This window comes from Doryrhamphus excisus, chromosome 5, assembly GCF_030265055.1.
Source record: "Doryrhamphus excisus isolate RoL2022-K1 chromosome 5, RoL_Dexc_1.0, whole genome shotgun sequence".
Lineage (NCBI taxonomy): Eukaryota > Metazoa > Chordata > Actinopteri > Syngnathiformes > Syngnathidae > Doryrhamphus > Doryrhamphus excisus.
The window spans coordinates 25927722-25999810 of record NC_080470.1 but is presented as its reverse complement, the minus strand read 5'-3'; the positions used below and the strand labels follow the sequence as shown (position 1 = coordinate 25999810).

Here is a 72089-nt window from a genome sequence, read left to right as displayed (position 1 = left end):
TCATGTCATGTGTGTATTTGCCTTTAAACGTGAGTAAATTAGCTCAAATGCTAACATGCTAACAATCATTATGCTAGCACCTAGCAAGAGAGCCTCAAGTTTAGAAAGTGCCAAGGTTGTCCTATAACCTCCCTACATCATGCCATGTGTGTATTTGCCTTTAGACATGAGTAAATTAGCTTAAATGCTAACGTGCTAACGGCTACCATGCTAGCACCTAGCAAGAGGGCCTCAAGTTTAGAAAGTGCCAAGGTTGTCCTGTAACATCCCTACACCATGCCATGTGTGTATTTGCCTGTAGACATGAGTAAATTAGCCTAAATGCTAACATGCTAACGGCTACCATGCTAGCACCTAGCAAGAGGGCCTCAAGTTTAGAAACTGCCAAGGTTGTCCTATAACCTCCCCACATCATGCCATGTTTGTATTTGCCTTTAAACGTGAGCAAATTAGCTTAAATGCTAACATGCTAACAGTCATTATGCTAGCACCTAGCAAGAGAGCCTCAAGGTCAGAAAGTGCCAAGGATGTCCTATAACGTCCCCGCATCATGCATGTGTGTATTTGCCTTTAAACATGAGCAAAGTAGCTTAAATGCTAACATGCTAACAGTCATCATGCTAGCACCTAGCAAGAGAGCCTCAAGTTTAGAAAGTGCCAAGGTTGTCCTATAACCTCCCTACATCATGCCATGTGTGTATTTGCCTTTAGACATGAGTAAATTAGCTTAAATGCTAACATGCTAACGGCTACCATGCTAGCACCTAGCAAGAGGGTTTCAAGTTTACAAAGTGCCAAGGTTGTCCTTCAACCTCCCAATATCATGCTATGTGTGTATTTGCCTTTAAACGTGAGTAAATTAGCTTAAATGCTAACATGCTATCAATCATTATGCTAGCACCTAGCAAGAGAGCCTCACGTTTAGAAAGTGCCCAAGGTTGTCCTATAACCTCCCTACATCATGCCATATGTGTAGTTGCCTGAAGACATGAGTAAATTAGCTTAAATGATAACATGCTAACGGCTACCATGCTAGCACCTAGCAAGAGAGCATCAAGTTGAGAAAGTGCCAAGGTTGTCCTATAACCTCCCTACATCATGCCATGTGTGTATTTGCCTTTAGACATGAGTAAATTAGCTTAGATGCTAACACGCTAACAGTCATTATGCTAGCACCTAGCAAGAGAGCCTCAAGTTTAGAAAGTGCCAAGGATGTCCTATAACGTCCCGGCATCATGCATGTGTGTATTTGCCTTTAAACATGAGCAAATTAGCTTAAATGCTAACATGCTAACAGTCATCATGCTAGCACCTAGCAAGAGAGTCCTAAGTTTAGAAAGTGCCAAGGGTGTCCTATAACCTCCCTACATCATGCCATGTGTGTATTTGCCTTTAGACATGAGTAAATTAGCTTAAATGCTAACATGCTAACGGCTAACATGCTAGCACCTAGCAAGAGAGCCTCAAGTTTAGAAACTGCCAAGGTTGTCCTATGACCTCCCTGCATCATGCCATGTGTGTATTTGCCTTTAGACATGAGTAAATTAGCTTCAATGCTAACATGCTAACATGCTAGCAATTAGCATTTAGCCACAGAGAGAGTTCAGAAGTTTATCTAAAAAATGAGCCATCAATCACGTTTCTACGTGGCCGTATGGCTGAGCTACAAGGCTGTGAAAAGTCTGTAAATTTTCGTTTCTTTCACTGGCATGAGCTGTTCTAAAAATAGAACTGGGGTGTCCCTAATATAGTGGCCGATTTTTTTTTCTATCGCGAATACCGTCGCCATGGTTACACGAAACGTTCCAAAAAATAAATACCGCTGTAGTCCCGAGCGTCACGATTCCGGCGGTGTACCATGTGTGGGGGGTCCTTCATGTGGTTTCGGCCGCATTACGCGCGCAAAAAGTGGAAGATTAAGATATAAGAATAAAAACTAGAAAATTCCCGCGGAAATTTTGATGGACTGGCCACCTGCGCTGTGAACCTCGGGCCCGGTGGGCCAACGGCTACCGCGGTAGCACCTAGCAAGAAAGCCTCAAGTACGGAAAAGTTTGATGCAGTCCCATAGTGTACCCACATCATGCCAAGTGTGTATTTGCCTTTAAACTTGAGTAAATTAGCTAAAATGCTAAAATGCTAACATGATAACAGATACCGTGCTAACACGTAGCAAAACAGCCTCAGGTCCTGAAAAGTTTGGGGCAGTCCTACAGTGTCCCCACATCATGCCATGTGTGTATTTTCCTTTAGACATGAGTAAATTAGGTAAAATGCTAACATGCTAACAGTCATCTTGCTAGCACCTAGCAAGAGGGCCTCAAGTTTAGAAAGTGCCAAGGTTGTCCTATAACCTCCCGACATCATGCCATGTGTGTATTTGCCTTTAGACATGAGTAAATTAGCTTAAATGCTAACATGCTAACGGCTACCATGCTAACACCTAGCAAGAGAGCCTCAAGTTTAGAAAGTGCCAAGGTTGTCCTATAACCTCCCTACATCATGCCATGTGTGTATTTGCCTTTAAATGTGAGTAAATTACCTTAAATGCTAACATGCTAACAGTCATTATGCTAGCACCTAGCAAGAGAGCCTCAAGTTTAGAAAGTGCCAAGGATGTCCTATAACGTCCCCGCATCATGCATGTGTGTATTTGCCTTGAAACTTGAGCAAAGTAGCTTAAATGCTAACATGCTAACAGTCATCATGCTAGCACCTAGCAAGAGAGGCTCAAGTTTAGAAAGTGCCAAGGTTGTCCTATAACCTCCCTACATCATGCCATGTGTGAATTTGCCTGTGGACATAAGTATATTAACTTTAATGCTAACATGCTAACGGCTACCATGCTAGCAACTAGCAAGAGGCCCTCAAGTTTAGAAAGTGCCAAGGTTGTCCTATAAACTCCCTACATCATGCCATGTGTGTATTTGCCTTTAGACATGAGTAAATTAGCTTAAATGCTAACATGCTAACGGCTAACATGCTAGCACCTAGCAAGACAGCCTCAAGTTTAGAAACTGCCAAGGATGTCCTATAATGTCCCTGCATCATGCATGTGTGTATTTGCCTTTAAACATTAGCAAATTAGCTTAAATGCTAACATGCAAACAGCCATCATGCTAGCACCTAGCAAGAGAGTCCCAAGTTTAGAAAGTGCCAAGGTTGTCCTATGACCTCCCTACATCATGCCATGTGTGTATTTGCCTTTAGACATGAGCAAATTAGCTTAAATGCTAACATGCTAACGGCTAACATGCTACCACATAGCAAGACAGCCTCAAGTTTAGAAACTGCAAAGGATGTCCAATAACGTCCCTGCATCATGCATGTGTGTATTTGCCTTTAAACATGAGCAAATTAGCTTAAATGCTAACATGCTAACAGTCATCATGCTAGCACCTAACAAGAGAGTCCCAACTTTAGAAAGTGCCAAGGTTGTCCTATAACCTCCCTACATCATGCCATCTGTGTATTTGCCTTTAGAAATGAGCAAATTAGCTTAAATGCTAACATGCTAACGGCTAACATGCTAGCACCTAGCAAGACAGCCTCAAGTTTAGAAACTGCCAAGGTTGTCCTATAACGTCCCTGCATCATGCATGTGTGTATTTGCCTTTAAATATAAGCAAATTAGCTTAAATGCTAACATGCTAACAGTCATCATGCTAGCACCTAGCAAGAGAGTCCCAAGTTTAGAAAGTGCCAAGGTTGTCCTATAACCTCCCTACATCATGCCATGTGTGTATTTGCCTTTGAATGTGAGTAAATTAGCTTAAATGTTAACATGCTAACAGTCGTCATGCTAGCACCTAGCAAGAGAGCCTCAAGTTTAGAAAGTGCCAAGGTTGTCCTATAACCTCCCTACATCATGCCATGTGTGTATTTGCCTTTAGACAAGAGTCAATTAGCTTAAATGCTAACATGCTAACGGCTAACATGCTAACACCTAGCAAGACAGCCTCAAGTTTAGAAACTGCCAAAGGATGTCCTATAACGTCCCTGCATCATGCACGTGTGTATTTGCCTTTAAACATAAGCAAATTAGCTTAAATGCTAACATGCTAACAGTTATCATGCTAGCACCTAGCAATAGAGTCCCAAGTTTAGAAAGTGCCAAGGTTGTCCTATAACCTCCCTACATCATGCCATGTGTGTATTTGCCTTTAAATGTGAGTAAATTAGCTTAAATGTTAACATGCTAACAGTCGTCATGCTAGCACCTAGCAAGAGAGCCTCAAGTTTAGAAAGTGCCAAGGTTGTCCTATAACCTCCCTACATCATGCCATGTGTGTATTTGCCTTTAAACGTTAGTAAATTGGCTTAAATGCTAACATGCTAACGGCTAACATGCTAGCACCTAGCAAGACAGCTTCAAGTTTAGAAACTACCAAGGTTGTCCTATAACCTCCCCACATCATGTCATGTGTGTATTTGCCTTTAAACGTGAGTAAATTAGCTTAAACGCTAACATGCTAACAATCATTATGCTAGCACCTAGCAAGAGAGCCTCAAGTTTAGAAAGTGCCAAGGTTGTCCTATAACCTCCCTACACCATGCCATATGTGTATTTGCCTTTAGACATGAGTAAATTAGCTTAAATGCTAACATGCTAACGGCTACCATGCTAGCACCTAGCAAGAGAGCCTCAAGTTTAGAAACTGCTAAGGTTGTCCTATAACCTCCCTACATCATGCCATGTGTGCAATTGCCTTTAAACGTGAGAAAATTAGCTTAAATGCTAACATGCTAACGGGTCCATGCTAGCACCTAGCAAGAGAGCCTCAAGTTTAGAAACTGCCAAGGTTGTCCTAGAACCTCCCTGCATCATGCCATGGGTGTATTTGCCTTTAAACATGAGTAAATTAGCTTAAATGCTAACATGCTAACATGCTAACAATTAGCATTTAGCCAAAGAGAGAGTTCAGAAGTTTATCTAAAAAATGAGCCATCAACCACGTTTCTACGTGGCCGTATGGCTGAGCTACAAGGCTGTGAAATGTCTGTAAATTCTCGTTTTCTCTGGAATGCGGCTGTTCTAAAAATAGAATTCTGTACCTAATCTACTGGCCCATTTTTGAACGTTTCGGTTAATAGCGTCGCCATGGTTACACAAAACGTTCCAAAAAATAAATACCGCTGTAGTCCCGAGCGTCACGATTCCGACGGTGTAACATGTGTGGGGGTCCTTCTTGCGGTTTTGGCCGCATTACGCGCGCAAAAAAGGGAAGATTAAGATATAATAATAACTAGAAAATTCCCGCGGAAATTTTGATGGACTGGCCACCTGTGCTGTGAACCTCGGGCCCGGTGCGCCAACGGCTACCGCGGTAGCACCTAGCAAGAAAGCCTCAAGTACGGAAAAGGTTGATGCAGTCCCATAGTGTCCCCACATCATGCCAAGTGTGTATTTGCCTTTAAACGTGAGTAAATTAGCTTAAATGCTAACATGCTCACAATCATTATGCTAGCACCTAGCAAGACAGCCTCAAGTTTAGAAAGTGCCAAGGTTGTCCTATAACCTCCCTACATCATGCCATGTGTGTATTTGCCTTTAGACATGATTACATTAGCTTAAATGCTAACATGCTAACGGCTACCATGCTAGCACCTAGCAAGAGAGCATCAAGTTGAGAAAGTGCCAAGGTTGTCCTACAACCTCCCCACATCATGTCATCTGTGTATTTGCCTTTAAACATGAGTAAATTAGCTTAAATGCTAACATGCTAACAATCATTATGCTAGCACCTAGCAAGAGAGCCTCAAGTTTAGAAAGTGCCAAGGTTGTCCTATAACCTCCCTACACCATGCCATATGTGTATTTGCCTGAAGACATGAGTAAATTAGCTTCAATGCTAACATGCTAACGGCTACCATGCTAGCACCTAGCAAGAGAGCATCAAGTTGAGAAAGTGCCAAGGTTGTCCTAGAACCTCCCTACATCATGCCATGTGTGTATTTGCCTTTAGACATGAGTAAATTAGCTTAAATGCTAACATGCTAACGGCTAACATGCTAACACCTAGCAAGAGAGCCTCAAGTTTAGAAAGTGCCAAGGTTGTCCTATAACCTCCCTACATCATGCCATGTGTGTATTTGCCTTTAGACATGAGTAAATTAGCTTAAATGCTAACATGCTAACAATCATTATGCTAGCACCTAGCAAGAGAGCCTCAAGTTTAGAAAGTGCCAAGGTTGTCCCATAACCTCCCTACATCATGCCATGTGTGTATTTGCCTTTAAATATGAGTAAATTAGCTTAAATATTAACATGCTAACAGTCGTCATGCTAGCACCTAGCAAGAGAGCCTCAAGTTTAAAAAGTGCCAAGGTTGTCCTATAACCTCCCTACACCATGCCATATGTGTATTTGCCTGAAGACATGAGTAAATTAGCTTAAATGCTAACATGCTAACGGCTACCATGCTAGCACCTAGCAAGAGAGCATCAAATTGAGAAAGTGCCAAGGTTGTCCTATAACCTCCCCACATCATGTCATGTGTGTATTTGCCTTTAAACGTGAGTAAATTAGCTTAAATGCTAACATGCTAACAACCATTAAGCTAGCACCTAGCAAGAGAGCCTCAAGTCTAGAAAGTGCCAAGGTTGTCCTATAACCTCCCTACACCATGCCATATGTGTATTTGCCTGAAGACATGAGTAAATTAGCTTAAATGCTAACATGCTAACGGCTACCATGCTAGCACCTAGCAAGATAGCATCAAGATGAGAAAGTGCCAAGGTTGTCCTATAACCTCCCCACATCATGTCATGTTTGTATTTGCCTTTAAACGTGAGTAAATTAGCTTAAATGTTAACATGCTAACAATCATTATGCTAGCACCTAGCAAGAGAGCCTCAAGTTTAGAAAGTGCCAAGGTTGTCCTATAACCTCCCTACACCATGCCATATGTGTATTTGCCTGAAGACATGAGTAAATTAGCTTAAATGCTAACATGCTAACGGCTACCATGCTAGCACCTACCAAGAGAGCATCAAGTTGAGAAAGTGCCAAGGTTGTCCTATAACCTCCCTACATCATGCCATGTGTGTATTTGCCTTTAGACATGAGTAAATTAGCTTAAATGCTAACATGCTAACGGCTACCATGCTAGCACCTAGCAAGAGAGCCTCAAGTTTAGAAAGTGCCAAGGTTGTCCTATAACCTCCCTACATCATGCCATGTGTGTATTTGCCTTTAGACATAAGTAAATTAGCTTAAATGCTAACATGCTAACGGCTAACATGCTAGCACCTAGCAAGACAGCCTCAAGTTTAGAAACTGCCAAGGATGTCCTATGACGTCCCTGCATCATGCATGTGTGTATTTGCCTTTAAACATGAGCAAATTAGCTTAAATGCTAACATGCTAACAGTCATCATGCTAGCACCTAGCAAGAGAGTCCCAAGTTTAGAAAGTGCCAAGGTTTCCTATAACCTCCCTACATCATGTCATGTGTGCATTTGCCTGTAGACATGAGTAAATTAGCTTAAATGCTAACATGCTAACGGCTACCATGCTAGCACCTAGCAAGAGGGCCTTAAGTTTAGAAACTGCCAAGGTTGTCCTATAACCTCCCCACATCATGCCATGTGTGTATTTGCCTTTAAATGTGAGTAAATTAGCTTATATGCTAACACGCTAACAGTCATTATGCTAGCACCTAGCAAGAGAGCCTCAAGTTTAGAAAGTGCCAAGGATGTCCTATAACGTCCCTGCATCATGCATGTGTGTATTTGCCTTTAAACATGAGCAAATTAGCTTAAATGCTAACATGCTAACAGTCATCATGCTAGCACCTAGCAAGAGACCCTCAAGTTTAGAAAGTGCCAAGGTTGTCCTATAACCTCCCTACATCATGTCATGTGTGTATTTGCATTTAGACATGAGTAAATTAGCTTAAATGCTAACACGCTTACGGCTAACATGCTAGCACCTAGCAAGAGAGTTTCAAGTTTACAAAGTGCCAAGGTTGTCCTTCAACCTCCCTATATCATGCCATGTGTGTATTTGCCTTTAAACGTGAGTAAATTAGCTTAAATGCTAACATGCTAACAGTTATCATGCTAGCACCTAGCAAGAGACCCTCAAGTTTAGAAAGTGCCAAGGTTGTCCTATAACCTCCCTACATCATGCCATGTGTGTATTTGCCTTTAGACGTGAGTAAATTAGCTTAAATGCTAACATGCTAACGGCTAACATGCTAGCACCTAGCAAGACAGCCTCAAGTTTAGAAACTACCAAGGTTGTCCTATAACCTCCCCACATCATGTCATGTGTATATTTGCCTTTAAACGTGAGTAAATTAGCTTAAATGCTAACATGCTAACAATCATTATGCTAGCACCTAGCAAGACAGCCTCAAGTTTAGAAAGTGCCAAGGTTGTCCTATAACCTCCCTACATCATGCCATGTGTGTATTTGCCTTTAAACGTGAGTAAATTAGCTTAAATGCTAACATGCTAACAGTTATCATGCTAGCACCTAGCAAGAGAGCCTCAAGTTTAGAAAGTGCCAAGGTTGTCCTATAACCTCCCTACATCATGCCATGTGTGTATTTGCCTTTAGACATGAGTAAATTAGCTTAAATGCTAACATGCTAACGGCTAACATGCTAGCACCTAGCAAGAGAGCCTCAAGTTTAGAAACTGCCAAGGTTGTCCTATGACCTCCCTGCATCATGCCATGTGTGTATTTGCCTTTAGACATGAGTAAATTAGCTTCAATGCTAACATGCTAACATGCTAGCAATTAGCATTTAGCCACAGAGAGAGTTCAGAAGTTTATCTAAAAAATGAGCCATCAATCACGTTTCTACGTGGCCGTATGGCTGAGCTACAAGGCTGTGAAAAGTCTGTAAATTTTCGTTTCTTTCACTGGCATGAGCTGTTCTAAAAATAGAACTGGGGTGTCCCTAATATAGTGGCCGATTTTTTTTTCTATCGCGAATACCGTCGCCATGGTTACACGAAACGTTCCAAAAAATAAATACCGCTGTAGTCCCGAGCGTCACGATTCCGGCGGTGTACCATGTGTGGGGGGTCCTTCATGTGGTTTCGGCCGCATTACGCGCGCAAAAAGTGGAAGATTAAGATATAAGAATAAAAACTAGAAAATTCCCGCGGAAATTTTGATGGACTGGCCACCTGCGCTGTGAACCTCGGGCCCGGTGGGCCAACGGCTACCGCGGTAGCACCTAGCAAGAAAGCCTCAAGTACGGAAAAGTTTGATGCAGTCCCATAGTGTACCCACATCATGCCAAGTGTGTATTTGCCTTTAAACTTGAGTAAATTAGCTAAAATGCTAAAATGCTAACATGATAACAGATACCGTGCTAACACGTAGCAAAACAGCCTCAGGTCCTGAAAAGTTTGGGGCAGTCCTACAGTGTCCCCACATCATGCCATGTGTGTATTTTCCTTTAGACATGAGTAAATTAGGTAAAATGCTAACATGCTAACAGTCATCTTGCTAGCACCTAGCAAGAGGGCCTCAAGTTTAGAAAGTGCCAAGGTTGTCCTATAACCTCCCGACATCATGCCATGTGTGTATTTGCCTTTAGACATGAGTAAATTAGCTTAAATGCTAACATGCTAACGGCTACCATGCTAACACCTAGCAAGAGAGCCTCAAGTTTAGAAAGTGCCAAGGTTGTCCTATAACCTCCCTACATCATGCCATGTGTGTATTTGCCTTTAAATGTGAGTAAATTACCTTAAATGCTAACATGCTAACAGTCATTATGCTAGCACCTAGCAAGAGAGCCTCAAGTTTAGAAAGTGCCAAGGATGTCCTATAACGTCCCCGCATCATGCATGTGTGTATTTGCCTTGAAACTTGAGCAAAGTAGCTTAAATGCTAACATGCTAACAGTCATCATGCTAGCACCTAGCAAGAGAGGCTCAAGTTTAGAAAGTGCCAAGGTTGTCCTATAACCTCCCTACATCATGCCATGTGTGAATTTGCCTGTGGACATAAGTATATTAACTTTAATGCTAACATGCTAACGGCTACCATGCTAGCAACTAGCAAGAGGCCCTCAAGTTTAGAAAGTGCCAAGGTTGTCCTATAAACTCCCTACATCATGCCATGTGTGTATTTGCCTTTAGACATGAGTAAATTAGCTTAAATGCTAACATGCTAACGGCTAACATGCTAGCACCTAGCAAGACAGCCTCAAGTTTAGAAACTGCCAAGGATGTCCTATAATGTCCCTGCATCATGCATGTGTGTATTTGCCTTTAAACATTAGCAAATTAGCTTAAATGCTAACATGCAAACAATCATTATGCTAGCACCTATTAAAAGAGCCTCAAGTTTAGAAAGTGCCAAGGTTGTCCTATAACCTCCCTACATCATGCCATGTGTGTATTTGCCTTTAAACATGAGTAAATTAGCTTAAATGCTAACATGCTAACAGTTATCATGCTAGCACCTAGCAAGAGAGCCTCAAGTTTAGAAAGTGCCAAGGTTGTCCTATAACCTCCCTACATCATGCCATTTGTGGATTTGCCTTTAGACATGAGTAAATTAGCTTAATTGCTAACATGCTAGCACCTAGCAAGACAGCCTTAAGTTTAGAAACTGCCAAGGATGTCCTATGACGTCCCTGCATCATGCATGTGTGTATTTGCCTTTAAATGTGAATAAATTAGCTTAAATGCTAACATGCTAACAATCATTATGCTAGCACCTAGCAAGAGGGCCTCAAGTTTAGAAAGTGCCAAGGTTGTCCTATAACCTCCCTACATCATGCCATGTGTGTATTTGCCTTTAGACATGAGTAAATTAGCTTAAATGCTAACGTGCTAACGGCTACCATGCTAGCACCTAGCAAGAGGGCCTCAAGTTTAGAAAGTGCCAAGGTTGTCCTATAACCTCCCTACATCATGTCATGTGTGCATTTGCCTGTAGACATGAGTAAAGTAGCTTAAATGCTAACATGCTAACGGCTACCATGCTAGCACCTAGCAAGAGGGCCTTAAGTTTAGAAACTGCCAAGGTTGTCCTATAACCTCTCCACATCATGCCATGTGTGTATTTGCCTTTAAACGTGAGTAAATTAGCTTATATGCTAACGCGCTAACAGTCATTATGCTAGCACCTAGCAAGAGAGCCTCAAGTTTAGAAAGTGCCAAGGATGTCCTATAACGTCCCTGCATCATGCATGTGTGTATTTGCCTTTAAACATGAGCAAATTAGCTTAAATGCTAACATGCTAACAGTCATCATGCTAGCACCTAGCAAGAGAGTCCCAAGTTTAGAAAGTGCCAAGGGTGTCCTATAACCTCCCTACATCATGCCATGTGTGTATTTGCCTTTAGACATGAGTAAATTAGCTTAAATGCTAACATGCTAACGGCTAACATGCTATCACCTAGCAAGAGAGTTTCAAGTTTACAAAGTGCCAAGGTTGTCCTATAACCTCCCTATATCATGCCATGTGTGTATTTGCCTTTAGACGTGAGTAAATTAGCTTAAATGCTAACATGCTAACGGCTAACATGCTAGCACCTAGCAAGACAGCCTTAAGTTTAGAAACTACCAAGGTTGTCCTATAACCTCCCCACATCATGCCATGTGTGTATTTGCCTTTAAACATGAGTAAATTAGCTTATATGCTAACACGCTAACAGTCATTATGCTAGCACCTAGCAAGAGAGCCTCAAGTTTAGAAAGTGCCAAGGATGTCCTATAACGTCCCTGCATCATGCATGTGTGTATTTGCCTTTAAACGTGAGTAAATTAGCTTAAATGCTAACATGCTAACAATCATTATGCTAGCACCTATTAAGAGAGCCTCAAGTTTAGAAAGTGCCATGGTTGTCCTATAACCTCCCTACATCATGCCATGTGTGTATTTGCCTTTAAACATGAGTAAATTAGCTTAAATGCTAACATGCTGACAGTTTTCATGCTAGCACCTAGCAAGAGAGCCTCAAGTTTAGAAAGTGCCAAGGTTGTCCTATAACCTCCCTACATCATGCCATTTGTGGATTTGCCTTTAGACATGAGTAAATTAGCTTAATTGCTAACATGCTAGCACCTAGCAAGACAGCCTTAAGTTTAGAAACTGCCAAGGATGTCCTATGACGTCCCTGCATCATGCATGTGTGTATTTGCCTTTAAATGTGAATAAATTAGCTTAAATGCTAACATGCTAACAATCATTATGCTAGCACCTAGCAAGAGAGCCTCAAGTTTAGAAAGTGCCAAGGTTGTCCTATAACCTCCCTACATCATGCCATGTGTGTATTTGCCTTTAGACATGAGTAAATTAGCTTAAATGCTAACGTGCTAACGGCTACCATGCTAGCACCTAGCAAGAGAGCCTCAAGTTTAGAAAGTGCCAAGGTTGTCCTATAACCTCCCTACATCATGCCATGTGTGTATTTGCCTTTAGACATGAGTAAATTAGCTTAAATGCTAACGTGCTAACGGCTACCATGCTAGCACCTAGCAAGAGGGCCTCAAGTTTAGAAAGTGCCAAGGTTGTCCTATAACCTCCCTACATCATGTCATGTGTGCATTTGCCTGTAGACATGAGTAAAGTAGCTTAAATGCTAACATGCTAACGGCTACCATGCTAGCACCTAGCAAGAGGGCCTTAAGTTTAGAAACTGCCAAGGTTGTCCTATAACCTCCCCACATCATGCCATGTGTGTATTTGCCTTTAAACGTGAGTAAATTAGCTTATATGCTAACACGCTAACAGTCATTATGCTAGCACCTAGCAAGAGAGCCTCAAGTTTAGAAAGTGCCAAGGATGTCCTATAACGTCCCTGCATCATGCATGTGTGTATTTGCCTTTAAACATGAGCAAATTAGCTTAAATGCTAACATGCTAACAGTCATCATGCTAGCACCTAGCAAGAGAGTCCCAAGTTTAGAGAGTGCCAAGGGTGTCCTATAACCTCCCTACATCATGCCATGTGTGTATTTGCCTTTAGACATGAGTAAATTAGCTTAAATGCTAACATGCTAACGGCTAACATGCTATCACCTAGCAAGAGAGTTTCAAGTTTACAAAGTGCCAAGGTTGTCCTTCAACCTCCCTATATCATGCCATGTGTGTATATGCCTTTAAACGTGAGTAAATTAGCTTAAATGCTAACATGCTAACAGTTATCATGCTAGCACCTAGCAAGAGACCCTCAAGTTTAGAAAGTGCCAAGGTTGTCCTATAACCTCCCTACATCATGCCATGTGTGTATTTGCCTTTAGACATGAGTAAATTAGCTTAAATGCTAACATGCTAACGGCTAACATGCTAGCACCTAGCAAGACAGCCTCAAGTTTAGAAACTGCCAAGGATGTCCTATAACGTCCCTGCATCATGCATATGTGTATTTGCCTTTAAACATGAGCAAATTAGCTTAAATGCTAACATGCTAACAGTCATCATGCTAGCACCTAGCAAGAGAGTCCCAAGTTTAGAAAGTGCCAAGGTTGTCCTATAACATCCCTACATCATGCCATGTGTGTATTTGCCTTTAGACATGAGTAAATTAGCTTAAATGCTAACATGCTAACGGCTAACATGCTAGCACCTAGCAAGACAGCCTCAAGTTTAGAAACTACCAAGGTTGTCCTATAACCTCCCCACATCATGTCATGTGTATATTTGCCTTTAAACGTGAGTAAATTAGCTTAAATGCTAACATGCTAACAATCATTATGCTAGCACCTAGCAAGACAGCCTCAAGTTTAGAAAGTGCCAAGGTTGTCCTATAACCTCCCTACACCATGCCATATGTGTATTTGCCTGAAGACATGAGTAAATTAGCTTAAATGCTAACATGCTAACGGCTACCATGTTAGCACCTAGCAAGAGGGTTTCAAGTTTAGAAAGTGCCAAGGTTGTCCTATAACCTCCCTATATCATGCCATGTGTGTATTTGCCTTTAAACGTGAGTAAATTAGCTTAAAGGCTAACATGCTAACAGTTATCATGCTAGCACCTAGCAAGAGAGCCTCAAGTTTAGAAAGTGCCAAGGTTGTCCTATAACCTCCCTACATCATGCCATGTGTGTATTTGCCTTTAGACATGAGTAAATTAGCTTAAATGCTAACATGCTAACGGCTAACATGCTAGCACCTAGCAAGAGAGCCTCAAGTTTAGAAACTGCCAAGGTTGTCCTATGACCTCCCTACATCATGCCATGTGTGTATTTGCCTTTAGGCATGAGTAAATTAACTTAAATGCTAACATGCTAACATGCTAGCAATTAGCATTTAGCCACAGAGAGAGTTCAGACGTTTATCTCAAAAATGAGCCATCAATCACGTTTCTACGTGGCCGTATGGCTGAGCTAAGAGGCTGTGAAAAGTCTGTAAATTCTCGTTTTCTATGTGCTGTTCTAAAAATAGAACAGCGATTCCCTAATCAAGTGGCCCATTTTTTAACGTTTTCGTTAATAGCGTCGCCATGGTTACACAAAACTTTCCAAAAATTAAATACCGCTGTAGTCCCGAGCGCCACATTTCCGGCGGTGTAACATGTGTGGGGGTCCTTCTTGCGGTTTTGGCCGCATTACGCGCGCAAAAAGTGGAAGATTAAGATATACGGAATAATAACTAAACAGCAATAACAATATGGGCTGGCTCAGTAGCCAGCCCATAGACTGCTACTGCAAGTAGCAGTCTATGGGCTGGCTACTGGGCCAGTCCATAACTAGAAAATTCCCGCGGAAATTTTGATGGACTGGCCACCTGTGCTGTGAACCTCTGGCCCGGTGCGCCAACGGCTACCGCGGTAGCACCTAGCAAGAAAGCCTCAAGTACGGAAAAGGTTGATGCAGTCCCATAGTGTCCCCACATCATGCCAAGTGTGTATTTGCCTTTAAACGTGAGTAAATTAGCTTAAATGCTAACATGCTCACAATCATTATGCTAGCACCTAGCAAGACAGCCTCAAGTTTAGAAAGTACCAAGGTTGTCCTATAACCTCCCTACACCATGCCATATGTGTATTTGCCTGAAGACATGAGTAAATTAGCTTAAATGCTAACATGCTAACGGCTAACATTTTAGCACCTAGCAAGAGAGCATCAAGTTGAGAAAGTGCCAAGGTTGTCCTATAACCTCCCTACATCATGCCATGTGTGTATTTGCCTTTAGACATGAGTAAATTAGCTTAAATGCTAACACGCTAACGGCTACCATGTTAGCACCTAGCAAGAGGGTTTCAAATTTAGAAAGTGCCAAGGTTGTCCTATAACCTCCCTACATCATGCCATGTGTGTATTTGCCTTTAAACGTGAGTAAATTAGCTTAAATGCTAACATGCTAAAAGTTATCATGCTAGCACCTAGCAAGAGACCCTCAAGTTTAGAAAGTGCCAAGGTTGTCCTATAACCTCCCTACATCATGCCATGTGTGTATTTGCCTTTAGACATGAGTAAATTAGCTTAAATGCTAACATGCTAACGGCTAACATACTAGCACCTAGCAAGACAGCCTCAAGTTTAGAAACTGCCAAGGATGTCCTATAACGTCCCTGCATCATGCATGTGTTAATTTGCCTTTAAACATGAGCAAATTAGCTTAAATGCTAACATGCTAACAGTCATCATGCTAGCACCTAGCAAGAGAGTCCCAAGTTTAGAAAGTGCCAAGGTTGTCCTATAACCTCCCTACATCATGCCATGTGTGTATTTGCCTTTAGACATGAGTAAATTAGGTTAAATGCTAACATGCTAACGGCTAATATGCTAGCACCTAGCAAGAGGGTTTCAAGTTTAGAAAGTGTCAAGGTTGTCCTATAACCTCCCTATATCTTGCCATGTGTGTATTTACCTTTAAACGTGAGTAAATTAGCTTAGATGCTAACATGCTAACAATCATTATGCTAGCACCTAGCAAGAGAGCCTCAAGTTTAGAAAGTGCCAAGGTTGTCCTATAACCTCCCTACACCATGCCATATGTGTTTTTGCCTGAAGATATAAGTAAATTAGCTAAAATGCTAACATGCTAACGGCTACCATGCTAGCACCTAGCAAGACAGCATCAAGTTGAGAAAGTGCCAAGGTTGTCCTATAACCTCCCTACATCATGCCATGTGTGTATTTGCCTTTAGACATGAGTAAATTAGCTTAATTGCTAACATGCTAGCACCTAGCAAGACAGCCTTAAGTTTAGAAACTGCCAAGGATGTCCTATGACGTCCCTGCATCATGCATGTGTGTATTTGCCTTTAAACGTGAATAAATTAGCTTAAATGCTAACATGCTAACAATCATTATGCTAGCACCTAGCAAGAGAGCCTCAAGTTTAGAAAGTGCCAAGGTTGTCCTATAACCTCCCTACATCATGCCATGTGTGTATATGCCTTTAAACGTGAGTAAATTAGCTTAAATGCTAACATGCTAACAGTTATCATGCTAGCACCTAGCAAGAGGGCCTCAAGTTTAGAAAGTGCCAAGGTTGTCCTATAACCTCCCTACATCATGCCATGTGTGTATTTGCCTTTAGACATGAGTAAATTAGCTTAAATGCTAACATGCTAACGGCTAACATGCTAGCACCTAGCAAGACAGCCTCAAGTTTAGAAACTGCCAAGGATGTCCTATAATGTCCCTGCATCATGCATATGTGTATTTGCCTTTAAACATGAGCAAATTAGCTTAAATGCTAACATGCTAACAGTCATCATGCTAGCACCTAGCAAGAGAGTCCCAAGTTTAGAAAGTGCCAAGGTTGTCCTATAACCTCCCTACATCATGCCATGTGTGTATTTGCCTTTAGACATGAGTAAATTAGCTTAAATGCTAACATGCTAACGGCTAACATGCTAGCACCTAGCAAGACAGCCTCAAGTTTAGAAACTACCAAGGTTGTACTATAACCTCCCCACATCATGTCATGTGTATATTTACCTTTAAACGTGAGTAAATTAGCTTAAATGCTAACATGCTAACAATCATTATGCTAGCACCTAGCAAGACAGCCTCAAGTTTAGAAAGTGCCAAGGTTGTCCTATAACCTCCCTACACCATGCCATATGTGTATTTGCCTGAAGACATGAGTAAATTAGCTTAAATGCTAACATGCTAACGGCTACCATGTTAGCACCTAGCAAGAGGGTTTCAAGTTTAGAAAGTGCCAAGGTTGTCCTATAACCTCCCTATATCATGCCATGTGTGTATTTGCCTTTAAACGTGAGTAAATTAGCTTAAAGGCTAACATGCTAACAGTTATCATGCTAGCACCTAGCAAGAGAGCCTCAAGTTTAGAAAGTGCCAAGGTTGTCCTATAACCTCCCTACATCATGCCATGTGTGTATTTGCCTTTAGACATGAGTAAATTAGCTTAAATGCTAACATGCTAACGGCTAACATGCTAGCACCTAGCAAGAGAGCCTCAAGTTTAGAAACTGCCAAGGTTGTCCTATGACCTCCCTACATCATGCCATGTGTGTATTTGCCTTTAGACATGAGTAAATTAGCTTAAATGCTAACATGCTAACATGCTAGCAATTAGCATTTAGCCACAGAGAGAGTTCAGACGTTTATCTCAAAAATGAGCCATCAATCACGTTTCTACGTGGCCGTATGGCTGAGCTAAAAGGCTGTGAAAAGTGTGTAAATTCTCGTTTTCTATGTGCTGTTCTAAAAATAGAACAGCGATTCCCTAATCAAGTGGCCCATTTTTTAACGTTTTCGTTTATAGCGTCGCCATGGTTACACAAAACTTTCCAAAAATTAAATACCGCTGTAGTCCCGAGCGCCACGTTTCCGGCGGTGTAACATGTGTGGGGGTCCTTCTTGCGGTTTTGGCCGCATTACGCGCGCAAAAAGTGGAAGATTAAGATATACGGAATAATAACTAAACAGCAATAACAATATGGGCTGGCTCAGTAGCCAGCCCATAGACTGCTACTGCAAGTAGCAGTCTATGGGCTGGCTACTGAGCCAGTCCATAACTAGAAAATTCCCGCGGAAATTTTGATGGACTGGCCACCTGTGCTGTGAACCTCGGGCCCGGTGTGCCAACGGCTACCGCGGTAGCACCTAGCAAGAAAGCCTCAAGTGCGGAAAAGGTTGATGCAGTCCCATAGTGTCCCCACATCATGCCAAGTGTGTATTTGCCTTTAAACTTGAGTAAATTAGCTAAAATGCTAACATGCTAACGGCTACCGTGCTAACACATAGCAAAACAGCCTCAGGTCCTGAAAAGTTTGGGGCAGTCCTACAGTGTCCCCACATCATGCCATGTGTGTATTTTCCTGTAGACATGAGTAAATTAGCTAAAATGCTAACATGCTAACAGTCATCATGCTAGCACCTAGCAAGAGGGCCTCAAGTTTAGAAAGTACCAAGGTTGTCCTATAACCTCCCCACATCATGACATGTGCTTAGTAGCCTTTAGGCATGAGCAAAGTAGCTTAAATGCTAACATGCTAACGGCTAACATGCTAGCAACTAGCAAGAGGGCCTCAAGTTTAGAAAGTGCCAAGGTTGTCCTATAACCTCCCTACATCATGCCATGTGTGAATTTGCCTGTAGACATAAGTAAATTGGCTTAAATGCTAACATGCTAACGGCTACCATGCTAGCACCTAGCAAGACAGCCTCAAGTTTAGAGACTGCCAAGGATGTCCTATAACGTCCCTGCATCATATATGTGTGTATTTGCCTTTAAACATTAGCAAATTAGCTTAAATGCTAACATGCTAACAGCCATCATGCTAGCACCTAGCAAGAGAGTCCCAAGTTTAGAAAGTGCCAAGGTTGTCCTATAACCTCCCTTTATCATGCCATGTGTGTATTTGCCTTCAATGTGAGTAAATTAGCTTCAATGCTAACATGCTAACGGCTACCATGCTAGCACCTAGCAAGAGGGTTTCAAGTTTAGAAAGTTCCAAGGTTGTCCTATAACCTCCCTATATCATGCATGTGTGTATTTGCCTTTAAACGTGAGTAAATTAGCTTAAATGCTAACATGCTAACAGTTATCATGCTAGCACCTAGCAAGAGAGCCTCAAGTTTAGAAAGTGCCAAGGTCGTCCTATAACCTCCCTATATCATGCCATGTGTGTATTTGCCTTTAAACGTGAGTAAATTAGCTTAAATGCTAACATGCTAACGGCTACCATGCTAGCACCTAGCAAGAGGGCCTGAAGTTTAGAAACTGCCAAGGTTGTCCTATAACCTCCCCACATCATGCCATGTATGTATTTGCCTTTTAACGTGAGTAAATTAGCTTATATGCTAACACGCTAACAGTCATTATGCTAGCACCTAGCAAGAGAGCCTCAAGTTTAGAAAGTGCCAAGGATGTCCTATAACGTCCCTGCATCATGCATGTGTGTATTTGCCTTTAAACATGAGCAAATTAGCTTAAATGCTAACATGCTAACAGTCATCATGCTAGCACCTAGCAAGAGACCCTCAAGTTTAGAAAGTGCCAAGGTTGTCCTATAACCTCCCTACATCATGTCATGTGTGTATTTGCCTTTAGACATGAGTAAATTAGCTTAAATGCTAACATGCTAACGGCTAACATGCTAGCACCTAGCAAGAGAGTTTCAAGTTTACAAAGTGCCAAGGTTGTCCTTCAACCTCCCTATATCATGCCATGTGTGTATTTGCCTTTAAACTTGGGTAAATTAGCTTAAATGCTAACATGCTAACAGTTATCATGCTAGCACCTAGCAAGAGAGTACCAAGTTTAGAAAGTGCCAAGGTTGTCCTATAACATCCCTACATCATGCCATGTGTGTATTTGCCTTTAGACATGAGTAAATTACCTTAAATGCTAACATGCTAACGGCTAACATGCTAGCACCTAGCAAGACAGCCTTAAGTTTAGAAACTACCAAGGTTGTCCTATAACCTCCCTATATCATGCCATGTGTGTATTTGCCTTTAAACGTGAGCAAATTACCTTAAATGCTAACATGCGAACGGCTAACATGCTAGCACCTAGCAAGAGAACCTCAACTTTAGAAAGTGCCAAGGTTGTCCTGTAACATCCCTACACCATGCCATGTGTGTATTTTCCTTTAGATATGAGTAAATTAGCTAAAATGCTAACATGCTAACAGTCATCATGCTAGCACCTAGCAAGAGGGCCTCAAGTTTAGAAAGTACCAAGGTTGTCCTATAACCTCCCCACATCATGACATGTGCTTAGTAGCCTTTAATCATGAGTAAATTAGCTTAAATGCTAACATGCTAACAGTTATCATGCTAGCACCTAGCAAGAGAACCTCAACTTTAGAAAGTGCCAAGGTTGTCCTGTAACATCCCTACACCATGCCATGTGTGTATTTGCCTGTATACATGAGTAAATTAGCTTAAATGCTAACATGCTAACGGCTACCATGCTAGCACCTAGCAAGAGGGTTTCAAGTTTACAAAGTGCCAAGGTTGTCCTATAACCTCCCTATATCATGCCATGTGTGTATTTGCCTTTAGACATGAGTAAATTAGCTTAAATGCTAACGTGCTAACGGCTACCATGCTAGCACCTAGCAAGAGGGCCTCAAGTTTAGAAAGTGCCAAGGTTGTCCTATAACCTACCTACATCATGCCATGTGTGTATTTGCCTTTAGACATGAGTAAATTAGCTTAAATGTTAACATGCTAACGGCTACCACGCTAGCACCTAGCAAGAGAGCATCAAGTTGAGAAAGTGCCAAGGTTGTCCTATAGCCTCCCTACATCATGCCATGTGTGTATTTGCCTTTAGACATGAGTAAATTAGCTTAAATGCTAACATGCTAACGGCTACCATGCTAGCACCTAGCAAGAGGGTTTCAAGTTTACAAAGTGCCAAGGTTGTCCTATAACCTCCCTATATCATGCCATGTGTGTATTTGCCTTTAAACGTGAGTAAATTAGCTTAGATGCTAACATGCTAACAGTTATCATGCTAGCACCTAGCAAGAGAGCCTCAAGTTTAGAAAGCGCCAAGGTTGTCCTATAACCTCCCTACACCATGCCATGTGTGTATTTGTCTGAAGAAATGAGTAAATTAGCTTAAATGCTAACATGCTAACGGCTAACATGCTATCACCTAGCAAGAGAGTTTCAAGTTTACAAAGTGCCAAGGTTGTCCTTCAACCTCCCTATATCATGCCATGTGTGTATTTGCCTTTAGACATGAGTAAATTAGCTTAAATGCTAACATGCTAACGGCTAACATGCTAGCACCTAGCAAGAGAGTTTCAAGTTTACAAAGTGCCAAGGTTGTCCTTCAACCTCCCTATATCATGCCATGTGTGTATTTGCCTTTAAACTTGGGTAAATTAGCTTAAATGCTAACATGCTAACAGTTATCATGCTAGCACCTAGCAAGAGAGTCCCAAGTTTAGAAAGTGCCAAGGTTGTCCTATAACATCCCTACATCATGCCATGTGTGTATTTGCCTTTAGACATGAGTAAATTACCTTAAATGCTAACATGCTAACGGCTAACATGCTAGCACCTAGCAAGACAGCCTTAAGTTTAGAAACTACCAAGGTTGTCCTATAACCTCCCTATATCATGCCATGTGTGTATTTGCCTTTAAACGTGAGCAAATTACCTTAAATGCTAACATGCGAACGGCTAACATGCTAGCACCTAGCAAGAGAACCTCAACTTTAGAAAGTGCCAAGGTTGTCCTGTAACATCCCTACACCATGCCATGTGTGTATTTTCCTTTAGATATGAGTAAATTAGCTAAAATGCTAACATGCTAACAGTCATCATGCTAGCACCTAGCAAGAGGGCCTCAAGTTTAGAAAGTACCAAGGTTGTCCTATAACCTCCCCACATCATGACATGTGCTTAGTAGCCTTTAATCATGAGTAAATTAGCTTAAATGCTAACATGCTAACAGTTATCATGCTAGCACCTAGCAAGAGAACCTCAACTTTAGAAAGTGCCAAGGTTGTCCTGTAACATCCCTACACCATGCCATGTGTGTATTTGCCTGTATACATGAGTAAATTAGCTTAAATGCTAACATGCTAACGGCTACCATGCTAGCACCTAGCAAGAGGGTTTCAAGTTTACAAAGTGCCAAGGTTGTCCTATAACCTCCCTATATCATGCCATGTGTGTATTTGCCTTTAGACATGAGTAAATTAGCTTAAATGCTAACGTGCTAACGGCTACCATGCTAGCACCTAGCAAGAGGGCCTCAAGTTTAGAAAGTGCCAAGGTTGTCCTATAACCTACCTACATCATGCCATGTGTGTATTTGCCTTTAGACATGAGTAAATTAGCTTAAATGTTAACATGCTAACGGCTACCACGCTAGCACCTAGCAAGAGAGCATCAAGTTGAGAAAGTGCCAAGGTTGTCCTATAGCCTCCCTACATCATGCCATGTGTGTATTTGCCTTTAGACATGAGTAAATTAGCTTAAATGCTAACATGCTAACGGCTACCATGCTAGCACCTAGCAAGAGGGTTTCAAGTTTACAAAGTGCCAAGGTTGTCCTATAACCTCCCTATATCATGCCATGTGTGTATTTGCCTTTAAACGTGAGTAAATTAGCTTAGATGCTAACATGCTAACAGTTATCATGCTAGCACCTAGCAAGAGAGCCTCAAGTTTAGAAAGCGCCAAGGTTGTCCTATAACCTCCCTACACCATGCCATGTGTGTATTTGTCTGAAGACATGAGTAAATTAGCTTAAATGCTAACATGCTAACGGCTAACATGCTATCACCTAGCAAGAGAGTTTCAAGTTTACAAAGTGCCAAGGTTGTCCTTCAACCTCCCTATATCATGCCATGTGTGTATATGCCTTTAAACGTGAGTAAATTAGCTTAAATGCTAACATGCTAACAGTTATCATGCTAGCACCTAGCAAGAGACCCTCAAGTTTAGAAAGTGCCAAGGTTGTCCTATAACCTCCCTACATCATGCCATGCGTGTATTTGCCTTTAGACATGAGTAAATTAGCTTAAATGCTAACATGCTAACGGCTAACATGCTAGCACCTAGCAAGACAGCCTCAAGTTTAGAAACTGCCAAGGATGTCCTATAACGTCCCTGCATCATGCATATGTGTATTTGCCTTTAAACATGAGCAAATTAGCTTAAATGCTAACATGCTAACAGTCATCATGCTAGCACCTAGCAAGAGAGTCCCAAGTTTAGAAAGTGCCAAGGTTGTCCTATAACATCCCTACATCATGCCATGTGTGTATTTGCCTTTAGACATGAGTAAATTAGCTTAAATACTAACATGCTAACGGCTAAAATGCTAGCACCTAGCAAGACAGCCTCAAGTTTAGAAACTACCAAGGTTGTCCTATAACCTCCCCACATCATGTCATGTGTATATTTGCCTTTAAACGTGAGTAAATTAGCTTAAATGCTAACATGCTAACAATCATTATGCTAGCACCTAGCAAGACAGCCTCAAGTTTAGAAAGTACCAAGGTTGTCCTATAACCTCCCTACACCATGCCATATGTGTATTTGCCTGAAGACATGAGTAAATTAGCTTAAATGCTAACATGCTAACGGCTAACATTTTAGCACCTAGCAAGAGAGCATCAAGTTGAGAAAGTGCCAAGGTTGTCCTATAACCTCCCTACATCATGCCATGTGTGTATTTGCCTTTAGACATGAGTAAATTAGCTTAAATGCTAACACGCTAACGGCTACCATGTTAGCACCTAGCAAGAGGGTTTCAAATTTAGAAAGTGCCAAGGTTGTCCTATAACCTCCCTACATCATGCCATGTGTGTATTTGCCTTTAAACGTGAGTAAATTAGCTTAAATGCTAACATGCTAAAAGTTATCATGCTCGCACCTAGCAAGAGACCCTCAAGTTTAGAAAGTGCCAAGGTTGTCCTATAACCTCCCTACATCATGCCATGTGTGTATTTGCCTTTAGACATGAGTAAATTAGCTTAAATGCTAACATGCTAACGGCTAACATACTAGCACCTAGCAAGACAGCCTCAAGTTTAGAAACTGCCAAGGATGTCCTATAACGTCCCTGCATCATGCATGTGTTAATTTGCCTTTAAACATGAGCAAATTAGCTTAAATGCTAACATGCTAACAGTCATCATGCTAGCACCTAGCAAGAGAGTCCCAAGTTTAGAAAGTGCCAAGGTTGTCCTATAACCTCCCTACATCATGCCATGTGTGTATTTGCCTTTAGACATGAGTAAATTAGGTTAAATGCTAACATGCTAACGGCTAATATGCTAGCACCTAGCAAGAGGGTTTCAAGTTTAGAAAGTGTCAAGGTTGTCCTATAACCTCCCTATATCTTGCCATGTGTGTATTTACCTTTAAACGTGAGTAAATTAGCTTAAATGCTAACATGCTAACAATCATTATGCTAGCACCTAGCAAGAGAGCCTCAAGTTTAGAAAGTGCCAAGGTTGTCCTATAACCTCCCTACACCATGCCATATGTGTTTTTGCCTGAAGATATAAGTAAATTAGCAAAAATGCTAACATGCTAACGGCTACCATGCTAGCACCTAGCAAGACAGCATCAAGTTGAGAAAGTGCCAAGGTTGTCCTATAACCTCCCTACATCATGCCATGTGTGTATTTGCCTTTAAACATGAGTAAATTAGCTTAAATGCTAACATGCTAACAGTTATCATGCTAGCACCTAGCAAGAGAGCCTCAAGTTTACAAAGTGCCAAGGTTGTCCTATAACCTCCCTACATCATGCCATTTGTGTATTTGCCTTTAGACATGAGTAAATTAGCTTAATTGCTAACATGCTAGCACCTAGCAAGACAGCCTTAAGTTTAGAAACTGCCAAGGATGTCCTATGACGTCCCTGCATCATGCATGTGTGTATTTGCCTTTAAACGTGAATAAATTAGCTTAAATGCTAACATGCTAACAATCATTATGCTAGCACCTAGCAAGAGAGCCTCAAGTTTAGAAAGTGCCAAGGTTGTCCTATAACCTCCCTACATCATGCCATGTGTGTATATGCCTTTAAACGTGAGTAAATTAGCTTAAATGCTAACATGCTAACAGTTATCATGCTAGCACCTAGCAAGAGGGCCTCAAGTTTAGAAAGTGCCAAGGTTGTCCTATAACCTCCCTACATCATGTCATGTGTGTATTTGCCTTTAGACATGAGTAAATTAGCTTAAATGTTAACATGCTAACGGCTAACATGCTAGCACCTAGCAAGACAGCCTCAAGTTTAGAAACTGCCAAGGATGTCCTATAATGTCCCTGCATCATGCATATGTGTATTTGCCTTTAAACATGAGCAAATTAGCTTAAATGCTAACATGCTAACAGTCATCATGCTAGCACCTAGCAAGAGAGTCCCAAGTTTAGAAAGTGCCAAGGTTGTCCTATAACCTCCCTACATCATGCCATGTGTGTATTTGACTTTAGACATGAGTAAATTAGCTTAAATGCTAACATGCTAACGGCTAACATGCTAGCACCTAGCAAGACAGCCTCAAGTTTAGAAACTACCAAGGTTGTACTATAACCTCCCCACATCATGTCATGTGTATATTTACCTTTAAACGTGAGTAAATTAGCTTAAATGCTAACATGCTAACAATCATTATGCTAGCACCTAGCAAGACAGCCTCAAGTTTAGAAAGTGCCAAGGTTGTCCTATAACCTCCCTACACCATGCCATATGTGTATTTGCCTGAAGACATGAGTAAATTAGCTTAAATGCTAACATGCTAACGGCTACCATGTTAGCACCTAGCAAGAGGGTTTCAAGTTTAGAAAGTGCCAAGGTTGTCCTATAACCTCCCTATATCATGCCATGTGTGTATTTGCCTTTAAACGTGAGTAAATTAGCTTAAAGGCTAACATGCTAACAGTTATCATGCTAGCACCTAGCAAGAGAGCCTCAAGTTTAGAAAGTGCCAAGGTTGTCCTATAACCTCCCTACATCATGCCATGTGTGTATTTGCCTTTAGACATGAGTAAATTAGCTTAAGTGCTAACATGCTAACAATCATTATGCTAGCACCTAGCAAGAGAGCCTCAAGTTTAGAAACTGCCAAGGTTGTCCTATGACCTCCCTACATCATGCCATGTGTGTATTTGCCTTTAGACATGAGTAAATTAGCTTAAATGCTAACATGCTAACATGCTAGCAATTAGCATTTAGCCACAGAGAGAGTTCAGACGTTTATCTCAAAAATGAGCCATCAATCACGTTTCTACGTGGCCGTATGGCTGAGCTAAAAGGCTGTGAAAAGTCTGTAAATTCTCGTTTTCTATGTGCTGTTCTAAAAATAGAACAGCGATTCCCTAATCAAGTGGCCCATTTTTTAACGTTTTCGTTAATAGCGTCGCCATGGTTACACAAAACTTTCCAAAAATTAAATACCGCTGTAGTCCCGAGCGCCACGTTTCCGGCGGTGTAACATGTGTGGGGGTCCTTCTTGCGGTTTTGGCCGCATTACGCGCGCAAAAAGTGGAAGATTAAGATATACGGAATAACTAGAAAATTCCCGCGGAAATTTTGATGGACTGGCCACCTGCGCTGTGAACCTCAGGCCCGGTGCGCCAACGGCTACCGCGGTAGCACCTAGCAAGAAAGCCTCAAGTACGGAAAAGGTTGATGCAGTCCCATAGTGTCCCCACATCATGCCAAGTGTGTATTTGCCTTTAAACTTGAGTAAATTAGCTAAAATGCTAAAATGCTAACATGATAACAGCTACCGTGCTAACACGTACCAAAACAGCCTCAGGTCCTGAAAAGTTTGGGGCAGTCCTACAGTGTCCCCACATCATGCCATGTGTGTATTTTCCTTTAGACATGAGTAAGTTAGGTAAAATGCTAACATGCTAACAGTCATCTTGCTAGCACCTAGCAAGAGGGCCTCAAGTTTAGAAAGTACCAAGGTTGTCCTATAACCTCCCCACATCATGAGATGTGCTTAGTAGCCTTTAGGCATGAGTAAATTAGCTTAAATCTTAACATGCTAACAGTTATCATGCTAGCACCTAGCAAGAGAGCCTCAAGTTTAAAAAGTGCCAAGGTTGTCCTATAACCTCCCGACATCATGCCATGTGTGTATTTGCCTTTAGACATGAGTAAATTAACTTCAATGCTAACATGCTAACGGCTACCATGCTAGCACCTAGCAAGAGAGCCTCAAGTTTAGAAAGTGCCAAGGTTGTCCTATAACCTCCCTACATCATGCCATGTGTGTATTTGCCTTTAAATGTGAGTAAATTACCTTAAATGCTAACATGCTAACAGTCATTATGCTAGCACCTAGCAAGAGAGCCTCAAGTTTAGAAAGTGCCAAGGATGTCCTATAACGTCCCCGCATCATGCATGTGTGTATTTGCCTTGAAACATGAGCAAAGTAGCTTAAATGCTAACATGCTAACAGTCATCATGCTAGCACCTAGCAAGAGAGGCTCAAGTTTAGAAAGTGCCAAGGTTGTCCTATAACCTCCCTACATCATGCCATGTGTGAATTTGCCCGTGGACATAAGTGAATTAACATAATTGCTAACATGCTAACGGCTACCATGCTAGCAACTAGCAAGAGGCCCTCAAGTTTAGAAAGTGCCAAGGTTGTCCTATAACCTCCCTACATCATGCCATCTGTGTATTTGCCTTTAGACATGAGCAAATTAGCTTAAATGCTAACATGCTAACAGCTAACATGCTAGCACCTAGCAAGACAGCCTCAAGTTTAGAAACTGCCAAGGTTGTCCTATAACGTCCCTGCATCATGCATGTGTATTTGCCTTTAAACATAAGCAAATTAGCTTAAATGCTAACATGCTAACAGTCATCATGCTAGCACCTAGCAAGAGAGTCCCAAGTTTAGAAAGTGCCAAGGTTGTCCTATAACCTCCCTACATCATGCCATGTGTGTATTTGCCTTTAAACGTGAGTAAATTAGCTTAAATGCTAACATGCTAACAATCATTATGCTAGCACCTAGCAAGAGAGCCTCAAGTTTAGAAAGTGCCAAGGTTGTCCTATAACCTCCCTACACCATTTCATATGTGTATTTGCGTTTAGACATGAGTAAATTAGCTTAAATGCTAACATGCTAACGGCTACCATGCTAGCACCTACCAAGAGAGCCTCAAGTTTAGAAACTGCTAAGGTTGTCCTATAACCTCCCTACATCATGCCATGTGTGCAATTGCCTTTAAACGTGAGAAAATTAGCTTAAATGCTAACATGCTAACGGGTCCATGCTAGCACCTAGCAAGAGAGCCTCAAGTTTAGAAACTGCCAAGGTTGTCCTAGAACCTCCCTGCATCATGCCATGGGTGTATTTGCCTTTAAACATGAGTAAATTAGCTTAAATGCTAACATGCTAACATGCTAACAATTAGCATTTAGCCACAGAGAGAGTTCAGAAGTTTATCTAAAAAATGAGCCATCAACCACGTTTCTACGTGGCCGTATGGCTGAGCTACAAGGCTGTGAAATGTCTGTAAATTCTCGTTTTCTCTGGAATGCGGCTGTTCTAAAAATAGAATTCTGTACCTAATCAACTGGCCCATTTTTGAACGTTTCGGTTAATAGCGTCGCCATGGTTACACAAAACGTTCCGAAAAATAAATACCGCTGTAGTCCCGAGCGTCACGATTCCGACGGTGTAACATGTGTGGGGGTCCTTCTTGCGGTTTTGGCCGCATTACGCGCGCAAAAAAGGGAAGATTAAGATATAATAATAACTAAACGCACAAGGAATAACAATATGGGCTGGCTCAGTAGCCAGCCCATAGACTGCTACTGCAAGTAGCAGTCTATGGGCTGGCTACTGGGCCAGTCCATAATAACTAAACAGCAATAACAATATGGGCTGGCTCAGTAGCCAGCCCATAGACTGCTACTGCAAGTAGCAGTCTATGGGCTGGCTACTGAGCCAGTCCATAACTAGAAAATTCCCGCGGAAATTTTGATGGACTGGCCACCTGTGCTGTGAACCTCGGGCCCGGTGGGCCAACGGCTATCGCGGTAGCACCTAGCAAGAAAGCCTCAAGTACGGAAAAAGTTGATGCAGTCCCATAGTGTCCCCACATCATGCCAAGTGTGTAATTGCCTTTAAACTTGAGTAAATTAGCTTAAGTGCTAACATGCTAACAATCATTATGCTAGCACCTAGCAAGAGAGCCTCAAGTTTAGAAAGTGCCAAGGTTGTCCTATAACCTCCCTACATCATGCCATGTGTGTATTTGCCTTTAAACGTGAGTAAATTAGCTTAAATGCTAACATGCTAACAATCATTATGCTAGCACCTAGCAAGAGAGCCTCAAGTATAGAAAGTGCCAATGTTGTCCTATAACCTCCCTACATCATGCCATGTGTGTATTTGCCTTTAGACATGAGTAAATTAGCTTAAATGCTAACATGCTAGCACCTAGCAACACAGCCTTAAGTTTAGAAACTGCCAAGGATGTCCTATGACGTCCCTGCATCATGCATGTGTGTATTTGCCTTTAAACGTGAGCAAATTAGCTTAAATGCTAACATGCTAACAGTCATCATGCTAGCACCTAGCAAGAAAGTCCCAAGTTTAGAAAGTGCCAAGGTTGTCCTATCACCTCCCTACATCATGCCATGTGTGTATTTGCCTTTAAACGTGAGTAAATTAGCTTAAATGCTAACATGCTAACAATCATTAAGCTAGCACCTAGCAAGAGAGCCTCAAGTTTAGAAAGTGCCAAGGTTGTCCTATAACCTCCCTACACCATGCCATATGTGTATTTGCCTTTAGACATGAGTAAATTAGCTTAAATGCTAACATGCTAACGGCTAACATGCTAGCACCTAGCATGACAGCCTCAAGTTTAGAAACTGCCATGGATGTCCTATGACGTCCCTGCATCATGCATGTGTGTATTTGCCTTTAAACATGAGCAAATTAGCTTAAATGCTAACATGCAAACAGTCATCATGCTAGCACCTAGCAAGAGAGCCTCAAGTTTAGAAAGTGCCAAGGTTGTCCTATAACCTCCCTACATCATGCCATGTGTGTATTTGCCTTTAGACGTGAGTAAATTAGCTTAAATGCTAACATGCTAACGGCTAACATGCTAGCACTTAGCAAGACAGCCTCAAGTTTAGAAACTACCAAGGTTGTCCTATAACCTCCCCACATCATGTCATGTGTGTATTTGCCTTTAAACGTGAGTAAATTAGCTCAAATGCTAACATGCTAACAATCAATATGCTAGCACCTAGCAAGAGAGCCTCAAGTTTAGAAAGTGCCAAGGTTGTCCTATAACCTCCCTACATCATGCCATGTGTGTATTTGCCTTTAGACATGAGTAAATTAGCTTAAATGCTAACGTGCTAACGGCTACCATGCTAGCACCTAGCAAGAGGGCCTCAAGTTTAGAAAGTGCCAAGGTTGTCCTGTAACATCCCTACACCATGCCATGTGTGTATTTGCCTGTAGACATGAGTAAATTAGCCTAAATGCTAACATGCTAACGGCTACCATGCTAGCACCTAGCAAGAGGGCCTCAAGTTTAGAAACTGCCAAGGTTGTCCTATAACCTCCCCACATCATGCCATGTTTGCATTTGCCTTTAAACGTGAGCAAATTAGCTTAAATGCTAACATGCTAACAGTCATTATGCTTGCACCTAGCAAGAGAGCCTCAAGGTCAGAAAGTGCCAAGGATGTCCTATAACGTCCCCGCATCATGCATGTGTGTATTTGCCTTTAAACATGAGCAAAGTAGCTTAAATGCTAACATGCTAACAGTCATCATGCTAGCACCTAGCAAGAAAGTCCCAAGTTTAGAAAGTGCCAAGGTTGTCCTATCACCTCCCTACATCATGCCATGTGTGTATTTGCCTTTAAACGTGAGTAAATTAGCTTAAATGCTAACATGCTAACAATCATTATGCTAGCACCTAGCAAGAGAGCCTCAAGTTTAGAAAGTGCCAAGGTTGTCCTATAACCTCCCTACACCATGCCATATGTGTATTTGCCTTTAGACATGAGTAAATTAGCTTAAATGCTAACATGCTAACGGCTAACATGCTAGCACTTAACAAGACAGCCTCAAGTTTAGAAACTACCAAGGTTGTCCTATAACCTCCCCACATCATGTCATGTGTGTATTTGCCTTTAAACGTGAGTAAATTAGCTCAAATGCTAACATGCTAACAATCATTATGCTAGCACCTAGCAAGAGAGCCTCAAGTTTAGAAAGTGCCAAGGTTGTCCTATAACCTCCCTACATCATGCCATGTGTGTATTTGCCTTTAGACATGAGTAAATTAGCTTAAATGCTAACGTGCTAACGGCTACCATGCTAGCACCTAGCAAGAGGGCCTCAAGTTTAGAAAGTGCCAAGGTTGTCCTGTAACATCCCTACACCATGCCATGTGTGTATTTGCCTGTAGACATGAGTAAATTAGCCTAAATGCTAACATGCTAACGGCTACCATGCTAGCACCTAGCAAGAGGGCCTCAAGTTTAGAAACTGCCAAGGTTGTCCTATAACCTCCCCACATCATGCCATGTTTGTATTTGCCTTTAAACGTGAGCAAATTAGCTTAAATGCTAACATGCTAACAGTCATTATGCTAGCACCTAGCAAGAGAGCCTCAAGGTCAGAAAGTGCCAAGGATGTCCTATAACGTCCCCGCATCATGCATGTGTGTATTTGCCTTTAAACATGAGCAAAGTAGCTTAAATGCTAACATGCTAACAGTCATCATGCTAGCACCTAGCAAGAGAGCCTCAAGTTTAGAAAGTGCCAAGGTTGTCCTATAACCTCCCTACATCATGCCATGTGTGTATTTGCCTTTAGACATGAGTAAATTAGCTTAAATGCTAACATGCTAACGGCTACCATGCTAGCACCTAGCAAGAGGGTTTCAAGTTTACAAAGTGCCAAGGTTGTCCTTCAACCTCCCAATATCATGCTATGTGTGTATTTGCCTTTAAACGTGAGTAAATTAGCTTAAATGCTAACATGCTATCAATCATTATGCTAGCACCTAGCAAGAGAGCCTCACGTTTAGAAAGTGCCCAAGGTTGTCCTATAACCTCCCTACATCATGCCATATGTGTAGTTGCCTGAAGACATGAGTAAATTAGCTTAAATGATAACATGCTAACGGCTACCATGCTAGCACCTAGCAAGAGAGCATCAAGTTGAGAAAGTGCCAAGGTTGTCCTATAACCTCCCTACATCATGCCATGTGTGTATTTGCCTTTAGACATGAGTAAATTAGCTTAGATGCTAACATGCTAACGGCTACCATGTTAGCACCTAGCAAGAGGGTTTCAAGTTTAGAAAGTGCCAAGGTTGTCCTATAACCTCCCTATATCATGCCATGTGTGTATTTGCCTTTAAACGTGAGTAAATTAGCTTAAATGCTAACATGCTAACAGTTATCATGCTAGCACCTAGCAAGAGAGCCTCAAGTTTAGAAAGTGCCAAGGTTGTCCTATAACCTCCCTACATCATGCCATGTGTGTATTTGCCTTTAGACATGAGTAAATTAGCTTAAATGCTAACATGCTAACGGCTAACATGCTAGCACCTAGCAAGAGAGCCTCAAGTTTAGAAACTGCCAAGGTTGTCCTATGACCTCCCTGCATCATGCCATGTGTGTATTTGCCTTTAGACATGAGTAAATTAGCTTCAATGCTAACATGCTAACATGCTAGCAATTAGCATTTAGCCACAGAGAGAGTTCAGAAGTTTATCTAAAAAATGAGCCATCAATCACGTTTCTACGTGGCCGTATGGCTGAGCTACAAGGCTGTGAAAAGTCTGTAAATTTTCGTTTCTTTCACTGGCATGAGCTGTTCTAAAAATAGAACTGGGGTGTCCCTAATATAGTGGCCGATTTTTTTTTCTATCGCAAATACCGTCGCCATGGTTACACAAAACGTTCCAAAAAATAAATACCGCTGTAGTCCCGAGCGTCACGATTCCGGCGGTGTACCATGTGTGGGGGTCCTTCATGTGGTTTCGGCCGCATTACGCGCGCAAAAAGTGGAAGATTAAGATATAAGAATAAAAATAATTATAACTAGAAAATTCCCGCGGAAATTTTGATGGACTGGCCACCTGTGCTGTGAACCTCGGGCACGGTGGGCCAACGGCTACCGCGGTAGCACCTAGCAAGAAAGCCTCAATTACGGAAAAAGTTGATGCAGTCCCATAGTGTCCCCACATCATGCCAAGTGTGTAATTGCCTTTAAACTTGAGTAAATTAGCTTAAATGCTAACATGCTAACAATCATTATGCTAGCACCTAGCAAGAGAGCCTCAAGTTTAGAAAGTGCCAAGGTTGTCCTATAACCTCCCTACATCATGCCATGTGTGTATTTGCCTTTAAACGTGAGTAAATTAGCTAAAATGCTAACATGCTAACAGTTATCATGCTAGCACCTAGCAAGAGAGCCTCAAGTTTAGAAAGTGCCAAGGTTGTCCTATAACCTCCCTACATCATGCCATGTGTGTATTTGCCTTTAGACATGAGTAAATTAGCTTAAATGCTGACATGCTAGCACCTAGCAAGACAGCCTTAAGTTTAGAAACTGCCAAGGATGTCCTATGACGTCCCTGCATCATGCATGTGTGTATTTGCCTTTAAACGTGAGCAAATTAGCTTAAATGCTAACAGTCATCATGCTAGCACCTAGCAAGAGAGTCCCAAGTTTAGAAAGTGCCAAGGTTGTCCTATAACATCCCTACATCATGCCATGTGTGTATTTGCCTTTAGACATGAGTAAATTAGCTTAAATGCTAACATGCTAACGGCTACCATGCTAGCACCTAGCAAGAGGGTTTCAAGTTTACAAAGTGCCAAGGTTGTCCTATAACCTCCCTATATGATGCCATGTGTGTATTTGCCTTTAAACGTGAGTAAATTAGCTTAAATGCTAACATGCTAAAAGTTATCATGCTAGCACCTAGCAAGAGAGCCTCAAGTTTAGAAAGCGCCAAGGTTGTCCTATAACCTCCCGACATCATGCCATGTGTGTATTTGCCTTTAAACGTGAGTAAATTAGCTTAAATGCTAACATGCTAAAAGTTATCATGCTAGCACCTACCAAGAGAGCCTCAAGTTTAGAAACTGCTAAGGTTGTCCTATAACCTCCCTACATCATGCCATGTGTGCAATTGCCTTTAAACGTGAGAAAATTAGCTTAAATGCTAACATGCTAACGGGTCCATGCTAGCACCTAGCAAGAGAGCCTCAAGTTTAGAAACTGCCAAGGTTGTCCTAGAACCTCCCTGCATCATGCCATGGGTGTATTTGCCTTTAAACATGAGTAAATTAGCTTAAATGCTAACATGCTAACATGCTAACAATTAGCATTTAGCCACAGAGAGAGTTCAGAAGTTTATCTAAAAAATGAGCCATCAACCACGTTTCTACGTGGCCGTATGGCTGAGCTACAAGGCTGTGAAATGTCTGTAAATTCTCGTTTTCTCTGGAATGCGGCTGTTCTAAAAATAGAATTCTGTACCTAATCAACTGGCCCATTTTTGAACGTTTCGGTTAATAGCGTCGCCATGGTTACACAAAACGTTCCGAAAAATAAATACCGCTGTAGTCCCGAGCGTCACGATTCCGACGGTGTAACATGTGTGGGGGTCCTTCTTGCGGTTTTGGCCGCATTACGCGCGCAAAAAAGGGAAGATTAAGATATAATAATAACTAAACGCACAAGGAATAACAATATGGGCTGGCTCAGTAGCCAGCCCATAGACTGCTACTGCAAGTAGCAGTCTATGGGCTGGCTACTGGGCCAGTCCATAATAACTAAACAGCAATAACAATATGGGCTGGCTCAGTAGCCAGCCCATAGACTGCTACTGCAAGTAGCAGTCTATGGGCTGGCTACTGAGCCAGTCCATAACTAGAAAATTCCCGCGGAAATTTTGATGGACTGGCCACCTGTGCTGTGAACCTCGGGCCCGGTGGGCCAACGGCTATCGCGGTAGCACCTAGCAAGAAAGCCTCAAGTACGGAAAAAGTTGATGCAGTCCCATAGTGTCCCCACATCATGCCAAGTGTGTAATTGCCTTTAAACTTGAGTAAATTAGCTTAAGTGCTAACATGCTAACAATCATTATGCTAGCACCTAGCAAGAGAGCCTCAAGTTTAGAAAGTGCCAAGGTTGTCCTATAACCTCCCTACATCATGCCATGTGTGTATTTGCCTTTAAACGTGAGTAAATTAGCTTAAATGCTAACATGCTAACAATCATTATGCTAGCACCTAGCAAGAGAGCCTCAAGTATAGAAAGTGCCAATGTTGTCCTATAACCTCCCTACATCATGCCATGTGTGTATTTGCCTTTAGACATGAGTAAATTAGCTTAAATGCTAACATGCTAGCACCTAGCAACACAGCCTTAAGTTTAGAAACTGCCAAGGATGTCCTATGACGTCCCTGCATCATGCATGTGTGTATTTGCCTTTAAACGTGAGCAAATTAGCTTAAATGCTAACATGCTAACAGTCATCATGCTAGCACCTAGCAAGAAAGTCCCAAGTTTAGAAAGTGCCAAGGTTGTCCTATCACCTCCCTACATCATGCCATGTGTGTATTTGCCTTTAAACGTGAGTAAATTAGCTTAAATGCTAACATGCTAACAATCATTAAGCTAGCACCTAGCAAGAGAGCCTCAAGTTTAGAAAGTGCCAAGGTTGTCCTATAACCTCCCTACACCATGCCATATGTGTATTTGCCTTTAGACATGAGTAAATTAGCTTAAATGCTAACATGCTAACGGCTAACATGCTAGCACCTAGCATGACAGCCTCAAGTTTAGAAACTGCCATGGATGTCCTATGACGTCCCTGCATCATGCATGTGTGTATTTGCCTTTAAACATGAGCAAATTAGCTTAAATGCTAACATGCAAACAGTCATCATGCTAGCACCTAGCAAGAGAGCCTCAAGTTTAGAAAGTGCCAAGGTTGTCCTATAACCTCCCTACATCATGCCATGTGTGTATTTGCCTTTAGACGTGAGTAAATTAGCTTAAATGCTAACATGCTAACGGCTAACATGCTAGCACTTAGCAAGACAGCCTCAAGTTTAGAAACTACCAAGGTTGTCCTATAACCTCCCCACATCATGTCATGTGTGTATTTGCCTTTAAACGTGAGTAAATTAGCTCAAATGCTAACATGCTAACAATCAATATGCTAGCACCTAGCAAGAGAGCCTCAAGTTTAGAAAGTGCCAAGGTTGTCCTATAACCTCCCTACATCATGCCATGTGTGTATTTGCCTTTAGACATGAGTAAATTAGCTTAAATGCTAACGTGCTAACGGCTACCATGCTAGCACCTAGCAAGAGGGCCTCAAGTTTAGAAAGTGCCAAGGTTGTCCTGTAACATCCCTACACCATGCCATGTGTGTATTTGCCTGTAGACATGAGTAAATTAGCCTAAATGCTAACATGCTAACGGCTACCATGCTAGCACCTAGCAAGAGGGCCTCAAGTTTAGAAACTGCCAAGGTTGTCCTATAACCTCCCCACATCATGCCATGTTTGTATTTGCCTTTAAACGTGAGCAAATTAGCTTAAATGCTAACATGCTAACAGTCATTATGCTTGCACCTAGCAAGAGAGCCTCAAGGTCAGAAAGTGCCAAGGATGTCCTATAACGTCCCCGCATCATGCATGTGTGTATTTGCCTTTAAACATGAGCAAAGTAGCTTAAATGCTAACATGCTAACAGTCATCATGCTAGCACCTAGCAAGAAAGTCCCAAGTTTAGAAAGTGCCAAGGTTGTCCTATCACCTCCCTACATCATGCCATGTGTGTATTTGCCTTTAAACGTGAGTAAATTAGCTTAAATGCTAACATGCTAACAATCATTATGCTAGCACCTAGCAAGAGAGCCTCAAGTTTAGAAAGTGCCAAGGTTGTCCTATAACCTCCCTACACCATGCCATATGTGTATTTGCCTTTAGACATGAGTAAATTAGCTTAAATGCTAACATGCTAACGGATAACATGCTAGCACTTAACAAGACAGCCTCAAGTTTAGAAACTACCAAGGTTGTCCTATAACCTCCCCACATCATGTCATGTGTGTATTTGCCTTTAAACGTGAGTAAATTAGCTCAAATGCTAACATGCTAACAATCATTATGCTAGCACCTAGCAAGAGAGCCTCAAGTTTAGAAAGTGCCAAGGTTGTCCTATAACCTCCCTACATCATGCCATGTGTGTATTTGCCTTTAGACATGAGTAAATTAGCTTAAATGCTAACGTGCTAACGGCTACCATGCTAGCACCTAGCAAGAGGGCCTCAAGTTTAGAAAGTGCCAAGGTTGTCCTGTAACATCCCTACACCATGCCATGTGTGTATTTGCCTGTAGACATGAGTAAATTAGCCTAAATGCTAACATGCTAACGGCTACCATGCTAGCACCTAGCAAGAGGGCCTCAAGTTTAGAAACTGCCAAGGTTGTCCTATAACCTCCCCACATCATGCCATGTTTGTATTTGCCTTTAAACGTGAGCAAATTAGCTTAAATGCTAACATGCTAACAGTCATTATGCTAGCACCTAGCAAGAGAGCCTCAAGGTCAGAAAGTGCCAAGGATGTCCTATAACGTCCCCGCATCATGCATGTGTGTATTTGCCTTTAAACATGAGCAAAGTAGCTTAAATGCTAACATGCTAACAGTCATCATGCTAGCACCTAGCAAGAGAGCCTCAAGTTTAGAAAGTGCCAAGGTTGTCCTATAACCTCCCTACATCATGCCATGTGTGTATTTGCCTTTAGACATGAGTAAATTAGCTTAAATGCTAACATGCTAACGGCTACCATGCTAGCACCTAGCAAGAGGGTTTCAAGTTTACAAAGTGCCAAGGTTGTCCTTCAACCTCCCAATATCATGCTATGTGTGTATTTGCCTTTAAACGTGAGTAAATTAGCTTAAATGCTAACATGCTATCAATCATTATGCTAGCACCTAGCAAGAGAGCCTCACGTTTAGAAAGTGCCCAAGGTTGTCCTATAACCTCCCTACATCATGCCATATGTGTAGTTGCCTGAAGACATGAGTAAATTAGCTTAAATGATAACATGCTAACGGCTACCATGCTAGCACCTAGCAAGAGAGCATCAAGTTGAGAAAGTGCCAAGGTTGTCCTATAACCTCCCTACATCATGCCATGTGTGTATTTGCCTTTAGACATGAGTAAATTAGCTTAGATGCTAACATGCTAACGGCTACCATGTTAGCACCTAGCAAGAGGGTTTCAAGTTTAGAAAGTGCCAAGGTTGTCCTATAACCTCCCTATATCATGCCATGTGTGTATTTGCCTTTAAACGTGAGTAAATTAGCTTAAATGCTAACATGCTAACAGTTATCATGCTAGCACCTAGCAAGAGAGCCTCAAGTTTAGAAAGTGCCAAGGTTGTCCTATAACCTCCCTACATCATGCCATGTGTGTATTTGCCTTTAGACATGAGTAAATTAGCTTAAATGCTAACATGCTAACGGCTAACATGCTAGCACCTAGCAAGAGAGCCTCAAGTTTAGAAACTGCCAAGGTTGTCCTATGACCTCCCTGCATCATGCCATGTGTGTATTTGCCTTTAGACATGAGTAAATTAGCTTCAATGCTAACATGCTAACATGCTAGCAATTAGCATTTAGCCACAGAGAGAGTTCAGAAGTTTATCTAAAAAATGAGCCATCAATCACGTTTCTACGTGGCCGTATGGCTGAGCTACAAGGCTGTGAAAAGTCTGTAAATTTTCGTTTCTTTCACTGGCATGAGCTGTTCTAAAAATAGAACTGGGGTGTCCCTAATATAGTGGCCGATTTTTTTTTCTATCGCAAATACCGTCGCCATGGTTACACAAAACGTTCCAAAAAATAAATACCGCTGTAGTCCCGAGCGTCACGATTCCGGCGGTGTACCATGTGTGGGGGTCCTTCATGTGGTTTCGGCCGCATTACGCGCGCAAAAAGTGGAAGATTAAGATATAAGAATAAAAATAATTATAACTAGAAAATTCCCGCGGAAATTTTGATGGACTGGCCACCTGTGCTGTGAACCTCGGGCACGGTGGGCCAACGGCTACCGCGGTAGCACCTAGCAAGAAAGCCTCAATTACGGAAAAAGTTGATGCAGTCCCATAGTGTCCCCACATCATGCCAAGTGTGTAATTGCCTTTAAACTTGAGTAAATTAGCTTAAATGCTAACATGCTAACAATCATTATGCTAGCACCTAGCAAGAGAGCCTCAAGTTTAGAAAGTGCCAAGGTTGTCCTATAACCTCCCTACATCATGCCATGTGTGTATTTGCCTTTAAACGTGAGTAAATTAGCTAAAATGCTAACATGCTAACAGTTATCATGCTAGCACCTAGCAAGAGAGCCTCAAGTTTAGAAAGTGCCAAGGTTGTCCTATAACCTCCCTACATCATGCCATGTGTGTATTTGCCTTTAGACATGAGTAAATTAGCTTAAATGCTGACATGCTAGCACCTAGCAAGACAGCCTTAAGTTTAGAAACTGCCAAGGATGTCCTATGACGTCCCTGCATCATGCATGTGTGTATTTGCCTTTAAACGTGAGCAAATTAGCTTAAATGCTAACAGTCATCATGCTAGCACCTAGCAAGAGAGTCCCAAGTTTAGAAAGTGCCAAGGTTGTCCTATAACATCCCTACATCATGCCATGTGTGTATTTGCCTTTAGACATGAGTAAATTAGCTTAAATGCTAACATGCTAACGGCTACCATGCTAGCACCTAGCAAGAGGGTTTCAAGTTTACAAAGTGCCAAGGTTGTCCTATAACCTCCCTATATGATGCCATGTGTGTATTTGCCTTTAAACGTGAGTAAATTAGCTTAAATGCTAACATGCTAAAAGTTATCATGCTAGCACCTAGCAAGAGAGCCTCAAGTTTAGAAAGCGCCAAGGTTGTCCTATAACCTCCCGACATCATGCCATGTGTGTATTTGCCTTTAGACATGAGTAAATTAGCTTAAATGCTAACATGCTAACGGCTACCATGCTAGCACCTAGCAAGAGGGTTTCAAGTTCAGAAAGTGCCAAGGTTGTCCTATAACGTCCCTATATCATGCCATGTGTGTATTTGCCTTTAAATGTGAGTAAATTAGCTTAAATGCTAACATGCTAACAGTTATCATGCTAGCACCTAGCAAGAGAGCCTCAAGTTTAGAAAGTGCCAAGGTTGTCCTATAACCTCCCTACATTATGCCATTTGTGTATTTGCCTTTAGACATGAGTAAATTAGCTTAATTGCTAACATGCTAGCACCTAGCAAGACAGCCTTAAGTTTAGAAACTGCCAAGGATGTCCTATGACGTCCCTGCATCATGCATGTGTGTATTTGCCTTTAAACGTGAATAAATTAGCTTAAATGCTAACATGCTAACAATCATTATGCTAGCACCTAGCAAGAGAGCCTCAAGTTTAGAAACTGCCAAGGTTGTCCTATAACCTCCCTACATCATGCCATGTGTGTATTTGCCTTTAGACATGAGTAAATTAGCTTAAATGCTAACATGCTACCAGTCATCATGCTAGCACCTAGCAAGAGAGTCCCAAGTTTAGAAAGTGCCAAGGTTGTCCTATAACCTCCCGACATCATGCCATGTGTGTATTTGCCTTTAGACATGAGTAAATTAGCTTAAATGCTAACATGCTAACGGATAACATGCTAGCACCTAGCAAGACAGCCTCAAGTTTAGAAACTGCCAAGGTTGTCCTATAACCTCCCCACATCATGTCATGTGTGTATTTGCCTTTTAACGTGAGTAAATTAGCTTGAATGCTAACATGCTAACAATCATTATGCTAGCACCTAGCAAGAGAGCCTCAAGTTTAGAAAGTGCCAAGGTTGTCCTATAACCTCCCTACATCATGCCATGTGTGTATTTGCCTTTAGATGTGAGTAAATTAGCTTAAATGCTACTATGCTAACATGCTAGCCATTAGCATTTAGCCACAGAGAGAGTTCAGAAGTTTATCTCAAAAATTAGCCATCAATCACGTTTCTACGTGGCCGTATGGCTGAGCTACAAGGCTGTGAAATGTCTGTAAATTCTCGTTTTCTCTGGAATGCGGCTGTTCTAAAAATAGAATTCTGTACCTAATCAACTGGCCCATTTTTGAACGTTTCGGTTAATAGCGTCGCCATGGTTACACAAAACGTTCCAAAAAATAAATACCGCTGTAGTCCCGAGCGTCACGATTCCGACGGTATAACATGTGTGGGGGTCCTTCTTGCGGTTTTGGCCGCATTACGCGCGCAAAAAAGGGAAGATTAAGATATAATAATAACTAGAAAATTCCCGCGGAAATTTTGATGGACTGGCCACCTGTGCCGTGAACCTCGGGCCCGGTGGGCCAACGGCTACCGCGGTAGCACCTAGCAAGAAAGCCTCAAGTACGGAAAAAGTTGATGCAGTCCCATAGTGTCCCCACATCATGCCAAGTGTGTAATTGCCTTTAAACTTGGGTAAATTAGCTTAAATGCTAACATGCTAACAATCATTATGCTAGCACCTAGCAAGAGAGCCTCAAGTTTAGAAAGTGCCAAGGTTGTCCGATAACCCCATGTGTGTATTTGCCTTTAAACGTGAGTAAATTAGCTTAAATGCTAACATGCTAACAGTTATCATGCTAGCACCTAGCAAGAGAGCCTCAAGTTTAGAAAGTGCCAAGGTTGTCCTATAACCTCCCTACATAATGCCATGTGTGTATTTGCCTTTAGACATGAGTAAATTAGCTTAAATGCTAACATGCTAACAATCATTATGCTAGCACCTAGCAAGAGAGCCTCAAGTTTAGAAAGTGCCAAGGTTGTCCTATAACCTCCCTACATCATGCCATGTGTGTATTTGCCTTTAAATATGAGTAAATTAGCTTAAATGTTAAAATGCTAACAGTCGTCATGCTAGCACCTAGCAAGAGAGCCTCAAGTTTAGAAAGTGCCAAGGTTGTCCTATAACCTCCCTACACCATGCCATATGTGTATTTGCCTGAAGACATGAGTAAATTAGCTTAAATGCTAACATGCTAACGGCTACCATGCTAGCACCTAGCAAGAGAGCATCAAATTGAGAAAGTGCCAAGGTTGTCCTATAACCTCCCCACATCATGTCATGTGTGTATTTGCCTTTAAACGTGAGTAAATTAGCTTAAATGCTAACATGCTAACAACCATTAAGCTAGCACCTAGCAAGAGAGCCTCAAGTCTAGAAAGTGCCAAGGTTGTCCTATAACCTCCCTACACCATGCCATATGTGTATTTGCCTGAAGACATGAGTAAATTAGCTTAAATGCTAACATGCTAACGGCTACCATGCTAGCACCTAGCAAGATAGCATCAAGATGAGAAAGTGCCAAGGTTGTCCTATAACCTCCCCACATCATGTCATGTGTGTATTTGCCTTTAAACGTGAGTAAATTAGCTTAAATGTTAACATGCTAACAATCATTATGCTAGCACCTAGCAAGAGAGCCTCAAGTTTAGAAAGTGCCAAGGTTGTCCTATAACCTCCCTACACCATGCCATATGTGTATTTGCCTGAAGACATGAGTAAATTAGCTTAAATGCTAACATGCTAACGGCTACCACGCTAGCACCTAGCAAGAGAGCATCAAGTTGAGAAAGTGCCAAGGTTGTCCTATAACCTCCCTACATCATGCCATGTGTGTATTTGCCTTTAGACATGAGTAAATTAGCTTAAATGCTAACATGCTAACGGCTAACATGCTAGCACCTAGCAAGACAGCCTCAAGTTTAGAAACTACCAAGGTTGTCCTATAACCTCCCCACATCATGTCATGTGTATATTTGCCTTTAAACATGAGCAAATTAGCTTAAATGCTAACATGCTAACAGTCATCATGCTAGCACCTAGCAAGAGAGTCCCAAGTTTATAAAGTGCCAAGGTTTCCTATAACCTCCCTACATCATGTCATGTGTGCATTTGCCTGTAGACATGAGTAAATTAGCTTAAATGCTAACATGCTAACGGCTACCATGCTAGCACCTAGCAAGAGGGCCTTAAGTTTAGAAACTGCCAAGGTTGTCCTATAACCTCCCCACATCATGCCATGTGTGTATTTGCCTTTAAACGTGAGTAAATTAGCTTATATGCTAACACGCTAACAGTCATTATGCTAGCACCTAGCAAGAGAGCCTCAAGTTTAGAAAGTGCCAAGGATGTCCTATAACGTCCCTGCATCATGCATGTGTGTATTTGCCTTTAAACATGAGCAAATTAGCTTAAATGCTAACATGCTAACAGTCATCATGCTAGCACCTAGCAAGAGACCCTCAAGTTTAGAAAGTGCCAAGGTTGTCCTATAACCTCCCTACATCATGTCATGTGTGTATTTGCATTTAGACATGAGTAAATTAGCTTAAATGCTAACACGCTAACGGCTAACATGCTAGCACCTAGCAAGAGAGTTTCAAGTTTACAAAGTGCCAAGGTTGTCCTTCAACCTCCCTATATCATGCCATGTGTGTATTTGCCTTTAAACGTGAGTAAATTAGCTTAAATGCTAACATGCTAACAGTTATCATGCTAGCACCTAGCAAGAGACCCTCAAGTTTAGAAAGTGCCAAGGTTGTCCTATAACCTCCCTACATCATGCCATGTGTGTATTTGCCTTTAAACGTGAGTAAATTAGCTTAAATGCTAACATGCTAACAGTTATCATGCTAGCACCTAGCAAGAGAGCCTCAAGTTTAGAAAGTGCCAAGGTTGTCCTATAACCTCCCTACATCATGCCATGTGTGTATTTGCCTTTAGACATGAGTAAATTAGCTTAAATGCTAACATGCTAACGGGTCCATGCTAGCACCTAGCAAGAGAGCCTCAAGTTTAGAAACTGCCAAGGATGTCCTATGACGTCCCTGCATCATGCATGTGTGTATTTGCCTTTAAACGTGAATAAATTAGCTTAAATGCTAACATGCTAACAATCATTATGCTAGCACCTAGCAAGAGAGCCTCAAGTTTAGAAAGTGCCAAGGTTGTCCTATAACCTCCCTACATCATGCCATGTGTGTATATGCCTTTAAACGTGAGTAAATTAGCTTAAATGCTAACATGCTAACAGTTATCATGCTAGCACCTAGCAAGAGGGCCTCAAGTTTAGAAAGTGCCAAGGTTGTCCTATAACCTCCCTACATCATGCCATGTGTGTATTTGCCTTTAGACATGAGTAAATTAGCTTAAATGCTAACATGCTAACGGCTAACATGCTAGCACCTAGCAAGACAGCCTCAAGTTTAGAAACTGCCAAGGATGTCCTATAATGTCCCTGCATCATGCATATGTGTATTTGCCTTTAAACATGAGCAAATTAGCTTAAATGCTAACATGCTAACAGTCATCATGCTAGCACCTAGCAAGAGAGTCCCAAGTTTAGAAAGTGCCAAGGTTGTCCTATAACCTCCCTACATCATGCCATGTGTGTATTTGCCTTTAGACATGAGTAAATTAGCTTAAATGCTAACATGCTAACGGCTAACATGCTAGCACCTAGCAAGACAGCCTCAAGTTTAGAAACTACCAAGGTTGTACTATAACCTCCCCACATCATGTCATGTGTATATTTACCTTTAAACGTGAGTAAATGAGCTTAAATGCTAACATGCTAACAATCATTATGCTAGCACCTAGCAAGACAGCCTCAAGTTTAGAAAGTGCCAAGGTTGTCCTATAACCTCCCTACACCATGCCATATGTGTATTTGCCTGAAGACATGAGTAAATTAGCTTAAATGCTAACATGCTAACGGCTACCATGTTAGCACCTAGCAAGAGGGTTTCAAGTTTAGAAAGTGCCAAGGTTGTCCTATAACCTCCCTATATCATGCCATGTGTGTATTTGCCTTTAAACGTGAGTAAATTAGCTTAAAGGCTAACATGCTAACAGTTATCATGCTAGCACCTAGCAAGAGAGCCTCAAGTTTAGAAAGTGCCAAGGTTGTCCTATAACCTCCCTACATCATGCCATGTGTGTATTTTCCTTTAGACATGAGTAAATTAGCTTAAATGCTAACATGCTAACGGCTAACATGCTAGCACCTAGCAAGAGAGCCTCAAGTTTAGAAACTGCCAAGGTTGTCCTATGACCTCCCTACATCATGCCATGTGTGTATTTGCCTTTAGACATGAGTAAATTAGCTTAAATGCTAACATGCTAACATGCTAGCAATTAGCATTTAGCCACAGAGAGAGTTCAGACGTTTATCTCAAAAATGAGCCATCAATCACGTTTCTACGTGGCCGTATGGCTGAGCTAAAAGGCTGTGAAAAGTCTGTAAATTCTCGTTTTCTATGTGCTGTTCTAAAAATAGAACAGCGATTCCCTAATCAAGTGGCCCATTTTTTAACGTTTTCGTTAATAGCGTCGCCATGGTTACACAAAACTTTCCAAAAACTAAATACCGCTGTAGTCCCGAGCGCCACGTTTCCGGCGGTGTAACATGTGTGGGGGTCCTTCTTGCGGTTTTGGCCGCATTACGCGCGCAAAAAGTGGAAGATTAAGATATACGGAATAATAACTAAACAGCAATAACAATATGGGCTGGCTCAGTAGCCAGCCCATAGACTGCTACTGCAAGTAGCAGTCTATGGGCTGGCTACTGAGCCCAGTCCATAATAATAACTAAACAGCAATAACAATATGGGCTGGCTCAGTAGCCAGCCCATAGACTGCTACTGCAAGTAGCAGTCTATGGGCTGGCTACTGGGCCAGTCCATAACTAAACGCACAAGGAATAACAATATGGGCTGGCTCAGTAGCCAGCCCATAGACTGCTACTTGCAGTAGCAGTCTATGGGCTGGCTACTGAGCCAGTCCATAATAATGACACTTAATAGAGTTAATTTCTGATTAAACATTTCTGGTTATAGTGATGAAGTCTCACCTGTCAACCCACTGAAACTGGGCTTTCTCAATGCCAGCCCTGTTTGAGGGTTTGAGAGACCCTCATACATCGGCCGCAGGGTTTTGTCCATCTCAGACTGCACCATGACCCAGGACAGGATCATCCAGTTCTCATTCATCACAGCGTATGACGACATGACACCAGATGAAAAGGTGACTTTCTTGGCCACTTTCCGGGTGTGGTCTGAGCGGAAAGCCTGTCCAAAGGTACCCTGCAGCATCCGCTGAATGGTGTCCTTCTGGTTCCGGAACTCATGCAGCAAGCAGTCGGTGAGGTAGTGGGCAGACACAGAGACCCCGTTCCAGCCATCACTGTAGCCCCCAAAAGGCTACGGTTTTCGCTCCTGCCGAAGGAACTGAGTGATGGTCTTTTGGCCGCCATAAGTTCCTGCCTCTCCATCCATGACATTCTGGCAGCACAGGAGATGGCTTGGCACGGAGTTGGCACGCTCATACTTGAGATGCAACATCTTGTTGACCTGATTTGCCATGTCTGTGGGTGATTTTCCAGTCCGTCTCAACTCATCCAGTACTGACTTACAGATGGCCTTCTTGTAAGTCAGTAACGCTGGCAACAGATTGGTAAACCTCTTGGGAAGCTTTTCCAGCCAGAGCGGGTTGTCGGAATACCACCTGTTATTGCAGCTCTTACAGCACAGCCTGGAGGAGAGCAGGTAGTATTGTCCAGTGAGGCCCACAATCACTCGCGGTCTCCCGACTCCAGCAGAGACAACACGTGGCTGAGAACAGTCACCAGAGCACGGCAGGGTGTAGTTGTTTTTTAGCCGCCCCATCAAGTAGTCATTTTCCGGCTTCCAGACGAAAAAGGGATGAAGATGAAAATACTTTGGGGACGGCAGATCATAAATACTGTCAATCAGCTCAGGCTGGGGAGGTAAGCGCCACAGGGAGAAGGTTTTCATAGGGTTGTTGACAGGGCGGGAGCCTGGCCACAGACCCATGGACTCCAGTTCCAACTTCATCCATATTTTCTGCTGGTGTGTGCAGTTCCACTTATTGACCTCCTGGTCAAATGACAGAAATTGTTGAGGTGGAGGCGTAGGTGGGACTGCCGTAGGTGGGACTGGTGGTTGGTCTAGTTGGAAACAGACATGCACATGTCAATTTTGACACCCTTTTTAATGTGACACTATACTGCTGTGTTACTTACTGTGGGGTCGCTGTGCAGACTGTGGCTCTGCTGCAGATAGAGTGGAGGCTACAGGGCTCCCAGGAGCACATGCAGTTTCTAAAATGAAACCAAATTACATGTACACTGTGTTAATATTATATTAATATCAGGTGCAGTCAGTCACATAGAAAGATGAATCACCCACCTGGGGCAGGCTGTGCGGTCTCTTCTTTGGTCTTTGTTTTCTCTGGTAGCAGAAACATCAACTCCCGTGGGAAAGGCACTGGAATCTTTGGAGGCAGCACAGCTGGTGCTACACAAGGAAAGAGGCGGTGGTGCATTTTACCGTGAGTGTAAATCAGTTTGGATTGAAATGGTCAAACATCACTTAAAGCCTTTACCATCGTCTGGTGCATCTGGGCCAGTCGGTGCATGTTCTGTGTATAAAAAAAAGGAGAAAACGTGATGAAAGATTGATTGAATGAAATATTGGCGTTTCAGGGGTATTAGTAGAGTCACTCACAACAAACTGCCATTTGCTACTTCAACTACTTGGTTTGGCTTTTTAAAGAATTAAATAGACCTTTTTTGTGATGGTCTAGTCTAACTTTAACTAGAGCAGGAGAAGTAGAATGGCTCACTGCAAACACATGCTTCCGGCGTTAGTGAGCAAACATCATTCACCATTTCATCCATTCAAAAGAATGTATTCAAATTATACTTACCCTCTCGTAGGCTGTATCAATTCATAGTCAGTCACTTGGACTGTAGGTAGAACACACATGAAAGGAACAAAAGTAGAACGTGACGAGAACACATGCAATCACAAAATGCCCTTTGAGGTCGGTCGTTATTTAAGAACTTCGCCCTGGACCTGAAAACCGTAGCAGCTCTAATGTTGGTGGAGCAGATCCACCTACAAAACACATAGAAACTTGAGTGATTTACTTTATACAAAACACATAGACAAGGCTAGGAAAGTAAAAGAGCCTAACATGGACATATCCATAAACTGCACATACTGAGTATATCTGGAGAGATGCTGAGCATGGCTTTCTCCAGCTCTTCGTCTTCGTCCTTAGCTATTAAGAAAGAGCGGTAATATAGTTATTCAACAGTACTAAAATGGTCCAATGCATACATATGCAATGCAGTATAACTTTAAAAAGACTCAACCGTGCTCTCATCAAAGGTTGTGGAGGCGATGGTAAAAGAGGTGGAGGGCTGCTGTTGCTGCTGTTGCTGCTGCTGCTGCTTCTGCAGGTACTGTTGCAGTTTGTGCATTTTTGTACCCGTCGCGCACTTTCTTCTTAAGATGAAGGCTGCATAGCCATCATCCCTGCTCTCCCAAATCTCCCTCCAGGTGTTACTGGCGCGTGCATCAAATCCAACCAGCTGGTCATCCTCTGCTGCTGGGGCGGGCACAGATGTTTTTAGGGACTCATACTCAAGAAGAGTATTAATTTCCTTGAAGCTGAGGGCATAGCGAAGGAATGACAGAAGGCTGTCCTTGCTATGCCCCTCAACCACCAGCACTCCTGCAGCCTCCTCTCTCTGGTGGCTTTGGATAAGATACACAGTGTATCCCATGTCATTCTCCAGGAGCCAGCGGAAGGACATATCTTTGTACTTCCCAAACTGCAGGATGTACTCGCCCAGTACTTCAGTTTGGTCTGAAGCATCTCCCCCTCTCTGACGGACCACTGCAAGGGCGTATTGCCTTACAACCTCCTGCTGTGCAACAGGAGACTTGTCCCTCCTCGACGGGTTGTCCTTAATTTGCCTGGCCTCCTCGGTGGGATCCTGCAGCAGGAATCCCAGTGGGCCCTTGCGGAAGACCACACTGATTCGCCCGGGGAAAAACAATCTCTTCATTTTTTCTCTACAGTGACAGAAATAATGAAATAATATAATGTATTATTATCCAAAACCATGAATACAAGTACAGGTTACAGTATGTGATAGCAACATGTATGAAATATATGTATTGTTGTCATATATGAGCTTTTCCAAGAACATTTACAGACTAAAGCAATGTCTATAAACTATCATCCATACTTAAATGGTATCGCAACAACTACAGTCATGTTTGTTTGTTGAATTTCTTTGTTCACTTTACAATAGCTCATAAGAGTTTAATTTAACAGATGATTTGTACTTATCCATGAACAACTATAACATTGTACTTACAAAAAAAAAACACAAGTCTTATGAGCTATCGTTATATTTGTCCAAATAATTGTCGCTAATGCATATAATAGGTATACGGGGTCGGAAAATAGCGAACAATAGCGCCACAAACCCACGTGGAGAAACATGAAAGCAATTTAAACACTATACAGAACAGTTCAAAGACAAAATATTTTTCTGTAGCCTGAAATGCAAAAGACAATATATTTTTTACTGTAGTTTTACCGTGTTTTTGTCGCGTCGTCTCGTCGCTCGCTCGGAAAAAGCAATTGTGCTGTGTTACCTGAAGTTCAGGATGGATGTGGTGGGTGGAGCAGAAGCGGCCACAGCGCCACTCATGGACAAATGTATATTACATCCATCGTGGGGATGAACGCCACAGCGCCACCCCTGGACAAACGTATATTACATTCATAGTGGTCTTTCGCTCTCATTGGAAATGAATGGGGAAAGTTTAGCTCGTTTCAGCTGAACTATCCCCGCCGGCCGCGCGGAAAACGCCTGATCTCGTCCGATCTCGGAAGCTAAGAAGGGGCGGGCCTGGTTAGTACTTGGATGGGAGACCGCCTTGGAATACCAGGTGCTGTAAGCTTTTATGGTTTCTGCTCTTGCCTGACAGCAGAGGGCGCTGTTTGACACTTTTTGCTGGAGTCTAGTTTGGCCTGCGTCGCCTTCAAATAGGATCTTTTCAGTTGACCTGGCAGCTTACGGCCATACTACCCTGAAAACGCCCGATCTCGTCCGATCTCGGAAGCTAAGCAGGGGCGGGCCTGGTTAGTACTTGGATTGGAGACCGACTGGGAATACCAGGTGCTGTAAGCCTTTTATGGTTTCAGGATTCCAACCTGTGCGGGGAAACCCCATTGGATTTCGAGTCCAACGCCTTAACCTCTCGGCCACCGTGACTCCTTGGAAAAGACCAATGGGGGCAGGTGACCCCATTGTCCTAGAACCAAAATTTTGCTGATGTCAAGGATCAGCTGGCAACATATGCATGGGAGGAAGTCACATGGTTTGTGTGAGGGGCTACACAAGTCTTTCCACTTCTAGTTAAAAGCCAGGCACCTCACAATGTTTCCATAAAGTACCAAGGGATTGTCCTGTTGCCCTTGTATTTTGTGGGCAAAAAGGAGGCGTTTGCAAGTGGACCTCAGACCCTATCACTGGTCACCTGAACAGGGACTTGAATCCCGGACACTCAGATCAAAAGTCTAATGTTCAGGTGACTGGCTCAAACGTTGTCTTGTCTGACCACTCTTTTGTCCAGAAGATATTTGGCTAATGTGGTCTGTTTTCTTAAACCTGCAAATGTCCAAATACACAAGGGTATTGTCTTTGTAGGGAGCATTGTAGTACATGTGACATGTATACTACATATGACATCAGAAATGATGGGTCTTTATTCAACAGAACAAGAACAACATTTCTTTTAAATAACAGCATAGGAGCTGCTGAAACACAGAGAAGGCACTGCTGGGATTTGAACCCAGGATCTCCTGTTTACTAGACATGTCTGTCAAAAAATCACAACAGTATACAGTGTCTTCTCTTAAGGGCCCCTGCTTACCAGTTGATGGGGTTTGACTTGATTCCTTTTAACATAAAAGCATTCCGTCGTCTCTTAATCTATAATCCTGGATGGCGCTTTTGCAAAAGATAATATTTTCAAGCAGAGCTTCTGTGTTTCACCAGACCTGTGCAGAAACAAACTGAAATCTGTGACTTGATCAACCTAACTTCTGATCAAATGTGTTAGACCATGGAAGCTGGAATGTGCTTTTGAAAAGTCATTGACACGCAGTTTGCCAATTGGGAACCACACAAGTGCTGTGCAAGAGTGGAGCGCAAACATGAATGAACAGTGACACTAGTGACATCCAGAGAACGTCCCTGGGTGGGCTCAAACCACCAGCCTCCTGGTTAACAGCCGAACGCGCTGACCGATTGCGCCACAGAGACGCACACACTGCCAACTTCTGTTCAGTTGAAGCCATACTAACGCATGCTATGCGTCCAGCATGCCCTTTGTTTTGGATGTGACTCGCACCTTCTGGTGTAACAATCGAGGCATTGCAAACCAGGACACCAGCTTTACTCTTTGATGAACGCAAAGTATTTTTGGGTACAATCCAGGGGTCTTGTGCTCTCACGGAAATGGCTCTGTCCTTTTTCAACATGAGTTGAGACGAAATGTATTAAAATAGACAGACTGCATTGATCACTCAATCAGAATTTCTCAGTTTGCCAATTTCAGACTGCGTGACAAAGAATCAAGTCAAACTCCATCGACAGGATGGACAGGGAACAACAAAGCAGGGAAGATAAGGGATAGGGAGGAGAGGGGAAAGATGCGACCGCCTTTGTTGAGAGCCAGAGAAGAAGCTCTCATCTCTGCAAGGTCAAGTACAGTATGCCAGAAGATTTTACCTTGTGAGTTGTCCTCATTCCATAAAGGCCTGAATAGCTCAGTTGGTAGAGCATCAGACTTTTAATCTGAGGGTCCAGGGTTCAAGTCCCTGTTCAGGCGGTGAAGGTAGGCCCCTTCCCTGAATAACTTGTTTAAGTAAACCTTTTCGACCAAGCACCTTTGCGATCTTCCAGGACTGTGGGTAAACGCCATTCTCAATAATTAAATTGAAGATACAGTGCGAGACAGGCACTTTGACCAGCTAAGCCACAGCGCCAGCTGTGCATCTGGCACCAACACAAAAACAGTTCGCCAATGGGGAAAAATGTTCATACAAGGGAGGGAGTCCAAAGTCCAACACGTGTGAATTGAGAGTCCCTGGGTGGGCTCGGTTATCAAACTCGCTCCCAAGGAAATTTTGGAACTTGGGAAAGCAGTAAGAATGGCAAGAAGTAGGATTAAGAATCCTACTTCTTGCCAAAAGCCTACCCTATGGTAGAAGATAAGATATGCCTTTATTCGTCCCTCAGTGGGGAAATTTGCAAGGTCCCACAAGTTCCGCAACAGCTGTGGGAGTACCTCAGTATGTTTACAGACCATGGACTCCTCCTAAATTTAGATACATAGCCTTATCCATGCCAAAACCACACAACAACCTTGACCAAATCCTGACTGACATAACTGACTTGGTACATAATCACCGTCTCAACAGAACTGAATTAGCCCAACTGTTGACATTGACCACAGGCTCCAAGTATGGTGCTTTTTGTACGGCCATTTAGCCAATTTGGCCAAAGGGGAATTCAGAACACCCTCGTGGCCCATTGCCATTTTTATGGTACCTGGCGACTTCAACCAGTGAACTCCACTGTACCGCTTATCCTCATCGACGGACTGTATTCCCCACCCTTTACCAGCATGGGGACATTCCAACCCAAGATGAGAACACACTGGACCAGGTACACAGCAACATAGTACGTGGCACAGACACAGCTTCACCCTACCCCCACTTTTAGCCCAGACTGAAAAAGCAGAGAAACCCCTTTGCAGCTGAAATTGCTCAGTTGGGAGAGCGTTGGATTGAATCTCTAAAGGTCCCTGGTTCAATCCCAGTTTTCAGCACAATTGCTGTTTACATCGTGAGTTGGCAAATAGTTTGTAAAGGGGTGACTTTGTTCTCTTGATTTCATCAAAATCGATCACGACAACACAGCCAATGACATATTAAGACCAGACAAGTGCAGTTGGGAGGTGACATACAGAATCCTGATGCATATCATGTTACAATCAGACACAAACCCGACCTTGAGTTCGCGCAAATGTTCACAGCATTAGGTCTGCAAAGTGTTCAGCTGATACACATTTACTGGAAAGGAAAATGGGCTTTTGTCACGGTAGCCATGCCGACACGAGCTAAAATGTTTCTCCCGCCAGGACAACACCCACATGAAATTCAAGCTTTGCTCGCAGACGAAAAAGAACCAGCTGGAATGAGCAATCTGCACCTCCAAGTCTGAGTTTATGGTTCTTGCCCAGAAAAGCATAGCTCACAGCCGTAATTGTATAGTGGTTCCTACTCTGTGTTGTGGCCGCAACAACCCCGGCCGATTCAGGGTCATGGCAGGTGTGTGTTGCTTTTGTAATTGTATTGTCTGAAAAGACAAGATTGTCTGTCCACTTGAAGTGTGGTGATGTAAAAATACACTAGTTTTGACCACACCTGTATTTTTAGTAAACATTATTAGCATGCAATGAATCAAAGTATAAGGTACGATGTCGGAGATCAAGAACGCTTTTGTTGGCGAAAAAGCCATAACATATCATTTCGACAATACGGGTATCAAACCCGCTATTTCTTGCATGTAGAGCAAGAACTCTAGCCTTTGAGTTAAATCCCCCCGCTGCACAGGAAGGCTGCCACAATTTCTGCAACACCAAAACACTAATTAAGATGTGTCATTTTGAGTCAACAAGACCATGTCCACAAAGGAGATGAGGTGACCGAGAGGTTAAGGTGATGGACTGCTAAGCCATTGTGTTCTGCACGCATGGGTTCGAATCCCATCCTCATCGGACTATACTAATGCGCCAGTTTTGACACCACCTGTCTTTTTAGGAAACATCATTAGAATGCAATTAATCCAAGCATCCGGTACGATGTGGGAGATTGAGAATGCTTTTTTGGCAAGAAAAAGGCATAATATACCATTTGGAGAATGCAGGCATCGATTCCACTTCATCTCACATGCGAAGTGAGCGCTCTACCATTTGTGGTCCTACAAGAATGAAATGTTTTCCGCATGTTGCAGAATTTTCCACAGGAAAGAAATCTTTAAGATGTATCACCAAAAGAGCTGAACCGCCCAATGTGGGGCTCGAACCCACTACCCTGAGATTAAGAGTCTCATGCTCTCCCAACTGAGCTAACCGGGCCTTTTTCTGCCAAGATATCACTTTTTATTTTTTTTAAATTGATGTGGTCTTCTTGATGTTTGATCAATTCCACACCCAACCTAGTTTCTCGGGGAACAAAGGAGCGAGAGGTTCAGTCATAGCTGAGAACTTTGGAAGTGTAGTCATCTTAACCCTCCTGTTATGTTCATTTGTCAGGAACAGCCATGATGTTCCCGGGTCAGTTTGCATGTTTATTTATCTGAAAGATGTCCAAAACCAAACAAATCCCCACAAGCATTGTTAGTTATTCACTACTAACTCCATTACTAACTATTCTATCAATCTTTAGTGCAATGGTGTACCTTACCTCTCACAGGTAGTGGTTTAATTAATTTTAATTAATTAATGAATTGAATTAATCAGATGCATCATGACCAGTCTGCATCAAAACATTATCTGAAATCCTGTGGCAGGTTTCTGGCATTGATTCTTAATTCAGTTGCCATCCCTGATAGATGGTAATGGTAATCATGCCCGCGTGGCAGGCGAGTCTCTTTGCTTGTCTGACGTCTGTGTCGCATCCTGATTGGCTGGCAGCAAATGTCAACAACACGCGCGCGGCCCCGCGCGGCCCCCGCTTGGCAAGTGAGAATTCTACCACTGAACCACCAATGCCACGTGGGGACACACTGTAAGAGAAAAAAAATTCAACTGTCAAGTGGATGAGCCTCTGCAAAGTGGCGCTGAATGACAACACATCACAATGTCATACTCTTTGGATTCAAGCACCTTCTGGCGTAATGGGATCCACAAGAATCACGTCAGCTGTGGATGCAACGTCAATTCGTTCTTGAAGGGCAAGTGACAAAAAGAAGTACATGGTTCACAAATCAGCTGCCAAAGTTTCACTGACCAAGCACCCAGGCACTGCTGGCATTTGAACCCAGGATCTCCTGTTTACTAGACAGGCACTTTGACCAGCTTAGCCACAGTGCCAGCAGTGCATCTGGCACCAACACAAAAACAGTTCGCCAATGGGGAAAAATGTTCATACAAGGGAGGGAGTCCAAAGTCCAACAAATGTGTGAATTGAGAGTCCCTGGGTGGGCTCGAACCACCAACCTCTCAGTTTACAGCCAAATGTGCTGACCAATTGCGCGACAGAGACTACAACAGCATGACTGCAGTCAGGTTTCACTAAGTGCTGTCCACCTTAACTCTCGGGTGGTCCGGTCTGTTACGTTTCAGGTGTCATTCTGAATACTGCCCTTTCGCAGGAAAAGAGCCTTTGTACTTTTTCAACATGAGCTCTAAAGAAAGGTACAAGCTGAGATATACTGCATTGGCCGGGAATCGGACCCGGGCCCCCCGCTTGGCAAGCGAGAATTCTACCACTGAACCACCAATGCCACATTGGGAAACACCATCGGAGAACAAATTAAATTGTCGAGTGGATGTGCCTCTGCAAAGTGGCGCTGAATGACAAAACATCACAATCACAACACACGCACATGATGCCAGGGGAGGCCGAGTACTAACAGAGCTGAGCGAGAGGGCATAAAAAAAAAATAGTGACCTTGTGGTGGTTACCCGACAGCACCAAGGATATGGTGCACGTCTGATGCGTAATGCATGCCAGGTGATGTTCATCTAGCGAGCGGACATTCTTGTGGGGGACAAGCTCAACAGTAGGAATGTTGAGAGAACTGACCAGTCCGCTATCAATGAAGTTCTCGTCTGCCCCAGAGTCAATTAATGCTGTGGTAGGAGAAGCTTCCCCCGCCCAGGATATCGTACCTTCCACCTGAAGTCGGCCCACCAAAGCGGATGATGCAGCCGGTGTGGTTGGAGCGGGCAGTGCCAGCAGCTGGGGAATATCCCTGGTGGAGGAAGAGTGTTGGCGTGCTGGGCGAACTGGACAGCGGGAAATTGTGTGTAGGACTCCCACAGTACAGGCACAGCCACAGGCGTGGACGGTGACTCCTCTCCGCTGACGAAAGGCGACTGGCTCCCAGTTGCATGGGGACGACACTCCCGACGTCATCAGACGGCGCTCCGCTGCTGGAGCAGGGAGGGAGGAGTGGTGCCGGAAGAGCCCCAGGAGGTGGGATTTGGAGCCGACATGTGGGTCGGAGAGGCTCCGCTGTGCGCTGCGCTCCCGCAGCCGGTTGTCGAGTCAAATGGATAGCGACAGAGAGCGGCTGGAATGACAAGGCGCTGTGGAGCGCATATCGGGCGAGTGTTAGAATAAAATGTAGATTATTTTGTTAGTTATCACCCTTATATCCACTTGCTTAGACAATAGAAAGTGTTTGAATGTGCTGAAGAAGGAATGTTCCCGTGACCCTAATCAGAGACCCTCAGCGACCCCCAGGTCCTGGAGGTGCTTGGATGCACCAACAGCGACTCTGCAGATGCTCATGTTAATCCTGCAAGAATGTGTCAAGATAAGAACTCGTAAAACATTAAAAGTAATAGCTCTCACATACACACACACACATAGACAAACAAATACAGCTCGTGCAACTGCCTTCTCCACCCCCCCTTAGAGTTGCACGACCATGTAGTAGGGACCCCCGAAAGAGAATAAAAGGAGAGGAGTGTGAACTGCATATTCAGAGTGGAGCGGCATGTCACTGGGTATGTGGTTTCACTCTCCTCGCTGCGATCAACTTGGAATATTGTTGTCTGTCTCTTCTGTATTTCTGTATTGAAGTGATTTTACAAGTGTCACAGGAGTTTGAACCTGACATTTACTTGGTTCTTCGAGCCAGATCCCAAGATACCTGAGGAGTCCAGTTGTGGAGCGGACAAGACAGAAAGACCGTGGCCACGGCAGACAAAACCCTTTGACGGGCTGTCTTCTCAGCTCAACAACTGGAAGCTGAAGGTTGACGGGATACCTACGGAAGAGACGACAACAATCAGTAAGACACTTTTGATCAGAGTGTGAGTGAAAGGGCGCCGTCCCTTTGTGTTGTGAGTGAAAGGGTGGCATCCCTTTGTGTTAAAGCAGGGGTGGGCAAACTGAGACCTGGGGTCCACATGCAGCCCGCTAAGGGTTTTTGACCCCTAGAGCTGAGTGCGGCCCGCGAGTCAATAAGGTTTGTCACCCGGTGCTAAAAGCCTTGTGTATACTAGTCGCTGGCAAGCAAAGAGACGGACTCGACAGTCTTCTGTAGGAAGACGAGCTGGCAGTCTTGTGTAATAAGATGGACCCACAGTGTTACGGAGTTGGCGGTCTTTCACAATAAGACAGAGTTGGCAGTTTTTTGAACAAAGACAGAGTTGTCGGTCATGTTAGGCTAGAAAAGGAGTGCCTCCACGGTGAAAGGCCTTTTCGGGGTTTGAATGTGAAAACGTACAAATGAGTGTGTGAATGGGAGATTTTGTCACTAGACAGGTCTTCATATTAAAGGGTGAGAAATAGAGTAAGTCTTTGAGGAAGCAGAGGCAAGAATTCTCCACCCTCACCGGGGTAGAAGCTTGAGAAGTACCTCAAAGAAAAGTTCATTACTCTCTCACTGACAAACAACCCTGTTGTTAGTTTTCCCTAGGAAGCTCATCACAACAGGGACCAAATTATTCCCAAGATGGGAAATAAAAGTGGAAAAACACAAGTCAAAAGGGAGGAACTAAATTGCAAGGATTGGTGTTACGTGTTTCAGCACCAACCAACCAAAATAAAACATCTAGAAATATGGATTAACAAGTATGGTTTTGACGGACAATTATCGATCCCTAAATTAATAAAATTGCAACAGGATATAGCAAAAAGGAACAAGAATCAAACCAAAAAAATGCAAAAGCAAGGGTATGATGACCTGTCATATTGGAAGGAGTTGGCAGAGAGAAGGCAAAAAGGCGAGGCGAAGATGGAAGAAAGGAAGGCGAGAGATAGAGCAGAAAAAAAAGGTTGTAAAAAGGAAGAGTTATATAAGATAGTAAGGGAAGTTTTACTTCAGGAGTATCAGAAAGATGAAGGAAAAGTAAATGAGGAGAAAGACGCAGACACATTTTTTACACGAAAGGAAGGTAATGAAAGTAGGGTTATGCCAACTAAAGGAGTGAGCAATAGTAGTCAAAATGATGGTGTAGTAGGTGGACAATCACAATTGTATCCACAGTTCGCTGAACCCCCACAATATGACAACCACGGTGTCAGACCATCAGTGCCATACCCACCACAAACAAGAGCTAAACCTTTTTCTGTTGAGTGGTCAAAACAGATGGGAGAAGTATTTTCTCCTAAATCACCATCTAGGGTTTCACGGGAAACCGATGCGTTTCCAATGATAGAAGTACCGAACCCTAATGTAGCCAATGATGAACGTCCCACAATCCTAGTGTATCGTACATGGACACAGGAAGATGTAAAGAAGGCCTTAGATGGTGTCACACCTGTAAAAGAGGACGCCGTAAGATTTATTACAGACATGAACAACTTGAGAATGTCATACCACCTGAACGGAATAGAAGTACAACAAGTGTGGATGAGAGCCTTAGGGCCAGAGTGGTGTCTGTGTAAAGGAAATTGGAGCCCCACATATGGCAATGGCCAACCTGTGGCCCATGATGACCCCACATTGGAGCAAAGAATCAATCAGTTGGAAGAGAGAGTCCTAGCAAAGTTCAGGAAAAGAGCTAATTACTCAACAATAGGACAATGCAAACAAAAGAATGACGAATCATTTGATGAGTATAGAGTGCGTATGATTACGGTATTCAAACTAAATAGCGGCCTTGCTGAAGATGATGAACCCACAGGCCCATACCAACAACAGTTAAAGAATGCGATACATGCTAATTCAAATCCTGGCATAAAAGGGTGGGTTGATAAACATTTCATCGGAATGCCCACAGCAACTATGGCAGACTATATCACACACGTGCAGCATGCAGCATGCAAAATGCAGGTGTTAAGTAACAAAAATAAGATGCAAAAAATACACACCTTTGTTACAGATAACGGAGAAATCCTCTTTCAAAGTCAAGGACGATTCAGAGGAAAAGGTAGCGGAACAGGTAGACAGAATGTACGAAGCTATCCCAACAATACTGGATGTTGGAATTGCGGTGAAGAAGGTCACTTCTCCCGTGATTGTGACAAAGGCCAGTTCAAAAGGAACCAAAAGCCATATTAGGCATGACTAGGCTTGTCTAAACAAATAGAACCAGAACCAAATGATGAACCAGTAGTAGAATTAAATTTACAAGAGGTATTTGCCTTTGAACATCGCAGAAGTCACATTGGAAGTGAATGGTAATCCAATCAGATTTCTTTGTGACTCGGGAGCATGTAGAACAACTTGCAGATATGAATTTCCACATTCAAGATCTGCAGGCAATACATGGCTCAGGACAGCAGGAGGAAAATTTGACAATAATGGTCAAGTCCCTACCAATAACGTTGTGGTCCATCAGATGTAGGACTAATTAAAAGTGCCCAACCTGTACAAATTAAAGCTAAAAATGATTACAGGACATGTGTTAGGCAATACCCAATAAAACCAGATGCATATGAAGGAATAAAACCAGTGATAGAAGAATTGTTAAAAGCTAAAGCCTTAGTAGAATGTAACAGCTCAAAATGGAACATCCTTAATTTTCCAGTGGGAAAAAGTGCCACTCTCTGTGGGATGGAGAATGATACAGGACAAGCTGTAAATCAAGCTGTGGTGGCAAGAGCACCTTGTGTGCCTCACCCACACACATTGTTAAATTCTTTACCAACAGATGTCACATGGTTCACCATAGTAGGCATCAGTAATGCATTCTTCTCCATTCCAATACATAGAGAAAGAAGGTTTAGGTTCGCATTTACGTTTGCAGGAAAAATATACATACACACGCCTACCGCAAGGATATTGTGAAAGCCCGAAAATGTATTCACAAGCAATGATAGCCATTATGTCTATGTTTAATCCCCAAATGAAAGCCATATATTACTATATGTAGATGACATCCTACTAGCGTCACCAGATAGGAAGTCATGTGAGGAAGACACAATAGCCTTATTACACCATTTAGCGAAAGAAGGCCTTAAAGTGAGTAAAGACAAAGTACAATTTTGTAAGCAATCAGTGAACTACTTGGGCCATCAGTTGACAGGACAAGGACAAACTATTCTAGCTGACAGGAAACAAGCAATTTTAAATGCACCTAAACCACAAACAACAAAGCAAATTATGTCCTTCTTAGGACTCACTAATTAGATGTAGATGTTGGATTCCAAACTATGCACAAATAGTGTCACCATTAACAAACTTAATGTATAAAAATGATGTCACTCTTACAGTGGAATGAGGAGGCAGAAAAAGCATTCTGTGAAAAAGAGTACTGGTAGGAAGTATGATTCTAGCACTGCATGATTACAGCAAAACATTTAAACAAACAGTAGATTATAAAGATGTGAAGTGAGGCCGAGGTCATGTACTCAACTCAGTCTTACCAAGAGTATGGTGCAAAGAAACAACCAATAGCGTACTACTCTTGTAAGCTAGATGCAGTAGCATGCGCCATCTTACATTGTGTGCGGGCTAATAGCAGCATCTATGGCCGTGGAAACAAGTGCAACCATTATATTGTTCCATTTACTAGTACTGAAAGTACCTCATGCGGTTTCCACCCTGCTATTGCAGACGAGCATGACATTTTTGTCTCCTGCTAGACATCTGTCTTTTGTCTCAACCACATGTAACACTTGAGCGATGCACCACGCTCAACCTACCCTTCTACCACTCCCTGAGGAAAGCGAAACACATGATTGTGATGAACTAACAACACAAACTACAAAGTGTAGACCAGACTTATTAGCTCAGGCACTAACAAAAAGAGGAGATTTTTGTAGATGTTTCCTCAAAGAAAAATGATTTGTGGAAAGAATCATAACTGGCTATGCAGTCATAGCGCTTACAGAAGCATGCAAATTAATGAAAGGTTAAAAGGTGACAAATTATACCGATAGCCAATATGTACATTGAACAGTACATACCTTTGCAGAACAGAGGTATGATAACATCAACAGGAAAACCAGTAACTCATGCAGGATTGTTAACAGCATTACTAGAAGCAGTGCAATTACCAATACAAATTGCATTGCATGTAAATGGGACTTACAAATAATACTGATCCGATATCCTTAGGAAATGCGTTCGCTGATAAAATGGCAAAACAAGCGGCACTAAAGGAACTGGACCATCTTGAAACTGAAAGATTACAAGTAGACTTTGAGATATTGGCTGATATGCAACAACAAAGTCCAAAATAGGAAATTGACCACTGGCTTAGGAATAAAGCAACCCTGGACAAAAATGTTTATATGTCGACAGAAAAGAAACCAATCTTGCCAAAAAATTGTAAAAGTGGGCTGACATTTTGAGCCATGGTGTTACACATGTCTCAACAGGAGGGATGTGTCACACTATTAACACCCACTTTAATTCGTGTTTAAAAATTCTTATTCAAAAAATTTTTGTTGAGCGTTTTTAACGTGTGCAAAACACAACGTCCAGGACAACTTGTGACCGAGGCGTGGCCAATTTCCAAAACGACAATATTAATTTCAAGTAATACATATGGACTTATTGAGCTAATTAAAAGTGAAGGAAGGTCAGCCCTGATTCTTGCATCCCAGAGCTGTTGTAGATTGGCCTCATATGGGATGGAGTAGGGGTATGTGTATGAGATGGACCAGGATCCTGTTCCTGGACCAGACACTTGCTCCTTCACCCCATTATCTTTATTGCCTCCTGAGTTTAGATTTCCAATGAGTGAATGACCATAAATGCCTGAGACCATCCTGGCTTTTTGGTTCTCCCACAATGATCTCTGCAAAGATAACACGAGACGCAGCACAGGATGCTGTGTCCTGACCTTATACTAACTTTACTAGTGGTTGACAAGTACTGATCGCAGTTTAACATGGTACTCATCTGATCTGCATGGAATATATTGAGAATGAAACAGAATTAGACTACAGCAGTCACTTTGTAAATTAACTTGTAAAAGAAAAGAAAAAAAGGAAAGAAAACAGGAACAATGTTCCGCATGGACTTAAAGAACCATAGCGCGTACCATCCCCAAAGTGGAGGACTGGTAGAACAGAAAATGCATGGAAGAAACAAAGTGTCCAAGGACATAATGTTTAGATCCAGTTAAATTACACATAAACATAACGGCACAAATGGTTTGAGTCCATATGAAACGTTGTTTGTCAAACCTTATAGGTTGACACAATTCGAAAATGTGTAGGAAACTGATGACGATTCTACTTTGATAGAAGACATGAGACTGACACCAGGAGACTGAGTGTTGAGTAAAAGTGGAACAAGAAAACACTGGCACTCTCCCAAGTGGGAAGGGCCTTATCAAGTACTGTTAACGACACCAACAGCATTAAGAATTGTAGAAAGAAACACTTGGATACGTCAAACGCATTGTAAAGTAGTCATTGTTCGGGAGTCTGACGAGGAAGGTAAAGACCAGTCTGTGATGCAGGGGACTTCAGAGTCCTAGACTCTGAGGCATTGTGTTGAGCAGTGAAGATTATAGCACATACCCTGGTCCAGAAAACCGAACAATGCATCCTAGTTCTAAGATCACTATTGTAACAGGAGGATTGGTGTTCCTGATGTTGCAGTGTCCTCGTTCCCATACAGTACCTCAGTGTCTCAGAGTGGTCCATGATCTTGATCTCACACCTCCACATTTGCTCTGCCAACAACCTGAAAACAACATACTGATACAACAATATGCATAATGAGTCCTCTCATCACCTCCAGACATGCATTGTGTCCAGTTTTATCTTCACCAAGACCTGAAGAAGATCCATCACATGAACTGTGCTCTGACAGCAAACGATCACTTCCAGACTGAAAGTTCAGAAGATGTTTGCTGACATGGTGTTTATGGTGACAACGACAATCACATCACCAGCCACTAAAGTGGAATGTGGCCGACTCAGAACTGGACAGGATCACACCTTTGATGCAAGGACAAGCCAAGCACCAGAATCTAGAAGTGGCAACAAATGGCCACCAGCAAGGAGGACATCCAGAGGAGAGACTAGAACAGCAATATGACCCTGGCATGTGCAGAAAAGGAGACTTTGGACCAAAGACTTGATGGAGGACTTTCTTAACAAGCAAGGTGGAAGGAAGCAAGGAGGTGGGGTGTGATGGGATCATGCCTACTCTGACTCATCTGATGCCAAGGTTGACACTGAAGTAGACAGTAACGCACACACACACACACGAACACGCACACACACACACACGAACACGCACACACACACACACGAACACGCACACACACACACACGAACACGCACACACACAAACAGTACTCGAGAACAGACGTGTGGTGTTGATGTAGAGACAAATACCACTATGACATTGTATATAACATGAGCGGAACGTGCAGTAGTGACATTACAGATTTCAGTATCCATTTACCCTATGAATGTTGACATGTTACTAAATGCTAAATCTTTGAAGCAGATGAACATCACCTCCCAAACTACTTCCAAACAAAAAGGGAGGTTCCAGACACCGACTGGATAACAAAAGACAATCCCACTTACATCGATGCCATCAGCGTGCCACGAGGGGTACCACCAGAATACAAACTAGTAAATCAGATTGCAGCGGGTTTGGAGGGAAAGTATTATCCCATGGATAACAGTTAACAAAAATGTGGATAGGATTAACTACCTCCACTATGACATACAGAAGCTTGGGAACTACACCGAGGCCGGACTCACAGCAATTGGAGAACAACTCCATGCCACGTCACTCATGGCCTTCCAGAATCGTATCGCCTTGGATGGACTGCTGGCACATCAGCAAGGAGTGTGCGCCATGCTTGGCGACCAATGTGGCATGTCCATCCCCAACAATACAGATTCCACAGGAATGCTGATGCGTGCGATTTCTGGTTTAAAGGCGCTAAACACCAAGATGAAGGAACACTGGTGTTGACACTGAGATGTTCGGTGACTGGTGGAGAGCATTTTGGGGACAATGGTCTCCTTATGTGATGTCTGTGCTTATTGCACTCGCTGTTGCCCTTCTTTTGTGTGCCTTATGTGGATGTTGTATCCCTATCTTGAAGGTTAGAATCACATGGACTGTGAATTTAGCCATGGCACCAATGACAACAAGGTAAATGAAATGTACCCCCTACTGGTGGCAGGTGGCAGCGATGACAGTGATGATGACTAGGACAACCATGATAGATATGCTCCTGACTTGTTTCTGACTTGTACTTTGACTCAGATGACGAGAACACTTCCGTTTAAATGTAAGCACATTTTCTGACAAAGATGACCTGCGAGGAAAAAACCGAGAGGAGACCCAAGGAGCGACAGCAAACAGATAAAAGCGTGATAAACAGGAGGGAAATGTTAGAATAAAATGTAGATACAAGTATTATTTTGTTAGTTATCACCCTTATATCCATTTGCTTAGACAATAAAAATTGTTTGAATGTGCTGAAGAAGGAATTTTCCCGTGACCCTGATCAGAGACCCCCCAGTGACCCCCAGGTCCTGGAGGTGCCTGGATGCGCCAACAGCAACTCTGCAGATGCTCATGTTAACCCTGCAAGAATGTGTCAAGATAAGAACTCGTAAAACATTAAAAGTAATTGCTCTCACATACACACACACACATAGACAAACAAATACAGCTCGTGCAACTGCCTTCTCCACCCCCCCTTAGAGTTGCACGACCATGTAGTAGGGACCCCCGAAAGAGAGTAAAAGGAGAGGAGTGTGAACTGCATATTCAGAGTGGAGCGGCATGTCACTGGGTATGTGGTTTCACTCTCCTCGCTGCGAGCAACTTTGAATATTGTTGTCTGTCTCTTCTGTATTCCTATACAGTAAATTCTCGTTATATCGATATCGGTTATAACGAATTACTGCTTATTACGATACTATTTTCATTTCCCGGCAAATTTCTAGTCTTTTATGATATAATTAGTTCCGTTAGTACGATACCCGGTTATTATGATAATCCGGTTACTACGATGCCCTTTTCATCTCCCGCCAGCCAATTTGGTCTGCTTATATCGATACAAAAGCAGCTTACATCAATCTTTGCTTAAGGATTTCAATACCAAAAAAAAAACACGGCAAACGGCTGCTTCCAGTCAACTTTATTTTTCACACTTCCACCACCACAGCGCAGCACACACACCGATTCCCGCACTTCCTGGTTCACAGGTCATGCTCAACCCGCCCCACATAGCTGGCCAAACACATGCCTGCAACAGAAGAACCAACTGACATAGCATACACACCTATTCCAACGAAGACACAAGCGTACAAATACATGTATTTAATTGTGTTGTATTCAGATATCTTTTTATTCTATACACACGAGAGAAACCACGAACGCAGTTGGTTCTTCTGTTGCAGGCATGTGTTTGGCCAGCTATGTGGGGCGGGTTGAGCATGACCTATGAACCAGGAAGTGCGGGAATCGGTGTGTGTGCTGTGCTCTGGTGGTGGAAGTGTGAACAATAAAGTTGACTGGAAGCAGCCGTTCGCCGTGTTCTTTTTTGGTATTGAAATCCTTAAGCAAAGATTGATTTAAGCTGCTCGACATTGTTCTATACTATAGAACAATGTTGAGTGTATTATTGCCCACTTTTAATGCAGTTCGGCGCAGAATACCGGTTATATCGATATTTTTTCCAACTCCCGACAATATCGATATAACGAGACTTTACTGTATTTAAGTAAAGTCACAGGAGTTTGAACCTGACAATGCTAACATGCTAACGGATACCACGCTAGCACCTAGCAAGAGGGCCTCAGGTCCCGAACAGTTTGATGCAGTCCCATAGTGTCCCCACATCATACAATGTGTGTATTTGCCTTGAGACATCAGCAAATTAGCTAAAATGCTAATATGCGAACAGTCATCATGCTATCACCTAGCAAGAGAGCCTCAAGTTTAGAAACTGCCAAGGTTGTCCTATAACCTCCCTGCATCATGCCATGTATGTATTTGCCTTTAGACATGAGTAAATTAGCTTAAATGATAACATGTTAACGGCTACCATGCTAGCACCTAGCAAGATAGCTTCAAGTCCCAAAAGTATTAAAGCAGTCCCACAGTGTCCCCACATCATGCCATGTGTGTAGTTGCCTTTAGATATGAGGAAATTAGCTTAAATGCTAACATGATAACAGTCATCATGCTAGCACCTAGCAAGAGAGCCTCAAGTCAGCATGCAAGCTCCATAGACAGCTGCAAAGCTTGTATGGCTGGGCAAGCCCATAACTAGAAAATTCCAGCGGAAATTTTGATGCTGTGAACCTCGGGCCCGGTGTCTGCCGTGCCGCGCTGCCGAGCATTAAGCATTGCATATTGCAGGAATAATTTTTTACAAACTCTTTGCAAAAGGCATCTAGTGGCATCACATTGAAAGTGAAAGCTTAAATGTGTTCATTCATGTGACCTGACATCAGCAGTTATTTCCAAAGTTGGGGTTTCTCAACTTACTGTCACCTCAAAAGCCAAAATAGAACCAAACAGTAGATTTCAAGGCATGTGCAGCTGGATGAAGGAGCCAGGAGACTGAAGTCGGGGATTTCCTGCTGAGGTTGCCGCCCTTGACCCAACCTCGGAAAAGCAGTAGAAGATGGGTGGAATGCAGCGGAATATTTCGGTTTAAAAAGACAGTGGAAGCAAAACCTGTACTTAAGTTCATATATAAAACCAGACAATCTCTGAATAAATCGTTTGACAGTTTATTTAAAAAGGAACCACAACAAGATGCAACAAAGCCTTAAATTCTTGAAGTCAAAATGTCAACAATTACACCAGTTATGAACAGTATTGTGATGTATAATATTCTGCAATATAGAAAGATAAAACCAATGACAAACACTTCATGTAGCAAGGCAACATGTCCCGTATGTAACAGTTTAGGTCAGCGGCCCAAGGCACATCATTATTTCAGAAAAAAAAACAGCAGTAATTTTACAAGCGTTCAATGACATTATATCGCACCAACTCACAACAAAACAAGTGATCTCGAAGCACTTTGGTTCACATTATTATTATCATTAGTTTGGTCTATCATCAAGTTCATCATAAATGAACAACAGAAACCCACACCTGCACCTGGCAACGGAGGCAAGGAAAAACTCCCTCTTGGGAAGAAACCTTGGACAGAACCCAGGCTCAGTGGGGCAGCTGTCTGTCTCGACCGTTTGGGTTACTACAGAAAAATGTTTGGTACAGCATGATTATGCATTATAATAATAATAATACATTTTATTTAAAAGTGCCTTTCGGGACACCCAAGGTCGCTTGTACAGAAGATAAAAAACACCAATATAAAATCGAAGACGATTAATGGAGCGCAGATGGAAGTAAGCTGACCTGGTGACGTTATTGATGTGGGATTGAAAAGATAGTGTGCTGTCGAGGATGACACCCAGACTCTTGACCTGAGGGGAGGGGGAGACTAAGGAGCTGTTGATGGAGAGAGAGAAGGAGTCAACTTTAGATCAGGTGGATTTGGTGCCAATGAGTAAGAATTCAGTTTTATTGCTATTAAGTTTCAGAAAGTTGGAGGTGAACCATGATTTTATTTCAGAGAGACAGGAGGTGAGGGAGGGCGGTGGGAGTGTGGAGTTAGGTTTGGAAGAAAGGTAGAGCTGGGTGTCATCCGTGAAGCAGCGGAAGTGAATGTTAAATTTACGGAAGATATGGCCGAGGGGGAGAAGGTAGGTTATGAAAAGAAGGGGCCCCAGGACAGAGCCCTGGGGCACACCTGTGGTGACTGGGGAGGGGTCGGAGGAGAAAGACTTAAGCTGTATGAACTGAGTGCGGTCTGTGAGATAGGAATGGAACCATGGAGGGGGGTGTGGGTGATGCCAATTGAGGAGAGTCTACTGAGGAGGATGGGGTGTGAGATGGTGTCGAGGAGGATGAGAATTGAAAGTGAACCAGTGTCAGCTGCAGTGAGGAGATCGTTGGTGATTTTGATGGGTGCTGTTTCGGTGCTGTGACGGGGACGGGAGCCGGACTGGAAGGGTTCATACAGACTGTTAAGAGTGAGATGTGCGTGAAGTTGAGAGGAGACTATTTATTCAAGAATTTTGGATATGAAAGGTAAGTTGGAGATAGGGCGGAGGTTATTGAAGTTGTTGGGATCTGAACCAGGTTTTTTCAGGATTGGAGTGACAGCAGCAGTTTTGAAGGCTGGGGGGACAGTACCGGTAGACAGTGAAGAGTGGATAATGGCAGAGATGAGAGGAAGCAGAGAGGAGAGGCAGGATTTGACCAGGATTGTTGGGATGGGGTCCAGCTGGCAAGTGGAGGGCTTGGATTTGTGGATGAGGTCAGATATTTCAGACGCATTGGGGAGTTGAAAGGAGGGAAAAGGCTGACTGTAGAAAAAGGGTCCGGGTGTGGGGAGAGGAGGCGGTTGTGAACAGAGGTGCTGGTGAATGGAGTTAATTTTGTCATTGAAGAATGCCATCAGTGAGTTACAGGTGTCAATTGAGTAAAAGTGGGGGGGGTAAGGAGTGGGGAGGCTGGAGGATCGTGTTGAGTAATGAGAAAAGTGATTTGTTATTTCCTTTGTTGGATGTGATGAGTCCAGAGTAATAAGCGGATATACGGTGTGCAATGGCGTCTTTGTACTGGAGAATGTGGGTATTGTAACTGTTTTTGTGTATTGTGAGTCCAGTTTTTTTGTCGAGCCGTTCCAGGTGTCGTTTTTTTTTTTTTTTTTTTTTCATTGTCCGGAGTTCAGGGGTGTACCAAGGTGCAGAAACAGTCAGAGTTTTCAGTGGGGCAATAGAGTTGAGGATATTGTTTAGACCAGTGTTGTAAAGAGCTGTGAGAACATCAGGGTTGGAAGGAAAATCCGGGATTGGGATACAGGAAATTTCGGAGCAGAGAGTGTCAACATTAATGTCCTTTAGGTTCCTGAAGGAGATGAGACATGGAGGTTTGATTGAAGAGAGGGAGAGTGTAATGCTGAATGAGAGGAGGAAGTGGTCCGTTATTGGAAGTTCGTCGGCGGTGCAGTTGGAGGGGGTGAGGCCAGAGCAGCAGAGTAGATCCAATGTATGTCCTTTGGTATGTGTCGGGAAGTCAATGTATTGATGGAGTCCAAAACTGTTAAGGCATAATAGAAAGTCTCTGGTGAGGGGAAGAGTTTTATTGTCTTTGTGTATGTTGAAATCTCCCAGCAGTATTAAGTTATGTGACAGAGTGGAGAGTTGTGTAAGGAGGGTGGCAAAGTCAGTTAAAAAGTCAGTGTGGGGCTTAGGGGGACGCTAAATGGTGGCGACGACAGTGGGGGAGGGTCCAGGGAGCATAAAAACAGTGCATTCAAATGAACTGAATGCAGAGGCCGTCACCGGCAGGACTTTCCACTTCTCGCGGTGAATTAACGCGACCGTTGCCACGGGGATGACAGATGTAAACAAAGCCAGCCGGTGTGGATTCGTTGAGGGTGGAAATGTCATTTGGCTGTTGCCATGTTTCCGTTAAACACAGAAAATCAAGCTTACGGTCAGTGAGGAGATCCTGGAGGAGATGACCCTTGCTCGTGAGAGAGCGGATGTTGAGCAGACTGAAGCGAACAGTGGCGTTGTCATGCTTAGCGGTAGCGTTAGCATTAGCCGTCCTAACCAGGCGAGCTAATGCACTGCTATCCGCTACCCTGTCGGAGTTTCTGAGAGGACGACGAGTGGTAGACCAGATGGATTTTATTGTTGTGGAGGAGTTGTCGTGATTGAAATTCCTGCGAGACCCACGATGGATGTATTTCCAACGAGGGAGGATAGCGATGTCCGGGTGGTGGTAAAGTACCGGCGGTGGCGGTGAGGGCACGGGCAGATGCCAGCGTATCCAGAGAAGCTCTGCAGCTGTGTACCGGATCAGTTCTGCCATTGGGTGGTGGCAGAACGAGAGGAATTCCAGAAAAGAGCAGATCAGGTGAGAAGCTTGTTGGTCCACAACGTGTCTGCGGCCAGGTGCTAACTTACAGCAGGTAGGCGAGAAGTTGGCAAGCAGGCACAAATAACACAGGAGCAGAGGCTGGATCGGTAATCGTACGCAGGAAAACCCTTCAGTGCTAACACAATAGTCCATTCAGTCCATATTGATGCAATAAAATCAAAAAATACTTAAGAAAAGTTACGGGAGAGTAGTGGCAGCCAGTCGCGCCAGCGTTCACTCAACCGGAACCGGAAGCAATTTGAAAACCATAATAATGGTCTTTATACATAAAGGTGCAAACGCTTGAGAACAAAAAGGCATAGTGCACATATGTATGTGGTAGGTTACTACGTATTAAAACAGGAATGAAGTATTAACACGTCCAGGAAATGTTTGTGTAAAGGATGGTCCTTGCCCTAAACAGACACACACACAAACCCAGTAAAAAAAAATGTATCAAGACTGAATTCTTAATTGTCAATTCAGAAAAAAAAAAAAACTGTCAACACACCTTTTCTGTCATGTCCTGCAGTTGGTATACAGAATGGGAGTTGATCCTGTTCTCCTCTGTAGCAGGAAAACACACAAATCTGACACTGTATCAGCTTTTTATCCTTAGCATCCCTCGCTTTTGCCAGGCTTAGTCCTCACACAGGAAGTCAGTTGGGATACTCATATGCCGAGCATCCCCAATATATAGACTCCACGTGACATATTGCAGAAAAGTACTGCGACTACTACTTTGCTGTTCTCAGCTTTTCATGCAGCAGTGCCTACTACAGGGAGAGAAAGAGAGACAAGTTAGTCAAATAAATCAGTAACTGTCATATACATATACACTTTATAAATGTTATATATGGCATAAAATGTACTGCCACTAATACAAATCTTTGAGCTTTGCTGTTCTCAGCTCTTTGTGCAGCAGTGCCTACTACAGGGGAGAGAAAGAGACAAGTTAGTCAAATAAATCAGTAACTGTCATATACATACTGTATATACACACACCCACACACACTATATACTTTATAAATATTATATATTGCGGAAAAAAAGAGGTCTGATGACTACATATCAGCAACGCTGATACCGATAACTGTTCTCATGTCTTCATACAACAGTGCCTACTACATGGGAGAGAGAGAGAGAGAGAGACAAGTTATTAGAATGTTCCATCATATAAGTGACATGAAGTTTCAGGAATAGGGAGAACATGGAGAACATGACTATGCCAACACTGCCGGTTCAGAGATGATAATACAGTAATTCTGACTCGTGTATGTATCTAGTACAGGGGTGGGCAAACTACGGCCCGGGGGCCACATCCGGCCCGCCAAGTGTTTGAATACAGCCCGCCCGTTCTTTCCAAAGTATTTCATTTAAAGTCAACATACAAGCTGGCATCATGGCTTGAGCCGACATTTTCATGGTTTGGCGGTTTTATCAATTTCGTTATTTGATGCGGTCTGTTGTTTACAAAGTGAAAAAAGGGACACAAGCACATAATAATAATAATAATAATATTATTAAATAATAAACTTATTCTTATTATTATAAATTTATAACGCACTTTACATTTAAATTATTTGGGCAATTTACTGTTCACGCTGCACTTTACATTATGTTGTTCATATTTGGTGTCTATTCTATCTATTTATTCTCCACATTATTATTATTATTATTATTATTTATTATTACTTATCTTCTTTTGTGTCTGTTATTATATGGGAGCCAGGCAACGGCATTTTGTTGGCAATTTCACTACTGTGTTTTTGTGCAATGACAATAAAGGGAGTCTATCTATCTATCTATCTATCTATCTATCTATCTATCTATCTATCTATCTATCTATCTATCTATCTATCTATCTATCTATCTATCTATCTATCTATCTATCTATCTATCTATCTATCTATCTATCTATCTATCTATCTATCTATCTATCTATCAAATAAATGATTTTAAAGTGCACATATAGCAGATTGCATGACACTTTTACAGATACAATAATTTCATTATTTGATGCGGTCTGTTGTTTACAAAGTGCTCCTGAAAAAAGGGACACAGGCACATAATAATAATAATAATAATAATAATAATAATAATAACAAATAATAATAACAAATATAAAA

At 42.6% G+C, this 72089-nt stretch overlaps 6 non-coding genes across 6 annotated transcripts; 3 read left to right on the top strand and 3 right to left on the bottom strand.

Moving 5' to 3' along the window:
* Window positions 1-49885: 49885 nt before the first annotated feature.
* LOC131130228 (5S ribosomal RNA) lies at window positions 49886-50004 on the top strand. Its single transcript, XR_009129985.1, has one exon. It is a non-coding gene; the product is annotated as a 5S ribosomal RNA (ribosomal RNA).
* A 1063-nt stretch (window positions 50005-51067) lies between these two features.
* trnan-guu (transfer RNA asparagine (anticodon GUU)) lies at window positions 51068-51141 on the bottom strand. Its single transcript has one exon. It is a non-coding gene; the product is annotated as a tRNA-Asn (tRNA).
* A 495-nt stretch (window positions 51142-51636) lies between these two features.
* On the top strand, window positions 51637-51709 carry trnak-uuu (transfer RNA lysine (anticodon UUU)). Its single transcript has one exon. It is a non-coding gene; the product is annotated as a tRNA-Lys (tRNA).
* Window positions 51710-53580: 1871 nt separating this feature from the next.
* On the top strand, window positions 53581-53662 carry trnas-gcu (transfer RNA serine (anticodon GCU)). Its single transcript has one exon. It is a non-coding gene; the product is annotated as a tRNA-Ser (tRNA).
* Window positions 53663-53949: 287 nt separating this feature from the next.
* Window positions 53950-54022, bottom strand: trnak-cuu (transfer RNA lysine (anticodon CUU)). Its single transcript has one exon. It is a non-coding gene; the product is annotated as a tRNA-Lys (tRNA).
* A 1299-nt stretch (window positions 54023-55321) lies between these two features.
* trnag-gcc (transfer RNA glycine (anticodon GCC)) lies at window positions 55322-55392 on the bottom strand. The gene has a single exon. It is a non-coding gene; the product is annotated as a tRNA-Gly (tRNA).
* Between the last annotated feature and the right edge of the window lie 16697 nt (window positions 55393-72089).